We start from the raw sequence: 72,089 nt of genomic DNA on the forward strand, positions 1-72,089 counted from the left end.
TCTATCAATACTAGATCCTCGCCAGGACTCCTCTCAGACATCCTGGTGTTGTCCTGTGTCTCAGCGCTCCTGCAGTGGATCTGCAAGACAGGCCCTAGATGGGGTAAGCCAACTCAGAGTCCAAGACCTGGGCTTGGGACCAACTCAACTGACACAGTCAGATTTTAATGTAGATTCTGGAGATTGAACTCTGGTCTTCCTGCTTCCTATAGCAAGCACTTTACCTCCTCCCACACCCACCCCATCTGACCTTTTGGTGAATTTTTATAAACTAGTCAGGGTATTCAGCATGATACTGTCATTGTATTGGTTAATTTGATTTCCAACCTATTCTAACTGTGTATCACGTGAGAGTCCCACAGATAAGCTTTTGATAAAAATGTGTCAGGGGCTGGAGAGATGGCTCAGCCGTTAAGAACACTGACTGCTCTTCCAGACATCCTGAGTTCAAATCCCAGCAACAACATGGTGTCTCACAACCATCTGTAATGGGATCTGTGTGTGTCTGAAGACAGCTATAGTGTGTACTTGTATACATAAAATAAATAAATATTTTTTTTAAAAGTGTGTCAGATGAACTTACAGAGAGAACCAATGAGATCTCCTGATGGAATGTGGGATACCAAGGAGCTAGGACAAGAAGAAAGACCTCATGTTTAGCAGGACATAATGAGACCTGGCCACAAACAGCTCTCTATACATTCAGTGTTGCCAGATGTCCACAATTACTCAAAAATTCTTTTGGATGGTTGGTGACTTTTATGTTTCACATGATGTCAATTTAATGCTATTTCCGCTACTGGACCTCCCATCACACACCAGCAGGAGTACAGGGCCTGTGGGGCTGGGTGGAGACATAACCCAGGGAGGCAGGCTGCTGCTTGTAACATTCCAAGGTGTTCACACTCAGTAGTCAGATAGTCAAAGTTTCTGTCTTTAAAGCTGTCTACGTTGAAGAGCTCTGCATGTAAATCAGACATTTATCAAAAGGTATATGTTGTATTCTATTTGTCACTTTGCTGGAGCCAACCTCCTAAGCTGGGGCTGGGAAGAGAGCTTATCTGAGAAAGATGCTGTGGCTCAAGATGTTGTAGTATAAGAACCTGAGTTCTGTTTCCAGTGTACGTAGAAGGAAGACTGGCCAATCAATCTTGCCTAAATTGCCCGAGCTCCAGGCCAAAAAGATACCTTGTCTCCAATAACGAGGTGGGCAAAGGTGTGTTCTGGGGGAGCAGCATCCTAGAGGCTGACAGCTCCTTGAGGTTCATGTGTAATACCCGCAAACCACAAGCACATACAACTCGATGGGAAAGAACCATTAGGATCCCCAGAAAAGAGAGAGGTGGATTGTGTAAGGAGGGAGTTTAAAGATCTAGTGTGGCCAGGCCGTGGTGGTGATACACACTTTAAATCCAGCACTAGGGAGGCAGAGGCAGGCAGATCTCTGAGTTCGAGACCAGCCTAGTCTCCAAACAACCAGTTCTACACAGAGAAACCCTGTCTCAAAAAACAAAAGCAAACAAAAACTAGTGTGAAAGGTGTTTACAGCTCTCCTGCAAGCTTGAAGTTTGACGTAGTGCGAACAGTCACACACAAACACAGGTCACTACTGTGTTGTTTCTAAGACTCCCCTGGGAAAGCAGGCTAGAAAAGAAATAATACAACCCGGAGAAACAATTGGTCAAGAAATGGGGGGGGGGGAGAGCTCAATAATCTACAATCAGGAAAGACGCTAGGACCTGGGGTCCTGCTGTCTGGGGAAGGAGGCACCGTCTGGCCTCCCCTCTAGGTCTCCCTGGTTGGAGGCCTCCCTACTTTGGTTTCCAAGTGTAGGGCAGGACCAAGCGAGCAGCCCTTCCCAAGCTCCTCCAGCTGGTGACCAGAGGTTAAGCTAATGTTTGTGGACGGTCTTGGAGAGCTGGGTGCCAACAGCCCAGCTCAGAGAAATCCAAATATATGCGCCTTGAAACAGTTCTACCCTTCATTACCTTGCTGCCTAGAAGCCTGAAGGCAAAAGAAGTGAATTGGGAAAGCCAGGCAGTCAAATCTTAACCCAGAGCCAGCCTGAGCTCTGGGCCCCATACCCTAGGAGTAAGGGGATTGGGGGTGGGGGATGGGTGGATGCCTGCAGGGCCTGGGGAGGTGGTGGAACTGTCACGTAGGGCAGGACTGGGCTTGGGCGGCGATCCAAGTTGGGTGAGTCACCCACAGGGTGGGAACACGCAGGAGAGGGAGGGGAAGCGGGGCGGCCCGCGCAGGGAGGATGGGGCGGGTATAAAAGCCCCACCCAGCCCAGCCGGGCAGCTCGGCTTCTGGGGAGGCTCTCAGCAATAGGTGCCCGGCCCAGGTAAGCGGGGCGCGGTCCGGTTGCCCGCTATGGCCTGGGGGTTGCAGTGCTGAACTGGGAAGGGGCAGGATCCGGCGATGGGGACCCCCCGGGAGGCACGGCAGGACCCTCCCCACCGGGTGATTTGCGGGCCCTGCAACAGAGTTGCAAAGTGTCCCGCGCGTGACAGTGCTCTTTGCACCCCACTCTGAGGTTTCAGGGGGTGGGGAGTGGGTCGTGCCTCCCTTTGAAGTTTCCTCGGAAGCGGGGAGACCCTGTGTGCGGTGGGGAGCCGAGGGTGCGGCATTACAGACTGCTGAATGCCAGTGGGGGAACTGGGTGTGGCCGCTGGGCAGCCTCTGGCCCAGCTGTGAGAGCTCTGTGGACTCCCCCTCTGCCTTCCGCACTGCGCTCGCTCACTCTGCCCCGTAACTTCTGCAATTCAGGTGAATTTCCTTGCAACATAGAGACGTGCATTTGTGAAGTCAGAGCGGAGTACCTGGGGGAGGCCGGGGAGCACCAGGACCTCAAGTCTTGAGTGCCCTTCTTTACCCATAAAAGAATCTCAGCTCAGTCTTTGTCATGAACTCTAGATTGTCTGTTAGGACAGCGACCTCAGACTTCATTCCTTCTGGGGAGTTTGCAGCTTGGCTCGCTAGAACGTGTGGGGAGTGCAGAAGGAAGTGCCCCCGGTGGTTGTCGGGAACGTTGCGGTGGCTGAGGGGGGGATGCACCAGGAGTCAGTTGATAGAGTCTGTAGAAAAGGGCGTGGTTCCTGGGCTGCAGATTCCAAAGCTGGCGTGGAGGGCTGTGGTTCGGGAAGTTTCTTTATCTATGAAAGTGGTTTCCGAACTGTTTTCTTAGCACCACTCACACTGAGATACTGAAGGTTTCCGAAAACAAGTTCATTCAAAAATAGCTGAGTGCCACACACGGAAAACCGAGTCATACAAAGCCAACAAAGTAACTGTTGCTTGAGACATAGTGGTAATCTCAACACTCAGAAGACGGGGGCGGGGGGGGGGGGTCGCAGCAAGATCCCTTTAGAATCCAGCCTGGGCTACATAGTAAAGTGAGATCCCTGGCAAAAAACAAACAACAAAAAACAAAACAAAAACAAACAAAAAACCAAGAGCTGGTGATCCACGATCAAGCTCATTGGTGCCATAGTAGGTTGAACTTCATTCCCAGAACTGGAAAGAGCTATTCATTCGTGTAGTAGTATGCCATGTTCAACTCCAGCCCTGACGCAACCATGAACTCTTAGAATCCAAGGTCCTCAGCTGGTGACACTCAGTGGTGTAATTAGGTGGGTCCGCAACTTGGACTGGGAGGCCAGTCCCCTGCCCAACCCAACAAAGCTAAGAAGGTGTTTGGAATCCCAAGATAGCACGGGGCAGGGGTGGGGGAGGGGGAGGAGCGGAATGGAGGGGGAGGGGTGGTCTGCGGGTAGGAAGATGTGGGGCTCTTTTCCCCCCACCCTTAGTTTTAAAGATAGTCTTGATCAAATCATGTCAGTTGGAAACGCTTCTCCCCGTTTCTGTTTCCTGTGTTCCTTCTAACGTCTTGCAGCCTGTGTCCCTTGACTTGTTAAGTTGGCTTTGGAGACTTCAGTTCCGCCCACTTCCTGCTAGTTTCAGAGTGTGAAGTACTCATGGAAGTCTGTGGATCTGAGTCAGGGAGTTTGGAGATGGCAGAGGAGACCAGGGCAGAGCCCTGTCCTCTTCTGCTCTCCAAAGTACACAGCTGATCTTAAGCCCAAGGATTTCCCCGGAAGCACCCACCACCTCTGCTGCAGCAGGGGGGAACCCACTAGGTGCGTCTCTCTGTGGAGGGCTTCCTGTTTGGTGTGCTAGAGGTTCAGGAAGTTTGACTAACTAGCCAGGCAGCACTTGAGGCTTTGACAGAGTGCTTGGACTGGTGTCTCAATGTTTCACATCCTGTGTCTGAGCTATTAAAGTACCCTATTGATTGGCATTAAGCAGGCAGCCCTGGTCATTGGCTTCCTGGCTAATTTCTGATTTAAGTAGTTTTCCTGGCAAGGCAGGCACTCTTCTAAATTGCTATTGATTTCTGAGGACTGTGGTTTCTCCCTGCACCTTTAGGCCCAGATAAATATGGGAATTTTTGCTCTAATGCTTGGCTTGTTTCATCAACAACAGGAGGGCCTGTTTCATCAAGCGAAGGTGGTTGGGTTACAAAAGGAGTAGCAGTCACTATGAGCCACTTTAAATATCCACATGTTTTATAAACTATCTTGTAGGTATCCACTGTGCTCTAATCACAGTTAATGGTACTGAGAATACAACAATGGACTGGGCACACACACACACACACACACACACACACACACAAATATGCACACAATGTGCACAAGCACACACTCACAAAAACACACCCTCACTGTTTAGATTTTGAACTTACTGGGAAAAGATAAGTGAATCGATTGGGCAGATAGCAATTTGATTTGAGATTTTTTATGTTTTCCGAAAATTAATATTCACTCCCAAGCCTAGCTGGGTCTCCTTTCCTGGCTTCTTCTGCCCAGTTGGTTAAAAGAACTGGACTGGGAGCTGAGCTTATCCCAAAGAGTCCCTGGATTTACGCTATCCTTCAGAATCGACTGTGAGACTTGAGTAGAAATCGGCTGTCCTCTTTGTCTACCTACAAAGAATTGCTCAGGCCACACCCTTCTCTAGCTGTGGGCCATGAAAGAGGAAATTCCAGGCCTTAACAGAAATTCTTTCCACCCATCCAGTCTGGCATGCTTTTCCTTTTGTTACCAGAGGCAGTGCCCATCCAGTTGTTGAGGGGACTTGTGGTTCTGGGTGGGTCCCCTAATATGATCTCCAGATGTGCCAATGAGGGTGCACACTGGAGCATTTAAGTGATCTGAGCTCACATCATCTTAGGGTACCTGTCTGCAGCACCCCAGCAGTTTAGTTCTAACCCCAGACTTGATGTGAACACTGACCATAGGAATGACATGGAACCATTTGTGTGTGTCCTTTGTCTCCTGGCCACACCCAGCGGACACTAACAGCTCAGACGAGTCACAAGGCCACGTGGGTCTCCGTTCTGCCACCTCTTTGTTGTCTGGCTCTCTGCTTGCTCCTGGCATGGCAGGAGATCTGGGCAAGGTGACATCATAACATTGCCTATGGCTTAAAGTCTTGTGTGAGGGAGATCAAGTTGGAGTGCTCCTGGTGGAGGGGCAGATAGCTGAGCTTGCTGAGAGGAGTTACCTAGGCAGACTTCTGTGGAAGGAGCGTATGTGCGTGTGTGCATGTGTGTGCCTGTGCAAATACTATGCTGAAGGACTGATTGTGTTGTGCAGTGGATAGAGTACTTGTCTAACAGACACAAGCCCGAGATTTCATCCCCAGCACCACATTAAACAGGGAGGCAGGGAGTTGAAGATCATCCTCAGCTACAGAATGAGTTTGAGGCCAGCCTGTGCTAAAGAGAGAGAAGAAACCACAGACTTAAGAGGGAGGAAAGTTCAGGGTGTGGTGGATTAGTTTGAACTTGGACTTTTCTCTGGCAGCTGAGCCCTGTTGGAAGCCTGATATGTGGGCCATGAGACACTGAGATTGAGCTACAGACGCTCAGACTTGTTCCCCAACCCTGAACGAGTTCCTTCCTTGATGGTCTCTTTCCACCCACTCCAGCTCTGACCAGCCAAGGCAACATTGGCAGTACGTGTAGTTGGCAAACAAATATTGATTCAGATCAGACGGTCAGAGGGACAGCGAGCACTGTAGAAGTCTTTTCTGAGCCGGATCAAGGCTGTGGCAGAATTCCAAGAATCCTGGGGCTTAACTTGGCCCTGTGACTCAAGCATTAATCAGAACCATAAAACTAAGGGGGAAAGTATGTGCCTTCAAGAAGGTTCTGTTAACGGAGAATGATTTAACGGGGCGATGGGTGGGGTACAGTGGGAACTCCCCTCCCATCATTCATGCATTTTTATTGTTGTTTAAAATCCCAGTGTGGTTTGTATACTATGGTGTCCAGAACCTACGGTAAGGGCTGTGGTGGGGAAACCCAGCCCTCCGCATTCCCACCCCCACCCATTTTGACTTTAAAATCCTGGTTTGAGGTCATTCCATTCCCTGATTGATTCATCGTGGTGGTTGCTAGGCATCTGTTTTGGGGTAACCTAACAACAGACGTGTCTTTTTAACTACTTTCCAAGTGGGTGTGTCTCTGAAACTGCCAGGTTGGATTCTCTACAAACCAGCCCTGTCAGCTCTTGGTTTTTTTTTTTTTTTTTTTAAGTTAATATCTAGGCTTCCTGGAACTAGTCCTTTTAACCCAAGGAATCCTTTTTACTGTTTTCAGTGCTGCCTGTGAGATTCTTTCTCTTAGGCTTTTTGAAAATGTCTGTCTGGGTTTTCTTTTGCAGGAGAGAGGTTAAGAAGAACTTCATTTGCACTTTTTGGTCATCGTGGTAACTACGGTTTTTGGAACAAAACAATAAAATGTAATAAGATCTAGATATTAGTTGGTCTTTTTTTTTTAAAGACAACCCTATACGTTATTTTTAAAACATATTGTCTATTATATGCAAATGGTTGACTGGCTGACCTGTGACAGCTCCACAGACCGAGTTTCTGCCAAGCTTTGCCCCTGGGAGCCTTGAGCCATCAGGTTAGGTCTCACTTATTAATATTTCCAAGGCCACAGGAGACACTCTGTTCCCTTCATTTAGGGAGGAGCTGAGGCAGGCCTGTTTTCCCACCAGTGGGAGTTGGGCAGAGCCACTTCAGATTGGCTGGAGGGGTGTGTTAGCTTTCAGCCTGCCAGGACTTAGCTGGTTTATTTCCTTAAACAAAAACACCTGCCCGAGAAAGGGCCCTTTTCACTGTATAGCCAAGTCCCAGCTCGCCTTGGGAGCAAAGGTCCTGTATTAGCTTAGCGTTCACATCAACAGATAGCTCACCAGATAGCTTTCTGGTATGCAGGTTGAAACTGGTTGGTCAGCTGGGTGAGACTGAGGTGCTGGGAAGAGAGATGCAGTTCTGGGGAACAGAAGGGGAGGGTGGCTGTGTCTGCAACCTTCCCCCAGTTTTACCTTTTAGAGGAGCTAAGAGTTACTTTAGGGAGGGTCCTATGCAATGTCGACTTTTTTTCTTTTCTTTTTTTGGTTTAAGATAGGATCTCATGTAGCCCAGGTTATACTCAAACTCAATATGTAGCCAGGGGTGAGTTTCCCATCCTCCCAGCTCCACCTGCTAAGAGATGAGATTCTTTAAATCTCGGGTTTTGGTGAATGGGTAAATAAATAATAATTGGTACTGAGTCTAGTCACTTTGGCCCTCCCACCTTCCACCGTCTTGTTAACCAAATTTTGCACCATTCATTCGGGTCCATTGGCTTCCTAACACACTTGCCCCCTTGTTTTCCTGAGATATAACATAATGCTGAGGTCTGCATTTCTTCACAGGGCCCTATTCTCTCCATCCCCAGAGATGACGTGTTCCTCTGGCTAGTGATTCACTCCTCTCAGCCTACACAAATCGGTCTCACCTTTAGGCCCTCTGCTTCCTAGATCTTTGTGATGTTAAAGTTCCATTGAAAAGCCATTGGGGACTAGAGGGCAAAGACAGAGGACTCCGAGATCCCTGCTCTTTTGAGGATCATGGCTAGTCTCTTAAGTGTCTCTCATACAAGCGGTTTATTCCTAACTTTTCTGGTTCCTGCGACCAAATACCTAACTAAGTACAAGCACCTTGAAGGAGGAGGGGCTTATCTCAGCTTACAGTTGAAGTGGATAGATACATGCTAACATCTGGGAAGGCACAGAAGGCAGAAGCTTGAGGAGGTGGGTGGTCACACTGTGCACACAGGCTGAAAGCAGAGAGAATAAAAGCTGGTTCTCAGGGTACTTACTGTCTTCGGGCTTTATGTTTTATGTGTAGTTCATGACAGAAGCTTAGGAATAGTACCATTCCCATGTAAGATGGGTCTTCCCATTCTGATGACCCTATGCTAGCAAACCCCTCACACAAACATCCAGGGGTGTGTTTCCATAGTAAGTGCAAATCTACTCAAGTTCAACCGTGAACATTTTCCATGATGTGTGGGAAGCCGAGACTGAGGATTCTTCGTCTCTTTAGTGCAGTGTCAGTGCATGTTTATCCTGAGTTTGTGGGTCACCTGACCATTGCCAGGGTCTAGCGACTTAACTGGTACCACAAGGGCCTTCTCTGACCTCAAGAGTTGCAGCACATTCTCAGTAATCAAACTAAAGTTTTAGCAGTCATGGTAAGAAGCATTCTAGCAACTTCCCAGTTCCGAGAAACTGCACGTCCTAGGGGTGAAGTGAAGGAGCAAAGGCTGTGTTTTATTTCTAAGCTAAACTAGGGTTGCTATTAAACTTGCATGAGATAGAAAATATTTATAGGTATAGGCCTTATATATTGCTTGTCAGTCTCAGTGACTTTGCGGTTATTATGATATTTTTGGATGTTTTTGGTGCAGAATAGTTGTGATATAAATGTGACATATTAAAAACTGCTCTTAAGCTCATGTTTGGAGGCTACAGAGATGGCCAAGTTGTAAAGAGTGCTTGATAAGTGATGAGGACCAAACTTCAAATCTCAATGCAAAGGGGCTCTCTCATTTAGCTGGACTAGTGAGCCATCTTCCTCCAGAGATCTCCCGTCTTTGCCTCTGGAACACTGAGATCACAGGTGGACTGCCATATCCACCTGGCTTTTAGGTGGTTGCTAGGGATCAGAACTCTGGTCCTCATACCGGCGTGGTCAGTTCTTTATCCACCGATCATCTCTCCAGCTCCAGGATACCCTGTTGTAAGTGGGAGGGAACGGGGTGGGGATGACAGGAGCCAGGGACAAAGTAAACCAATTTGCTATAGACAAGCCAAGGCAAGAAACACTGAGTACTAACTCTTCCAGGGGAATGGATAGAGGGAGGTGTGGCTGCCTCCCGATGCTGATCTTAGAAGGCTGGGCTCTGCCGGAGTTAGAGGAGGCTCTGGCCCTGATTTCTAATTATCTGACAAGATCAGATGGGAGATTGAGTTGGTAACAGCAGGGAGGAGCAACCTGATGAAAGAACAGACGATTGTAAATGCTGACACAGAGAACAAGATTTGTGGGGCTTCCAAAAATCCCCTTATTTGTCCTGTCAAGGTGTCGGGCTGTGGGAGAAGAATTAATGGGAATGGAGAGAGTAAAGTAGTGCATCAGATTGACTCTGATCTGCAGGGCACTTGGGGGAGGGCTCCATGTGGGCAGCCGTCCGAGGAGCACTCAGATCCTGGAAGAACAATTCAGCAGAGCTGGGAAAGAACCCTCATTTATGCGAGAGATGGGGATCTGCTAAGGAAGATGTTCGTTCGCCTGTGCAGGCTTCCGAAAGGCTTTGGGGGTGAGATTGGACTGCAGCTTTCTGGAATTCTTTCAGCCCGGCACCAGTATGCAGATAAAGGTTTCAGTTTATCCTGACACAGAATGTGAGCTGCAATATATGATTTTCTACGATACGTCACATTAAACAACAACAAAAAGTTCAGCGAGATGGCTTTACTAGTAAAGACACTTGCCACCAAGTCTGCGGACCTGAGTTCAGTGTTTGTCTTCAACCCACATAATGGAGGGATAGAACCAACCACAAGTTGTCCTCTGACCTCCATGTGTGTGCTATGGCATGCACCTGTGCACACACATAAGTAATCATAATAGTAGTAGTAATTGTACAGGCCCTATACGTTGGCAAATGCTAGGCCATATATATTGTCTTCAAAGCAGGTTTAAGAAAACATTTAGGCAAAGCAAGTTCCCCAAGCCGAATAGAGAGCTTGATTCCCACAACCACTGGTACACACTGTTGGCAACCTTTTGGCAAGGTGGCTGTTTCTTTTGGGGGGTGATTATGCAGAGTAACTCATCTTGTCTCTGTAGTAATCAATCTGTGTGGTAGGGGCATGTGGGGTTATCGGTCCAAGAACTTCCTCCACAAGTAGGGAAAGGCCTCCCCTCAGTACGGCAGTCCTGACTGGTAAAATGTACTCGGTGCACAGTGATGACGTTGCGACTCCTCTAAATCTTAATGCAGGATCAGCTCTCCATGAGATGTGTTCATATCAGAAAGTCAGTCTTTTGCGTGCGCATAGGCATGTGCACACCTGTGTGCCTGGCTGTACCTGTCTGTGGAGGCCAGAGGTCACATCAGGAGTCTTGCTTTTGGAGGCAAGAACTCTCATTGGCTTGGCCTTCCAATTGGTTAGACTGGCTGACCACGGAGCTCCAGAGAGCCACCCACCTCCTAGTTCTTTGAGATTCCCAGATTTTTTTTCGTATGGGTTCTAGGGACCAAATTAAGGTCTTATGCTTATTAAGTGAGCATGTTATGGGTGAGCCCATGGTAGCCCCTGAGTATCACTGGAAGAAATAGTGTGGGGCTAATATCAATAGGTTCCTTTTTGGATCGGGCCAACTTGGAGCCACTGTTGATCTGAGCTCTTTCCTTTTCTACAATATGAAGTTATTGGTGAGTGACTAGTAAATCATGGCAGCTTTGATGGGCTTATCACTTTTGATAGAAGAACACGTTCTCTGTTTGAACATGTGGTGTTTACCACAGGAAGTTTTAGGCTTTGCATTCGAAGACCAGAATTTGCCAGGTCCTGTTTAACCAGAAATCCATCCCCAACCTAAGGCACCTGTCTCTGAGTTTTAATTTTCTCAGTAGTAAGATAGAGAATTGCCTGCTTGAAAAAATAGTTGCTTTAACAGTCTCAGAAGCAGTGGTCCAAGAAGACATTAGTGTGATGAATTGCTGTGCTTCAGGGGAAAGAGGACTTTTAAAAAATATATATATAAAGGCTTTGTGGGTTTTCTTTTTCAGCTTTTTTTCAAGATGTCTACTGTCCATGAAATCCTGTGCAAGCTCAGCTTGGAGGGTGATGTAAGTATCTAATCTCTCACTTTGTGTGATTTTGCAAATTGGACATCTGTTGAACTGTGTTATGATCTCGCTGTATACACAAAGAAAATGGGGCCATAATTCAGTCATTATTAGGTGTCTCCCCAGCGCCTGGGTTCCTCATTGCTTTTAACCGTTCCTAGCAGTTTCATTTGAAATAAATGTCATGGTGCTAAAACCTTTTTTGGCATCGAATGAGACTTGGACAGTCTTTGCGAGGAAATGCTGGAACTGTTTTGCTGGCTTACTACACAAGTGGTGACTTTGCTTTGGTGACATGCTAGTTCTCGATGTCAGCCCTTGAGGGTTTATTTATCATAAACTTCAACCATGTCATAAAACAATTCTCACGTCTTTTTCTTAGAATATCTGCAATACTCTTCTAGCAGATGGTTTATCATCATCATCATCATCATCATTATCATTCTTCTTCTTCTTCTTCTTCTTCTTATTATTATTATTATTAAGCCACCGAGTTCAGTTTGTTCTGCCCATATATGCACGGGTCATGGTTTACTGGACTATGGAACCTACCACGGCCATGTCCCCAAAGAAAAGCGACTCTCTCTCAAAGCAGCCATTAACTACGATAGTTTCTCAGTCAGAGTGGGCCTCAGAAGCCTCGGCTTTTCTGAACGTGGCCCGCTGTTAGGGCCTTGGCAAGTCTTGCTATTATACAATGTGTTTCTCCAGTGGATTTTATCTAATGCCTTTGATAATGAGATTGTCCTTGGTATCAAGTTTTGAGGGGTGGCTGTGGCTGTGGCTGTGGCTGGAGTACACGCCAGCTTAGCTTGTGTGAAGCCACAGGTTCCATCCACAGCTCTGCAGCAGTCAGGTAAGGTGGCACACAGTTATCATCTCAGCTTTGGGACATGGAGGCAGGAGGATTAAAAATTCTAAGTCACCCTTGGCTATCAAGTTTGAGGCTAGCACGGATTCTATGAAACCCTTTTTAAAAAGTTTTGTGAGAGAGCTTTTCAGTCATCTTCTGAAGTTACTCTGCCCCAGGAGTACGAGTTTTCCTGTGTGGAGAGATGGGACTAAACCAGCTAAAGTAGAAAATGTCCCATATTGCCTGATATTTTAAGGGAAGGAAAGAACCCTTTTACCTAGTAACTTAATCTCAGACAAGTGAGTCTTATAGACATTTGGCTATCCCTTTCTTTACGTTTCTAAAGCTACCACAGAGCCACACCCACCTTTGTCCCACTCAGTGATATGAGGACGGTATGTCATGTCATCTGATCAGAGAACCAGGCCTGTGGCACGGAACAGTCAGCTCTTGTCAATAAGTTACTGCTGGCCCTGTTAAGAATGAGAACAGTCTCGGAAAGCAATTCTCATGAGATGCCTTTCATGTATGCTGCATCCCGCCATCATCTTCCCAGAGTGGTCCCCTGCCTGAGCCACTGGTGTCCAGCCCATAACCCCTTAGGCCACAGTCCCAGGAGAGCTTTGGAGGGGACCCACTGCAAAATTAGAAAGTTACTTAAAATACCAGGAGACATTATTTTTCTAACTCAATTATCTCAGGGTTTTTTTTGTTTGTTTGTTTGTTTTGTTTTTTAGCATAAACTGTTAGTGTTCTGGGTTACTCGGGACAATTGATCAACTGATCAACTGAAGAAAAGAGAGTCAATACAGGATGGATTTCAGCCTCTCAGCAGCAGGGGATCCGCCCTCTAGAACTGAGTACTGACAGCTTCCTACAAGCTCTTTTTATTGTCACACAAAAGAGCACCTTTAGCAAGCCAGTTTCTGAATACCAAAACTTCTATGACATAGGGGCTGTCTTGAAAGACCTATCACCTGAGCAATCCTTGACCATATGGAGACTTCCTGCTGGCCGGGCATGCCTCAAAGGCTCTAAGAATTCTTAAAAAATATAACCCCCTAAAAATCTCAGACAGCAGTCACTGGTGAAAAGCTCCTTCAGAGCCTAGGTGTCATCATTCCAGACTCCTGCCAGATGTAACAGTTGTGCTAAAATTCTGCTACAATGAACACTGTAGATAGTAATGTCTGTGATGAGGTTGGGCAAGCCCAGAAGTTGTGAAATGAGGCAAGGGCCAACTTTGCTAAAGCACTTGTGGCAGAAATATAAAATATGAACCAGATTTACCATTTGGCCGCAACTAACAGGTGTTAGTTCTAGCTCATCTCCAGGGACGCTTGGGAGCGTGTGTCTCAGTTGCTTCCATGAGTCGGAACCAAATGGTGTGGTTGCTGGGCTGGCTCGGAGATCCTTAACATCCACAGTCAGCTGACTCTTTATAGGAGCTGCTCTGTGATTAAACACCATCATCACGTGACACCATCCCATGATGCACCAGGGAGACTGTGATGGGGTATCGCAGGATGAAGAGCCTTTGTTTAGGGGATTCATCAGTGGTGGGTGGTTTGGGGCCTCCCACCAATCAAAGCCACAACACACAAACCCATTGTCTGCCCTTCATTTGGGGGCAAGTTATCTGTGCGGGAACATTTGGGGGGCGCGGGGGCGTGTTAGATGAGTGGACGAGAGAATGGACGGAGAAGTAAGCCATTAGCTTGGGGAGTGGACAGAGATTCCTGTCTATCAGCCCAGGAGAGTAGCTGGCTCCCACAGGCTTCCAAAAAGGAAGGATAGGAGGAAAATATCCCAGCAGGGCAGTAGGCGGGGCATCCTGGAGAAGATGGAGGGGACACTGAGGTGAAAGAGAGAGGAAGAGGAACTTGTGGCTTTCACCTTGGAGCCAGAAGGTACTCGAAGCACAGTGCTGGAGGAAGCCTTTCCCTTGCACATCCCAGAGAACACGAGGACGGTGCTGCTCATTAGCTTGTCTGTGGCTTCACTCTGGGCTCAGGGTCTCAGGTATCCCAGGCTAACCTGAAACTTGCCATGGAGCCAACTTTGAACTTCTGATCCATCTGCTTCCACTCCCCAGTGCTGGATCACCCTTCCCTGTTCATACACTGCCGGGAGTCAAACACGAGGCTTCATGCAGCTGGGACACACGCTCTACCAACTGACACACGCTCTACCAACTGACGCACGTCCCCGGTTCCTCGCTCACTGTTTAAAGAGTGGGAACCTGGGCAGCACAGCCCTGTAGTGAACGCTCGGCAGTGCACACTTATCTCTCAGACATCTCCAGTTTTAACTTAGTTCAGTTTCTTGCTAGATCACTTTCCCTTCAGAAACTTGAATAGATGCTCGACCCAAACCCCCAGCTTGGCGCCCTCTGCTCTGAAGCTCCCACTATACATGAAATGTAGAGTAGAGGCACAGCGTGTTCTAAGCCAGTGGAGCCTTTGAAGGACAACTCTTGTACAGACAAGTGAATTCGATTCCCCCCTTCTCTTTTTCTTTGTCCTCCTCCCCTCCTTCTTCTTTTTGGATATAATCTCATGTAGCCCAAGCTGCCTCAAACTCAGAACGAAGCATAGGATGCCTTTGAATTTCTGATCCTCCATCTTTAGCTCTGGAGTGTTAGGATTATAGGCGTGGGCTACGGAGCCCAGTTTATGTGGTGTCAGGAGATGGAAGTCGGGGCTTCGTTACGCTGTGCAATCACTGCAGTCATCGAGCTTCGTCCCCAGTGTCAACATGAGCTTTCTTCCATAATTTACAAATGACAAGTGGGGTGTGCTGCCTGTTGACACCTCTCAACTTAGCAAGAAAGAGGTTAGGATCATGAAGAGAAATGGACACACAATCGGGTTTCGAAAGTGTTCTCTCACTGAGCGGGTGTGCAGTGTGTGGTTTCATTGTATTTGTGTTCTCACCTCAGCATTCTACACCCCCGAGTGCCTACGGCTCGGTCAAACCCTACACCAACTTCGACGCCGAGAGGGATGCCCTGAACATTGAGACAGCGATCAAGACGAAAGGTAGGCCATGCACCTTGTCAGGGTGGCTTTGACCTCATGATGTAGCCAAGTCACAACCACCTGTGATTCCAGATCCAGAGTATTGGATGCCCTTTTCAATCACCATGCTTTGTGGTGTGTGTGTGTGTGTGTGTGTGTGTGTGTGTGCGCACATGCACAGCTAAAAATAAAAATCTAAAAAAATTGCTACCTTAAAATATAACACACACACACAGACACTACATATGATTTACTTCCCTAAAACAATTCCTTTTTCACCACTGGGCACGCCTAGATTTTGTGGTTTCTCCACATGTCTTTGCAGAAAATACCCTGCAAGTTAATAGTTAAGTCACTTGACAAAGATGGTGTTATTTACAAGCTTGGCACAAAGGGTGCTTTTTATCCCTGCATGAGAAAGCTCCTAGCTTACTGGAATGTAAAGATCGCACAGATGAACTCTGGCCACGGCTGAAACTCTCACATTAATAAAAATACTCCCAGGTCCTCTCCAAGCCAGCAGAAAAACACAATGGTCCCCTAAGCCAAGAAAGTCCTGAGGGTTGTTGAGCTATGGTCCCCCCACGTTCTTGTGTGGGCAGAAGTGGCTGACATCATCACCACCACCATCATCTTGGTCATCTGCAATATTTATTAAGTGCTCATCACGAGCAGATACTGCATAGAGCTGTCCTGGAGCTTCCTGATCAGCTGACCCTCAGATTGATTTTGGATGCCAGGTGTCATTCCCAGTTGACATATGACACAACTTAGGGCTAGCTAGTTAACATGCTTCACGTCTGTTGGCCTTGGTTCATACTTGGAGTTGGACCCAGCTGTTAGGATCAGATTCATTCCTTTGTCTTGATGTAGAGCATTTCCGGCATGGAAACCAGTGTGTAGCCAACCGCCATCAGACTTTCACCACGATTGTGGTCCAGCATTAGTGGGGGCGTCTGAGTCTTTTTCCTTTCATCCCACCCACACCCCATCTAATGCTTCATGTTGGTGTTTACTTTTTGCGCCTAGTGGTTTTAGTGAGTAACAGTTTTCTTAAGTCCGTTGCTTTTTCCAGTAAAAGACTTAACATGTTTTATTTTATAGATATCTATATGTTAACATTGGCAGTTTAATATGCTCATTTTAAACATTAAACTTGTCAGTTCTGCAGAAAAATGACAAAATAGAGTATATTATATGTTATTATGACAGTTACAATTTTTTACTCAAAAAGGGGAAAAAGTCAAAGCCATTGGTAATTTATGAATTATTGATTTTTGTGCTTTCAATATATATATTCTGTTTCTATGTTTGTCAAATTGCCCATGATGGTTATGTATTGCCTTTCTAGACTTGCAGGGCAAGTTCATTAAAAACATGTCCTGGGGGCTGGAGGGATGGCTGCAGTTAAGAGCACTGGCTGCTAGAGGTCCTGAGTTCAAATCCCAGCAACCACATGGTGGTTCACAGCCATCTGTAATGGGATCTGATGCCCTCTTCTGGTGTGTCCGTGTCAGCTACAGTGCACACACACACATAAAATAAATAAATGACTCTTTAGAAAGATGCATGCCCCTGGTACTCAGATAAGAAGCATCACTTAGGTAACGAGCTGACAGGAATCATGACACTCCCAAGCACCTTCACTCAGATCAGGAGCTGGCTTTATCCTGACGTCAAAGGAGATGGGTAAACCTTGAGTGTCCAGAGGCTGCCTGTTCCCTGTGACGTGCATTTGAGGCAGAGAAGGTGAGCTGGGCTCTTTCAGGCTAGTCAGAGGGCGGAGGGGAGCAGCCTTGAGCTCTGAGTCCGGAGCCTGGGACTTAATACTTGCTGTGATCTGAGGACTAGGTGTGGAGGAAGCTTGACTCCAGAACAGTTGCCAGGAGGGGCAGAATGGGCAGAGCTCTGGCTCTACCTGTAACTTCTCTGCACCCCTTCTTCCAGCACCCGTGGGAGCTCACCTTTGGGCTTTCTTTTAAACTGGGCTTCCCTGCTGCTTTCTTCTTCTAGCTCCGTCTCCTTCTGTTCAGACAGTGCCCTAAGCCAGGGGTTCTCAACCTGTAAATGTCTCAACTCCCTCCAGGGTCACACATCAGAAATTTACATTGTAATTCACAACAGTAGCAAAGTAGAGTTATAAAGTAGCAATGAGATCATTTGATTGGCTGGTGGTCACCCCACTGTGGAAGCCTGTGTTAAGGGGCTGCGGCATCTGTAAGGTTGAAGATTGCTGCTAAGCAAGATAGATGGTGCCTCTGCCTTTGCTACTCCATGGGCGTGTGACTTTTTATTCCTGACTGTTGCCAAGCATAACTCTATTCCAATATCCTCCTTTCCCACCCTCTAGTCATGGTCTGGCTAACCCAAGCTTTTGATCGTCTTCCTCCGTCTCCCAAGACTCCCTATGTCTACAGCTGTGCAGTGCTAATCAGGTCTGTGTCTCCCAGGCTTCCACTTCAACCCTCCATTCTAGTTCCTGTCACACTCCATACTCACTGACCTCTGGATCTGTCTCTTCTTATATGGTTTTATTTCTTAACCTTTTATGAATGCCCAGGCCCATGAGATTGTGTGAGGAGGTGAAACTCCACATAGTATTCAGAAGTAGTGGGGGTGTCAGAGCACAGAGGGAGCACAGATGCAAAGGCTCCTTCCAGAGTCTGGGTGTTGCCAGAAATGTGAGTAGTCCCTATGAGTTCGGCTCCACCTTCACCAGCTGAAAGTGAGCTTTGTTTCCAGCTGCAGAGACAGTGAACGAGTCCTCTTGCATCACGTAAACCCCGTGCATGGCTGCTTTGTGTTTACTCTCTCGCCTGAGGTGGACCGTGCAGTACCTTACGTTAATCTATGTCTAGTTAGAAGCTGAGTTAAGTCACGCAAAAGTAGTAATATTGCTTAATTAACAAGAGGTTTCTGAGACTTGATCCGTAGGAGTCTCTTGGTCTAGATTGGCCTTGGGTTAAATATACACTGTGGAGTGTTCAACACAGCTGGGGATGGCTTACCATATGGGTCCAAATAACTAGAAAGGAAAGTCAGCTAAATTAGAAAAGGATGAATCTCAACTCCATGAAATAGATGGTAATTAGCAACAGCACAGCCCTGGAGTTAGCGCTGGTGCCAGTGAATCTGAGCAGCTTTGGCGCCTGCAGAAGGGAGGGCTGGGAGTTGCTCTATTATTGTCAGTTTTGATTTGAGCAGTATTTGTGTTCTCCGGAAGGGCGAACAACCCCCCACCCCCTCCTCTTCATGAGCAAGCCCAACTATAGAAGTGAGTTTCTGCACTTCTTTTCTCTTACATTTTAAAATAGAACCACCTAAGATTCCCAGCATTGCTGCAAGACCACTTTCCTATGCACTGGAGAAGTGAGTCAGGATGAGTGATTTTGGTTCCTTTTGCAAGCAGCTGTGTGCAGCAATGAAGGCAGTATATTCTCTTGAGAGTGCCAGGAGGCAGCTGGCTGGGGTGGCAAGAAAGGGAAACCTTGCCTCTGTGGGGGCACACCCCATGAAGAAGTCCTTCCTAACGCATTGGCCCAGAGCCATCTTGTTCTGCTAGAAGAGAAACTGCTCGCTCCTTTAGAGAGGCCTCTCTTGAGGTTCAGGTTACTGCAAACCAGCCCTCATCTGACAACTGTTCTCAGAGTCAGACCCTGGTGAGCCTTTAACAGCTGCTTTAACTCCTGAGAACAGCTTTTCTGTCTGAGAGCATTGTCCGCCTAGCTGTGTGGGACCTAGGTGGCTGTAAGTGCAGGAGAAGGAGTCCCTAGGGCCCTCTCATCACTGGCTTCATTGGCTGCCTCTCCTCAGACCTTTCTGCTTTCTCCTGAGGAAATCCAAAAACCAGCTTCACTCATGAACAGCAGAAGAAAGCAGCTTCTTTTGGGCATCTGCACCGGGAGCTGAGTGAAGGGTGAGCCTGGGGGTTTCTGCTGCAGCTGTTCAGGCTTTTCCTCTCCTGGTCCCCAAGGCAGATGGACAAACATGCCCATAACTCACACGTGTTACCCCGTTTATGACTAGATTTACTTTTTTTGTGTTTTCCTACAGGTCTTATATGGAATTTTAGAAACATACTAGATTAGTCTCTGATGATTAGAGAGGGCTTTTTATTTTTATTTTTTATAAAGTCAGGGTCTCTTGTATTGCAGAACTTACTATGTAGCCAAGGATGACTTTAAATTTCTAATCCTCTGGCTTCTCTTTCCCAAGTGCACATGACACCCAGTTTAGGTGGAGCTGGGTTCCAAACTCAGGACTTCCTGCATGATATACAGTCATTCCATCTACTGAGCTATATCCCCAAGCTTGGGTTTCTAGATTACTAATGCATCCCACGCCGATGACAAAGAAGACTAGGCCTTAGGTCCTATCTAAGACATTTAGCCCACGTGACATCAGAACAGAATGGGAACCGAAGTTTGATGTCTGGGCCAAAACACCTTCTTGGGACTTAGCTGAGCTAGGCTGTCCTTGAACTGGGTCTCTGTCCCACAGCTGTACCACACCAGTCAGAGGCTTGACTCTCCTCAGCCCCTACCCTGTGTATACAATATCTGTCTCAGCTCTGAGGGAGCATGCATAGTTTAACTTGAAACCGTACTGTTCATCTCATGAAAGCCATTCTCTCGGCCCTGTGTTTTCATAGGCTAATAGTTGAATCCAGGCAGGGCTGGGCCCAGGGCTGAGAAGCCGAGAGAGGGACTTGCCTCCTATTGTTCAGTCAGTCTCATTTTCTGTTCCTGTTTTATATCTGGGAAAGCCAGGTGCAGGGAGAGAAGCAGTGTCCCGAGGTCATACAGGCCTGAGTCCGAGGTACCTTCCAGAATATCGCCCCCTCTGCTTATGCAGAGACCTCCTGTAGTTGGTCCTTTCTCGTCCCTGGTCCAAAATGCTGAACAAGGACAAAAGCAACTTCAGGGAGAGAGGGTTTGTTTGGGCTCACAGTCGGAGAGTGTAGTGCCTCATGGAGGCGAAGGTGTGTTGGTTGTAAAGTAGCCAGCCACAGTGCACTGCAGGCGTGAAGTCAAGAGGAATACTAGCCTTCGTCTCACTTCTTCCACTTTATGTAGTCCAGGACCCCGGCCCACAGGATGGCACCACCCACACTTACAGTGGCTTTTCCTACCTCAGTCAACCCTACCTAGGTAACCCTTCACTGTCATGCCTAGAAGTTTGTCTCCTAGGTGATTTTCAGATCCTGTCAGATCGGTAGTAATAACTCTCACAGTAACTCTGGTCCCTGGCACAGTCCTCTCTGGCATACTTCAGACCCTATTGTACAGACAGAAGGATTCTTCTAAGCCAAAGATATTAAGATATCCGGCAACCTGAGCTGTAGTCCCATCCCCCACTGCCCGACTAGATAAGGCAATTTTCCTCTTCTTTCCAGCCAGACAGCTCTTGAGCCCTCACCAAACAGACGAAATCCACTCTCTGTGCAGTCAGCATGTCTCTGGTGTTGTGAGTCAGCATCCTGTTCCAAACGGTTCTTGGTTCCTTGCCACGGACAGTGGAGACACGCATTTTCCATGGAATGTAGGAATCCAGAGCAGGCTAAGGACTTCTACCCGCAGAGAGGAGAGAGATCGGGGAGGGCTCTGTGGGCTTGGATTCAATGCTTGAAACTTTTTAATGCTTGAGAAATATGTTGGGTGGCTGAGAAGCTTCAACCTATGCTGGATAGTTTTCCACAGGAACTAACTGCCTCACCCACTGGGACATCAGGTCAAGAAGCAACAGTGGTCTAAAAATAATATCACTAGGGCTGGAAGTTAAGAGCACTGTTTGTTCTTCCAAAGGTCCTGAGTTCAATTCCCAGCAACCACACGGTGGCTCACAACCATCTACAGTGAGATCTGGTGTCCTCTTCTGCCTGCAGGTGTACGTGAAGACAGAATGGTGTATACATAATAAATAAATCTTTTTTAAAAAGATAACATCACCAATGGGTATTCTGGTGTTTTAGCATAGGCTATGCCTTATGTGCCTTGAGCCAGCATGTAACCCAGAGGATGCTGGGCTTCTTTAGTTCAACTTGAGATATGCCGGCAATGACCTGTGACACAGTTCTGATGTGGATGAGGGTTTGGAGGGTTTAGGTTCCGGGGCTACCCACTTGTAAACAATCTCCATTCAGTTTCTCTGAAGTGACTGTTATCAGTAGGACACTTTGAAACTGTTGATAAATCTGCTTCTAGATCCAGCCTTATACACAGAGATACGCATTCCTTTGTTATTGGTTTTTGTTTTACAAGACAGGGCTTCTCTGCGTAGCCCACACAACTTTAGTCTCAGCAGGTAGGAGGCGGAGGCAAAGACAGAGGCAGGCAGATTTCTGTGAATTTGAGGCCACCTAGGTGAATCTCTGTCTCAAAACCAAAAACTGAAAAAACAAACCAAGAAAAGAACAAAGAAAACAACCTCAAAAATGAATAAGTAAAAAAATCAGATTATACCGAGCACTCTGGTTTATAACCACGCCTTTTCATTTGTATGTTGAGTATTTTCCCCAAATCAGTTAATGCTTCCATGCTCTATTTTAAATGACCACATACATAGTATAGTAGTATTCCAGTATGTAGACAAATGGGGATTTAATCAGCCCCTTATTGGACATACCAAGGGGACATCAGCATCCTCAGACCCGACCCAGGGTCCAGCAATAGGGCTTCTGTGTTTACACTGGCTACTCTAAACTCTAAGCTGAAGTTGTAGACATCTGTTAGTATGTCAATGTGTTTATTGGTGTGATCTCACTTGGAAACGAGTACAGAGACATTGTAAGCCATCTTTCTTTTTATACCCAGAAATTCTAACTTTCTAAATGCACAGAAGCATCAGGACGCTTCTCCTGTCTAACCGGTCATTGTTTTGCTCCCAGACATCATAGTTCTGGGCTCCAAGTGTTTTGGGGCGCCTCTGACTTTCTGTAAGACAAGATGGGTGTAGTCTGTAAGTGACCTTGTGCGCCTACAGGCTCTGGAATTACCCACCCAATCCTGGCAAAGACCTTTCCTTTTATTAAACAAAGTTCAGAGTCAGGCAGCAGACTACGGCAGCTCTCTCGCCGCCCAAATCCTCAAAACTGAGCTTTCCTGAGTTAAATGACATATGAGGAATATTTCTGATATAAAATTGGAAACTTTCAGATACCAGGCACCTTGCTTATCTTTGTAAATACACATGTTCCAATTAAAATAGGGACTGAAACATTTGGGTGGCACTCCAAAACTCCCAATTTAGATTTAATTTAGATTAAAGCACTTATTCTTTTTTAATACAGTTGTAAAATTGATTATTAAAGTCACCTATTGAAGATTGAAAGCATGGGATGTGTACGTTCCTCGTGAGACAATCTCGTCTTCAATAAGTGTGGTTCTATTAATCAATTAGCTATTAAAATGTAACAGGCATATTAAGCCTGACTCATTTGTCATGACAGCTGTTATAATTGTAAAAATTATACCTAGCCATTTATACAGTCACAACCTTGCAGTAACTATAAATAATTGTCTCTATTAATTCATTTCAGAGATTCTGTCTATTAATTCTCCAGTTAAGTGGCTATTTGGGGACCTGCATTTAAACACCCCCCCCAAAATCTTTGTTGTCCGTTCTATCTGACTGCCAGAGCTCCACACAAGTACCTCTCACTGTTGACTTTGGAAACCAATTAATGAATAAAAACTCTTTTTAGGTACAAATACTTAATGGGTTGAGGCCCAAGGTCCATGGCTTTCTGGAGAAGAATGTAATGAGGGTGTCTGTGTTTCCGGGGAAGGGGGATGAGCTCCTCATGACATTCTAGTGTTGGGTTTGGAAAAGAGTGTATGGATGTCACTGTGTAAAAGTCTTGTAAAGTGTGTGGTGGGGTAACTGTTCCCAACTTGATTCCCCACAGGAGTGGATGAGGTCACCATTGTCAACATTCTGACTAACCGCAGCAATGCGCAGAGACAGGACATTGCCTTCGCCTATCAGAGAAGGACCAAAAAGGTACTGGGATCTGAGGGAGGAGGCCAGGCCTGAGTTAATGCCCTCAGATATTACCTGTTCTGTTCTTGGTGTGTGTGTGTGTGTGTGTGTGTGTGTGTGTGTGTGTGTGTGTGTGTGTGTGTGTGTATGTGTGTGTGTGTGTGTGTGTGTGTGTGTGTGTGTCCCTTGTTTTACTACACGTGTTCTAAGCTGCCGAGTGAAGCCCAGAAGGGAGTGTTTTATGTCTCTAGCTTTCCCAGAGGATCTGAGACTTGAGAGAGCCAAGTTCCTGTTGGAACAGGAGATTCACTCTTCTGGACTGTAGGAAATAACTTCTCATTCCATGTGGTCTTGGAACTGTGTGTGCGCACAGAGCTTGATTTCAAATTAGGTAACTGGAGAACACAGATACTTCATAGCGTGCAGGAGTAAACATATTATCAGCATCCTGAGAAAGGCCCCAAATATACAGGCATTACCTAGTGCTGAGGAGAGCCCATTGCCTCGATGATTATCGATCACAGGAAGATACCACAACTGCTTGAGGTAATTTCTGAAGGATGTCCTAGCATCATTTTAGGTGTATTTGTCAAGATATTCTCTACAACAGTGGTTCTCGATCTGTGGGCCATGATCTCTTTTGGGGGTTGAATAACCTTTCCACAGGGGTTGCCTAGGACCATTGGAAAACAGATATTTACACTATGACTCATAGCAGTAGCAAACTTACAGTTATTGAGTAGCTACAGAAACAATTTTGTATATCACTACGACATTTCTGACATGAAGAACTCTGTTAAAGCATTGCAGCATCAGGAAGTCTGAGAACCACTGGTCTAGAGGGACAGAGGGGCCCTGGCTGGGTGGTGAGCTGCAGACCTCGGCGGTTAGTAAAGGAGGACCACAGGGAGGAAGTTTGGTCTTGTGCTTTGCATAGTCAAATGAGTGCTAGGTATGAGGTCTCTCTACACAGGGAACAATCATCCTTTTACTAATCCCTTCTAGGACTTTTATTTGTGCTGAGTCCTATGTTGGACATTCTGAGCAATGAGACTCAACGTGGAAAAACCCAGTAGGTGCCCAGATGTCCGCTGAGGTTAGAGTAGAGACGCTGGTGGTGAAGTGTCAGGGTAGGCTAAGTTGGGAATCACTTAACTTTAGGGTTCCGACTTGGAAAGCTGGCATTCTAATTAGTATGTGTTGTGTCAGAAGATCCTCCTACCTCCCATGCATGTTTAGGGCATCAGAAGTCAGAGGAAGAAGGTGAATGGGCTGGTCCCAAAGCTTCCCCAGAGCCATATCAGGTCTGGAATTCTTGACGCATGTGTGTTCTAGAGGATTGTCTCTAAAGCAGGTTGTCTATCACCTTTAGAGGCATGTGGGTCCTCAGAAATTGTTGGCCAGCCAGCCTGCAGGGCCAAGTTTCAGGCCAACGAGAGACCTCATCTCACACAGAAAGTGGAGGGCATCTGAGGAATGACACCTAAGCTTGTCCTGTGACCTTTACACACATGTTCACCTACACATGCACACTCTCACACACACCACATACACACACACACCACAAACACACACACACCACAAACACACACACACCACAAACACACACACACCACAAACACACACCATACAAACACACACACACACACACACACACACACACACACGAAAACAAATGCTGGAGAGAGTCCAGTCTCTGAGGAAGTGTCTTTAAGCGAGAGCCTGAATGAAGGGTATCTGTCTCCCTCCATATGTGAGTGCTGCCTCAGACCTCTGACTTTATTAAAATTGTGTGCACACGATGATAGGAACATCCCTAAGAAATACTATCCGACAGGAAGTCGAAAGGGGACTCTGAGGGGCTGGAGTTCACATCACATTCACTCCCACTCTGTTCTGGAGGAGGGGATGGCTCAGTGTGAGGTGCATCCCAGCACTGCTAGGACATCTACTTCCCCAACGCCTTCCCTCGGACCTCAGAAGACCCGGGGGACTGCTGGTCTTTCCACCTCACTTCTTTTCAGCTTGACCTTGGCCTTGGAAAGTGACCTTGGAAAGTCTCTCTGTCTCCATGAAACCTTACTCTTGGCTCTCCTCTCTGGAGCTGTTAGCTCCATAGGTTTCTGCACTCTCGGTCCACATGAGGAGAATGTCGAGGAGGAAGTTCTCCCCGGACCGCAGAGTGGTCAAAGACTCACCGCCTGCTTTTTAGATAGAGCTGTCTTATTTCTGTCTTGCTGGTTTCGGAGTGGATACTGGTTCCAAGTGGCTCTTAGACATCTCCCTCTTGCAGGAACTACCATCAGCGATGAAGTCAGCCTTATCTGGACACCTGGAGACGGTGATGTTGGGCCTGTTGAAGACGTCTGCCCAGTATGATGCTTCCGAGCTCAAAGCCTCCATGAAGGTAACACGTGGGCTGTCATCTGTCAACCTGCCCATTAGTGCCCGTAAATTACAGTCTTTTGAGTGTAACTAGGTGATTGTCAGTTATGTTGGATTCTTATTTAAAGTCATTTCCCCCCAATGCTATAAGTTGTCAGGATTTGAACCAAAAATATTTCAATCTCTCTCTTTTTTAACGACTGCAAAGAAATTTCCTGATGCTGAGAAGCCAGTTAGCAGCTGCTCAGACTTGGCACCTGGGCGATTGGCGGGCCTTTTGGGAAGACTGCGTCTTTGATTACAGATTACACTTCCTCCTTAAGGAGGATATGTGTGACATTAAGGAGAAAGAGAAACAGCTTTTGTTCAGGAAAGCCTGCAGATTCTGCCCATGCCCTCTTTGCTGCTGCGTCTTCTGACTTTCCCCCATCTGTGCCTGGGCCAAAACTTAGACCTGTCGAGGACTCAGCAGTGCAGTGCAGGGGAGGGCGGATTTCAGGTCGGAAGTAGCACCCAGATCCAATGGGAAGTTTCAGGAGGACATAATACTGTTATCTAAGTTTTGATTTCGCAAAGCTATCTTGAACGTGGGATTTGAGTTTAAATGAGTAAATTCTAGTTTAGAAATGCCCTTGGATTTTGTGCTCACCCAAGCTACACAATATTACTTAAATATAAGAGATATTCAAAAGTCTGGCACAACAAAGCTCTCGGCCCCTTTCCTGTGTGCTTGTGCCGTGTTGGATAATCTGAGGCTGCCCTCTGCCGGTCAACCTTGGTAAGGCATCTTTAATGAAGGGACTCTGTATGTCACCCTGTTGAGCTGTCATCTTTTCTGGAGAACACGCTGGGAATGAGGTCCCGTCACACCCTGGACTTGATGCCCAGAGCCACTGTAAATCTCTCTCTCTGTCTATCCGAAGAGCTCAAGTGACATCCTAGGCAGGCTGTACTGCAGAAGGGATCCCAGGAAGAATAGTTTCATGACACACCAGGCATAGAGAGCAAGCCAATAAGGAAGGGAGGAAGGAAGGGGAGTGTAGTATCATGTCAGCAACAGCTTTGAATGGTAACATTCCTGAGATTGCCAAGTCATGAGACCACTGGGGTCACGAGTAAGCCAACCTCTCCCCAGGTATTTTTAACTATCAACACTTCGATCGGTTCATCTTGTTTTTGTCAAGAATGCACTTAGTTGTGGTTCACGTGATTTTCTCAGTATCTATGATCAGGTATTACTGACTTAAAGTAGACCTTTGTGAGCTGTCAGCCATTCCACTAATCCAGTACTGGACCCAACGAAAGGCGCTTTAACTGTACAATCTTTGACCGGCCGCCAGCTCTTCCATTAGCTATCACGGTCAAGTGACCCTTCCGAAGCACACAGATCTTCAAGTGACATTAACCAAAATGATACTTTCAAAAAAGCAAAGCAAAACAAAACAACCTGGTTTTCATGCTGGGCAATACCGGTGACACTTGTCACGGGAGAGTTGGTCCTGTGCTAAGAGTTATGATGCACAATAGGCTTGGGCCAAGATTTAGAAATTGCTAAGGTCACCTTTGAAAGTGGAGATAAAACCCTATGAGAATTGTGGGTGATGGAAGGCGAGATACCGTGCGCGGCTCACTTTTCCTCGGTGTCAGGACCCGGCATTTCTTCTGGCACACAGTTAGACTTCATTCCTCTCATCTTTGACAAAACCGCCTCTCCCTGGAAATATTCAAAGTTGCCCCGTGGCCACCTCAGCCACCTCAGCCACCCCTTCAGAGGTTCAGAGTGCTATGCAGACTTTTCACTAACGAGGGAAGAAGTTGGGGTTCCACTGGAACCTGTAAAAAAAAAAACGATGATTAAAAACCTGGGGAGAAGAGTCAAAGATTAGGTTAAAATTAGGATTCAAAATTAGCTATTAACCCGGGGCTTAGCTTAGATTATACAAGACACATTTTAAAGGGGCAGATACTTTCTAATAAGTTTAATTAATAACCGACATACTTTTCATGTGGATAAGTGCCTTTCTTATTGTATTAACACCTTATAATTGATTTACATTTTAAACAGTTGTAATTCTACCTAGTTCAAAGTGGTACCTCTGTATTCGTGAAGACATGTGCTAGAAGGACCCTGGTTATTAAGTCTTGACTTTGATCAGGAAGCCAGCTTTGAAATACATGTTTCATCGAGTCTTTTCAAGCTCTCTAGCACGCTCAAAAGTGTATATATTAAATCCAGATATCTCCCTCATTAAACTCTCATTTCCTAATAATGTGCAGCTTCTAGGCTTATTTGCCACCTTTGTTTTCCCTCTTCCTAAACACCCCATAAGTGCAGAGTAATCAAGCAAAAATGGAAATAACAGGATGCATTTAAAAAAAACATTGAGCCATTTTTGCGAATTTCTATCCTAACTAGCACCTTTGTGCTAAGTAGATGATCTAATCTATGGCAGCTGCTGACAGCGGCCACACATCATTTCTTGTTCAGTAAAGACGACTACTTCCTGTTTATTAAAATAGCGGGTGGCTGTGATAGAAACTAACAAAGACAGATAGCAAGCTGGAGTCCCAGGGCCTCCTCTAGCACAGAGGGACACTCCAAGGCTGTCGTCTCCCCTCATTCAGTTTTGAAAAACACAGTAGAACATAGATCATAGGTGTACTGCCTACACCATCTTGGGATCTGGTGATGTGAGCAAAAAAGAAAGGCCGTTTTATCTAGTGCTTGAGGAGCAGAGCTCACACTGGGATGTCCCCAACAAGCCATCTGTTTGCGGTTCACGGGATGGAGGCCAGCGAAGTAGGCTGGGGTGAGGAGGGCTGCTGATGGCTGGGCTTCTTGCTTCACAGGGCCTGGGGACTGATGAGGACTCCCTCATCGAGATCATCTGCTCGAGAACCAACCAGGAGCTGCAAGAGATTAACAGAGTGTATAAGGAAAGTGAGTAGCCTGTTTCCGAGCTCCACCCTCTTAACTTAGCGCAGGCGTGCATGCTCCTTCCTGTGCGAGCCCGAGTTCGTGAATCTGAAGACAAGGTTCACCGTCAGCTATTGTTCTCAGGAGCCATTCACCTTTCAGTTTGACAAGTTTCTCACCAAATCTGGAGCTTACCGATTAGTTAAGACAGTGAGTCCCAGGTATGCCCCTGCCTCTGCCTTCCCAGCACTGTGGTTTCAAGTACACACTTAGCACATTAGGCACAGTTATAGATGTTAGAGGCTAGTCCCCAAAGCTGCTGATTCTCTCCTTCTACTGTGAGGGGTCCGGTGGCTAGAACTCGGATCACCAGAGGTGGCTGTAAGCAGTTTACCTTACCAGCTTGAGAGACAATATTTTAGTTAGAAATGAGTTTTCTGATTAACGGCAGCCCGAGGACTCCCGGGCTTGACTTAGGCTTATTTGTCTGTTAGAGCTGACAGTCACCCTAGCTTTGATCTCGTGGGAGTAGACCCCCTTCTAGAGACTTCCTCCTCAGCTGGGGACTCAGGCACAGGACTATTTCCACACTAACACAACGATGCCTGCTATTTGAAACTTGGTGGGTGACAGATGGTTATAGTGGGTGGTTGGCTGTGCCAGTGGTGAACATCAAGATGTGTTTTCTCCTCAGTGTATAAGACCGATCTGGAGAAGGACATCATCTCTGACACATCTGGAGACTTCCGAAAGCTGATGGTCGCCCTTGCAAAGGTTGGTCTCTCTCCCTCCCTCCCTTTGCTTCCTTCCCCGGCAGGCACAGCTCCTTCTATACTGGGGAGGGAATTAACTAAATCCGTGTGCCTGCTCAGAAATTCTGCTACATTCCCGTTGCTGCAGAACTGTCATATTTGTTAATAGGATTTCTTATCCTGCAGAACCGTACGGACAACTGGACGCCGGGGCCAGGAGGTGGGGGGTGGGCAGCTTCCAAGCTCTGGCCTGGATTTCTGTGCTAACCTGCATGGAGTGACTTCAGAAAGGTCACTTGGCCTCTATCTGTGGCTACACCAGACCCATTAAAGTGACCTCACCCCTTTCATCTTTCACCTTTTGTGTGTGTGCACCCTCAAACCTGTCCTTCCTAGGTTTTTGGAATGCATGCAGGTCTTTGTAGGATCTTTGCTAACATTACCACATTAACCTGGATGTAAGGCATGTCTCTTGCGAATCTCTGGTTCTGGCTGGCATGCACCGGAACACCTGCCTGTCAAGGGAAGGGAATTCTCTCAGGGAGCCCTGTGGCAAACGGCTGAGGAGCACCACAGCCTGGTCCACTCACATCTCCATGACAATGCCGATTCTGTGACTCTCTGGTCTTCTTTGCCTCCATCTGGGCACCACAGACTCTGGGTCTCTTTAGAATCCATTGGCATGTGGCTTCCTTGACCAAAACCCATAGCCACTGCCCCCTTCCAGAAAGCCCCACAGCCTTCACCCTGGGCCTGTGCCCCTTCCTCTTCATCACTGTGATTTCGCCCTGCTGCTCTGTGATCTCTCTGGGCAGTGAATCAGTCACCCGTGAGCCTGGCCCACTTCTGCCTGTGTGTGCAGAATGCCCCTGCAACCGCCATACTGTGGGCCACATCCCAGCAGTCCTGGGCTCAGCTTACTGTCTACTTCAAGAGCCTTTCCCTTCATTTCACACCTTATCATCATGACATTCTCCATTTGAGGGAAGAGACCTAAATGGGCTCAGTTTCTCTGGGGCGTGGGTCACGGAATTCGGTAAGATGCTTACTCAGGCTTGGGTACCCAGGCTTGGCTAACAATGGTGGGATATAGTGTACCCACTTCCCTCCCTGACCATCTCCCTCTTCCTGGCCTTGTCTAGATTGACATGTGGAAAACTGCAATATTTGTGCAGGAACGAGGTTATGGCTCGCCTGGGTTGGAGAGGAAACACCTCCAGTTTTAGAATGCACTAAGAGCTAAGTCTAATGGCCCTTCTTGTTCCCCCCTACAGGGTAGACGAGCAGAGGATGGTTCAGTTATTGACTACGAGCTGATTGACCAGGATGCCCGGGTATGTACCAAGCTTCTTGGTTGAATTTTGCATGGCATGTGTATTTGGAGGGGGTTGTATCCCACACAACCATTTATTTATGTACAATGAATAACCTCAAAGTAACATTTGTTATCTCTCTGGGCTGACCAGACGATTCTGGCTCAGAGTCTCTCATGTGATTGTCCACAAGGTGTTGGTTAGGCTGTAATTACTGAGGGAGTGACTGGGCCAAAGGAATTTTCCCTGCGTGGCTCACGTGTGACTTACTGTTGGAAAGAGATGTTATCACTCCTCCACACAGGCCTCCACAGGCTGCTTAAATGTCCCTAACAACACTGCGGCTGCCTTCCCTAGAGCGAGTGATCCGAGAGGGATCCAGAAACCCTCAAGTTCCTATGATTCTGTCCCAAGTGTCATACACTCTTGTCATACTCTGATCATTAGGAGTGAGTCCATGAATCCAGCCCACAGCCATGGGAAGGGTAAAACTAAGTAATGTTCCTTCCAAGGGAGTAATGGGCCTTTTAAAGCCTCAACCCATCTGAGAATATGAAGTTTGTTTCCAGGAGCCATAGTTGTAATGCTGAGTTTAATTACCAGATCTGCACCCAGTTCCCACTGGCTCATTCGGGCTTTGAAGTGTTGGGCCCTGACCCTAAGCTACTAGGGAGGCTGGAGCAGATAGGGTAGGCACACCAGGGTAGGAAGGCTCCCTGCTCCACTCAGTGAGGACAGAGGAAAGTGGCAGGGTCCTGTGGCTTCCTCATAAAGCTAATTTAGATAGCTGTGAACTAGGTGTGCCTTATCCAGAGGGGTCAGTGGCTTTGTTATCTCGAAGCAAGTCATAATAACTGCAGACAAAATCATGCACCTCGGTTTTAAAACCTTATATAGTCTGGGGAATACATCAAGTATAAGAAAGGTTTTTAATAAATGCTAGAAATGGGCTTTGTAGTCTAGGGAGGTAGCTCAGTGTGACCCCGAGAAGCCAAAAGCTTGAGCACACCTGTTCTAAGTGGTACACTGTGGGTCACTTGTCTCTTGGAACGAGCTTTTGAGTAACGCTTGCTGTGTGGTTGTCGCTGCATCTCTCACAGGAGCTCTATGACGCTGGGGTGAAGAGGAAAGGAACCGACGTCCCCAAGTGGATCAGCATCATGACTGAGCGCAGTGTGTGCCACCTGCAGAAAGGTAGGAGGCTCTCAGGTGGCCAAGGCGGCAGTGAGGTGCAGATCTCTCAGAACAAGACTTATCCTCCGCTTGGCTCTTTCAGTTTCCTTCCTCACTGTGGATCCTTTGTTCCCAAATATGCTCAACATTTGATATGTTAGCTTGTTTCACTGTGTGTGTGTATATGTGTGTATGTGTGTGTGTTTGTGTATATATATATATATATGTGTGTGTGTATGTGTGTGTGTATGTGTATGTGTATGTGTGTGTGTATGTGTGTGTGTATGTGTGTGTGTGTGTATGTGTGTGTATGTATGTGTGTGTGTGTGTGTGTATGTGTGTGTGTTTGTGTATATATGTGTGTGTGTGTATGTGTGTGTGTGTGTGTATGTGTGTGTGTATGTATGTATGTGTGTGTGTGTGTATGTGTGTGCATGTTCATATGGGTGCATGTGTGCATGTGATAAACCTTAGGTGTTACACCTTTGGAACTGTTCACCCTGGGGTGGCTCTTTGTTTGGTTGGTTTGGTTCTTAGACTCATTGTCCTTGAGTTCAACAACTGGGCTAGACAGCCTGACAGCTGACATCCTCCTGCCTCAGCCTTCCCAGCACTGGGATTACACGCACACCGTCATGCTTGGCTTTTTTTGTTTGTTTTATTTTTTGAAACATGGGTTTGGGTTGGGGGGCGAGTAAACACAGGACCTCATGGTTGGTTGTAAGACAACATGTTGCCAACCAAGTCTTCTCCCTGGCCCTTCCTTCTTCCCTGTCTTGCCACAGGATCCTTTGCTCTTGCCTTGATTGTTGAAGTCCAGGACGTGACTTTATACTGTTTCCCATGACATCCATGTAGATGGATTCCAGTCAGAGAGCATAGAGATGGCCACATTCTGTGGCCTAGGCACAACCGTTAAGGACAGGAGCTAGACCTGGGTCCTCTGGCAAGACACGTACAAATCAGCTCTGGTCCACCAAGGTGATCACAACCCCTGGGATGCATCAGCGATCACCTTTGGTTGTTGGTTTTTTGTTTGATGCTGCTATTGTTTAATGGAAGCGTCTAATAATGTAGGTCGTCTGTGCAGCTCCGACTAGCACTTCTGACAGTATTTGTTGCTTTTCTTAGTGTTTGAAAGGTACAAGAGCTACAGCCCTTATGACATGCTGGAGAGCATCAAGAAAGAGGTCAAGGGAGACCTGGAGAATGCCTTCCTGAACCTGGGTGAGCAAGGGTGGCCTGTCCTCCCTGGCAGGCAGAGAGGACAGAAACAGGCATGGCAAATGGTTGTGTGTTTGCTTCAAGGGGACTTGAGAGATGTGGCTTTTCTGCATGTCTTGGAGAGTTTAGGATTCAAAAGTATGAAACAGGCTTGAGTTGGCAGGAAGGACTGAGTTGGCTGGAGAAGAGAAGGCAATAATGGGTGTCTTAGTCGGGGTTTCTATTCCTGCACAAGCATCATGACCAAGAAGCAAGTTGGGAGGAAAGGGTTAATCAGCTTACACTTCCAAATTGTTGTTCATCACCAGAGGAAGTCAGGACTGGAACTCAAGCAGGTCAGGAAGCAGGAGCTGATGCAGAGACCATGGAGGGATGTTGCTTACGCCATGGAGGGATGTCACTTACTGGCTTGCTTCCCCTGGCTTGCTCAGCCTGCTTTCTTATAGAACCCAGGTCTACCAGCCCAGGGATGGCTCCACCCACAATGGGCTGGGCCCTCCCCCTTGATCACTAGTTGAGAAAATGCCTTACAGCTGGATCTCATGGAGGCATTTCCTCAGCTGAGGCTCCTTTCTCTGTGATAACTCCAGCTTGTGTCAAGTTGACACAAAACCAGCCAGTACAACGGGAAAGTTTACATATACACTGGGTCGTCACTGACCTCTGTATCTCATGGTTAAAGATACCACAGTGGGGGGAACCTTCTGATTCACAAGATTCTGAGTTTTCCTTGGCCTTCTGCATCCATGGGTCAGGCCCATTCCGGTCAGTGTGTTAGGGCTTCATTGAAAGACAGACAAGCAGCCTTACCCATGACCTGTGTCTTCTTTCCACAGTCCAGTGCATACAGAACAAGCCTCTGTACTTTGCTGACCGGCTGTATGACTCCATGAAGGTAAGAGTTGCTGGCTCAGAGGCTCCAGTCCCACTGGGCTCCTCCTCTGTCTAGGCTCAAACTAAATCTTCTTCTTCTTCTTCTTCTTCTTTTTTTTTTTTTTTTGTTTTCTTTTTTTCTTGGACTTCACACAGTCTGTGAGTTGTTTCTGGGGCAGTGCGAGCCTCTGGGGTTAGCATCCCACTATCAGTGACTGCATATTATGTCTGTTCTTTTGTGAGTGGGTTATCTCACTCAGGATGATATTTTCTAGATGCAGCCATTTTCTTAAGAATTTGGTTAAGTCATTGTTTCTGGTGGCTGAGTAGTATTCCATTGTGTAAATGTACCACAATTTTTGTATCCATTCATCTACTGAAAGACATCTGGGTTCTTTCCAGCTTCTGGCTATTACAAATAGAGCTGCTATGAACATTGTGGTGCATGTATCTTTGTTGTATATTAAAGTGTCTCTGGGGTATATGCCCAGAAGTAGAATATCTGGGTCTTCAGGTAGTACTATGTCCAATTTTCTGAGGTATCGCCAGACTGATTTCCAGAGTGGTTGTATCAGTTTACAACCCCACCAACAGTGGAGAAGTGTTCCTCTTTCTCCGCAACCTCGCCAGCATCTGCTGTCATCTGAGTTTTGGATCTTGGCCAATCTGACTGGTGTGAGGTGGAATCTCAGGGTTGTTTTGATTTGCATTTCCCTGATGGCTAAGGATGTCGAGCACTTCCTCAGATGTTTCTCAGCCATTCAATATTTCTCAATTGAGAACATTTTGTTTAGCTCTGTACCCCATTTTTTAATAGGGTTGTTTGATTCTCTGGTGTCTAGCTTTTTGAGTTCTTTGTATACCTTGGATATTAGGCCTCTATCTGATGTGGTGTTGGTAAAGATCTTTTCCCATTCTGTTGGCTGCCGTTTTGTTTTCTTGACAATGTCCTTAGCCTTACAGAAACTTTACAATCTCATTAAGTCCCATTTGTTAATCTTTGACCTTAGAGCTTGAGCCATTGGTGTTTTTTTTTCAGAAAATTTTCTCCTGTGCCTATGTGTTCTAAGGTTTTCCCTACTTTCTCTTCTAATAATTTCAGTGTATCTGGTTTAATGTGGAGATCTTTGATCCACTTACACTTGAGCTTTGTACAAGGAGATAAGGAAGGGTCTATTTTCATTCTTTTGCATGCTGAGTGCCAGTTGGACCAGCACCATTTGTTGAATAGGCTGTCCTTTTTCCATGGAATGTTTACAGCTCCTTTGTCAAAAATCAGGTGACCATATACGTGAGGGCTCATTTCTGGATCTTCTATTCTATTCCATTGATCCACGTGCCTATTTCTGTACCAGTACCATGCAGTTTTCAGCACAATTGCCTTGTAATATAGCTTGAGGTCAGGGATAGTGATTCCCGCAGATGTTTTTTTGTTGTTGAGGATGGATTTCGCTATTCTAGGTCTTTTGTTATTCCTTATGAAATTGCACATTGATCTTTCCAACTCAATGAAGAACTGGGTTGGAATTTTGATGGGGATTGCATTGAATTTGTAGATTGCTTTTGGTAGGATGGCCATTTTTAAAAACTAAATCTTCTTGATTAGTGTTTAGAACAGTGGTTCTCAACCTTCCTGATGCTGTAGACCTTTGATACAGTTCCTCACATTGTGGTGACCCCCCCCCCCAACCATAAGATTATTTTGTTGCTACTTACCATTACGAATTATAAATATCGGATATGCAGGACACCTGACATGCAACCCAAAGGGGTTAAGACCCCCCAGGTTGATAACCACTGGTTTCGAGGACGGGTTCCATCTAGCTAGCTGAGATTGCATTTGGCAGGTGAGAAAGCACCATTCCATTTTCTCTCAGCTGTTTACATGTGTCCGATGCAGCTCCAGAATAAAATGTCACTGGTGGGAAAAGGTTAGGTGACAAGGAACAGTGTCTGATCCCTGCTGGGGGTTTCAGCGATGGCCTCCTGTTATTCCCAGGATAAAAACAAACAGGATGGGAGTGGCCACCAGCAGGTACTACACAACAGCTTGTCAGTCCCCTCCCCATCCCCCTAAAGTCCTGGCAAGGAAACCCTGCAGGGCTTCCATTTTTATCTTCTTGATAAAGAAGGAAGGCAGAGTTCCTGGAGCCAAGGCCAGCTTGCCATCACATTGCAGACGCACAGCTGGGTGTTTTTCCTGCATGAACTGCCCCAGACCAGCCCGGTTCCTGTCCTGCCAGGACTGTTCTGCTTTCCGGGTCGTTGGTTTCCTCTCTGGAGCACCTCCCTTGCCCGTGCTGACTCTTTGCCTGCTGTCCTTGGGTTCCTTGTCACAGATAATTTCCCTAGAGCAGGCTACTCCCCTGCATTCCCCAAAAGTCACAACAGGAGCATGCTGCCTCTCCTCTCGGCATCCCTAAGTGTCCACCAGCCTTTCGCTGCACATGCAAACTTGCAGGCTGCTGATCAGAAGCACGGAGCTGACTAGAGAGGTAGCTCAGTGGTTAAGAGCACATACTGCACCTCCAGAGGCTCTTTTACTTCTCAGCATCTATTTTGAATCATTCACAGGCGCCTGAAACTCCAGCTACAGGGGATCTGATGCCCTCTTCTGGCCTCTGTGTGCACCTACATGCACACCTATGGGCTCCTCCGTACACATACTGAAAACATTTTAGTCTTTACAAATGTAGATATGCTTGGAAGACGAAGGAGCTCATCTTTGCTAAGGAAACAGTCCCACTATTACATTTTTAAGTCTTGTACGATAACAGCATTAAGACCCACATAAGTCGAGCTGGAAAGATGGTGCAGGCATTAAGGAAGCTTGCTGCTCTTGTAGAGATCCTGTGTTTGGCTCCCAACTCTAGGTTGGACAGCTCATAACCATCTGAAACTCCAGCTTCAGGGGATCTGACACTTTTTCCGGATTCCAGAGGGCTCCCCTACACACACACACACACACACACACACACACACACACACACACACACACATTTTAAAAAGCAGAAATAAATAAATAAAAACCACACACACATATAAGAGCCAGAAAAAATGTGGTAGATGTTTTCATAATGATAACATTGTCAAGGAACTTAACTTTGACCATCAATTTGACTTTCAGGGCAAGGGGACTCGAGACAAGGTCTTGATTAGAATCATGATCTCTCGCAGTGAAGTGGACATGTTGAAAATCAGATCTGAATTCAAGAGGAAATATGGCAAGTCCCTGTACCACTTCATCCAGGTAAGGCCTGTGGCACTGATTTGGCTCTGCCAGGCATGGCGTGTGCGTGTGTGTATGTGTGTGTATATGTGTGTGTATGTGTGTGTATGTTTGTGTGTGTATGTATTGGTGTGTGTGTATGTGTGTTTGTGTGTATGTGTGTGTATATGTATGTGTGTTTGTGTGTGTATGTATGTGTATATGTATGTGTGTATGTGTACGTGTATATGTGTGTATATGTATGTGTGTTTATGTGTGTGTGTATGTGTGTATATATGTATGTGTGTATGTGTGTATGTGTGTTTTTGTGTGTGTTTATGTGTGTGCATGTGTGTATATGTATGTGTGCATGCGTGTATGTGTGTATGTATGTGTGTGTATGTGTGTGTATATGTGTGTATGTATGTGTGTGTGTATGTGTGTATGTGTGTATGTGTGTATGTATGTGTGTATGTGTGTGTGTATGTGTGTATGTGTGTATGTGTGTGTGTGTATGTGTGTATGTGTGTATGTGTGTGTATGTATGTGTGTATGTGTGTATGTGTGTATGTGTGTATGTATGTGTGTATGTGTGTGTGTGTATATATATATGTGTGTGTGTGTGTATATGTGTGTGTGTATGTGTGTATGTGTGTGTATGTGTGTATGTATGTGTGTATGTGTGTGTGTGTGTGTGTATATATGTGTGTGTGTGTATGTGTGTGTGTGTATGTGTGTATGTGTGTGTGTGTAGGGGGATCAGTGCAGCCATGTTTCTTAGAGTACACGATTAAAGCCAGGGACAACTAAGCTCTTAGAAATTATTTCTTCATTTCACTAGTTATGTTCATGCATCTTTACAATCCACAAAACTTCAAAGGAGAGCACAGGGAGGTTCCACTCTGACCTCTGCAGAAGGGTGCGGGTGCAGGAGAAAAGCAGGTGTGCTGCAGAAGCCTCTGCAGGACCTGCAGTGTGGGATTGACCCTCTCAGTCATGGAGGAAGAAATACCATTTCCCACTGTGCTTCAGAGGGCAGGACCCTGGTCTGGGCACACACCAAGGCTGTGGTGGCTGCTGTGGAGTCTGTTCTTTTTCTTCCCTGACACTGCAATCGGTTTTCTTCTTTCTGGCCACTGTAGCAAGACACCAAGGGCGACTACCAGAAGGCGCTGCTGTACCTGTGCGGCGGCGACGACTGAAGGGCAGTGGATGGACCGGAAGTGGTCCTACCTGTGCCCCAACCTAACGTTCTAGAGTCAGCTCCCGCTAATGGACCCCTGCGCGCCTCCCTGTGAAGATGATCTTAGAGCTGCCGACCCAGCCCCCATCTTAGCTGCCTCTGCCTGGCTTTCCCCATTCTCTCCCTTATGCCAAAGAAATGAACATTCCAGGGAGTTGGACGTACTGTATGTGATGTGAGACACTCTTACGTCCTGTGTCGTGAATAAACCATTTTTACTTTAGAAACAAGAATGCCTTTGCTTTCAAGCCATTGTTCGGAAAGCAGGCGTACTTGGGATTTGACTGTTCACCCAGGGAGGTTGCCCCTAGAGGAAGTTCTGAGCTCTTCCCTATAGATGTGCTTTTCCTTTTAAAAGAACGAGTGAATTTAAATTATATACAGTTCAAATTTTAATTCCTAGGCAAGGACTGTAGCTCTCATCTGGGTCTGTGTGTACTTTTCCTTGAGAACAACAAATGTTTTGTTCAGCAAGATAAACACCAACACCACACCAAAGAAACGACTCCATCCGTGTTTAACCTGGTGAACAAGTGAGCTTGTTTAGAGTTGCTTAAGAGGACCTGGGTAGAGGGTTATCGTAAAGCATGGAAAACTTCGCCACGGAGAAAATGTCCCCGCCCCGCCCCGCCCAGCCACAATGTCTTATGCACCCTCAGGTGGGGGTAGGGTGGGCAATACACTTCTTCCCACACTCATGAAGTACATTAATGACGTGTGTACCCTGGGGGAGGAGTCTTACAAGCCCCTCCCTGTTTTGTGCTGGACTAATTCTGAGCGGGTATCACAGCTACTGAGATCTCAAGTGGACGGAGGTCCCACCACGTTTGGAAGACAGTGTCCTATAACACACGCATACATGGCCCTCGAACCACAGGGGGAAAAAAAATCACTGCTACCGTCACTCCGTCTATATTTCTTAAGCTCCACTTCCGGTGGGAAAGGAGCACCTGCCCTCTAATGGAAGGTTCTTTTGGCTCACTCCACATGCCGATAGGAGAGAAGGCCAGGGGCACGGTCCCAGGGACACTTCTGCAGGTAAAGCAGATGAAAGTGAGGATCTGAGGTAACCACAAACTGGGGAGAAGTCTGAGGTAGGATGGGATATTTCATGTTTTCTTTGATCGTTGTGGTGGGTTTGCAGGTTTGGTTTTAGGGTTTTGTTACCTTTAAAAGATTTATCTTTATTTTTAATTACATGTGTGTGCATGTGTGTGTGTGTACACACGTGTGCACATGAGTGCAGGTACCTAAAGTGACCACGAGAGGGCATCGGATCCCCTGTACTGGAGTTACAGGCAGTTGTGAGGGACGGCTCACACACAGGCACTAGAAACTAGAAACACCAGTCCCTTTGATTAATTTCTTTGCTTATTTATGTATTTTATAGAGTCTCAAGTAGCCTTATGTGGCCTCGAACTCTTTATGTAACAGAGGGTAACTTTCTGCCTCTAATTCCCAGAATTACAGAATTACAGGCATGTGCCCCCATGGCTGGAGATTAAACCCAGGATTCATACCTGCTAGCGGGCACTCTGCTACTAGCTAAATCCCTGGCCTGGATTCTGTAGCCAATGTTGCAAATGTTTCTGGAAGTCATTAGACTTACAAAATAAATTGCAGCCAATTCCAACCTCGAGAGCCTGCCTGCCAGTGAGTCAGGCTACAGCAAGCATGCTCAGATTGCCGGCTAGGCTGCCCAGCGTGGATGCGGAATCCCGGAAGGAAGGAAACAGCTTTATGGAGAGGACTGAGGTAGATGAGAGTGAGGAGGAAACATTTGTTGCGGGGCCCTAAAGATCCCTGCGGCTCATCCATTGATAGGCAGGCTGTTCATGCAATTGGTTAAAGGTTTAACTGCAGCCTAATAAATTCTACTGCCACTTGATAAAGTCAGTGACTCAAGAGGCCAGGTGACAGAAAAACAGGCCTTATTCAGTTGGCCAGAGAGTGGAAGAATGGGAGAAGGGCACAACAGATGGAGCCCCAGGAAGGACTTACAGGGGAAATAGTGACTATTCATGGCTGCCCTTCCCTGGCATTAGTCAGGGTCCTCTAGATTCTAGAGAGAAGTTCTCAACCTGTGGGTCCAGAGCTTTTTTTTGGGCGGGGTTGTCATCAAATGATCCTTCACAGGGGTTGCATATCAGATATCTATACATTAGATATTTACATCATGATTCATAATAGTGGCAGAATCGCCATCATGAAGTAGCAACAAAGTAGTTTTATGGTTGGGGGTCGGACACCAGAACATGAAGAAGGATGTTTAGGAATCACAAGCATTGGGAAGGTTGAGAACCACTGGTCTAGAGGAAAGGAACTGATTGAATGCATTTATATCAAAACAAAATAAGATTTATTAAAACAGCTTACAATAGGGTCAAAATAGTCCACACCTGTCTCACACCCGAAAGATCCAAAACTTGGTAGTTGCTCAATCTACATGACTCAGCAGCCCCAATATGGCACTAAAGGTCTGGAGGGTTCCTGGAGAGCTGCTGGTCATTAATTGGAAGTCTGGAAAAACTGGCTTGGGATCTCCTCCTCCACCACCATCACCACCACCACCACCATCACCACCACTACCACCACCACCACCATCACCGCCACCACTACCACCACCACTCCTACCACCACACCCACCACCACCATCACCACCACCATCACCATCACCACCACCACCACCACCACCACCATCACCGCCACCACTACCACCACCACTCCTATCACCACACCCACCACCACACCCACCACCACCACCATTACCATCATCACCACCATCACCACCATCACCACCACCACCACTACCATCATCACCACCATCACCACCACCACCACCATCACCACCACCACCACCACCACTACCATCATCACCACCATCACCACCACCATCACCACCACCACCACCACCACAACCACTACCAAAATCACCACCATCACCACCATCACCATCACCACCACCACCATCACCACCACCACCACCACCACCACCATCACTGCCACCACTACCACCACCACTCCTACCACCACACCCACCACCACCAGCAGCAGCATTAGGGCAAACTAACTCCACAAAGGCCAACAGCACAAAGCTGATAACCTTCCTTCTCCCATACCCTTTTTGTTCTGGGCTGCTACAGAAGGTGCTGCCCATCCGGACCTTCTCACATCCATTAAAGCAATCAAGAGAATCTTCCACCAATTCCAACATGTCAACCTGATATAGACAACTCCTAAATTGACACTCCTGTGCAGTCGAGTCGAAGTAGCGGCAAGTTGACATTTAAAACAGGGATCAAACCCAGAGTTTCGTGTGTGGTAAGCAAACATTCTACCACTGAACCACAGAGCTACCCACCAAGTTCTCTCCCTAAGTCCTTAGTGCTACGGCTTCGTGTCCCTGTCCCTGTCATGGCTTTGAGCTTTCACTCATGGACACTTGTAGGTGTCTACAGCCCAAAGATTAAGACAAGACAGACAGATGCAAAGACAAATGTCAGAAGCATCTTCCTCGTGTTCCTGTCACCTACGGGACTGCGGCAGGTCTCAGTGAGAGTCCCTGTAGAGTAGCCTAGGTACTTGTCATTGGTGGATTTCTAACATTTATTTCTAAGCTTTATACACGTATATATCTTATGTTGAACACACTCTTTCTCATGCTTCTTCTTGTTCCCTATTGATTCCCCTTACGCCCTAAAAAGTGTTACATCTACTTTAGTTTAATACACACAGACACACACAAAGACAGGGACACACACAGAGACACACATGTCCTTTTTTGTGTGTGAATGTATAAAAATCTAGGAGTCACAAATGAGTGAAAACCATCAACGTTTGGATGAAACAATGTGACATTTGTCTTCTCTGCACCTGGCTAGGTTCACTTAATTACTTAATCTCTGTTTGTATCCTCTTTCCTGCAAACAACATAACTCAAGAACAGGTCACTGTGTCCGAAAACCACATTCCCTTATTCATTCCCCTATTGCTGGACACCTAGGTTATTGTCACACTTTTCCTCAGTGTGACTAACTAGTGCCGATGTATGTCTCTGGACAACATTGACTTGAGGTCTTTGAGGTGAATGCACTGGAGTGTCATAGCTGGGGTATTGTTAATATTTATGAGGCAGCTTCCTATTGTCTTTCATGGGGACTCTGGACTAGTTTACAATCCTACCATCCCAGAGAAGTGAGTTTTGAGTGAACCAAATGCAAATAAAGTGCGTTTATTTAGACTTGGCTTTGACAACACAGTTGTAATGCAATGGGAGTGACCCCACTCCTCTGTCTGGCCCTCCCTAGGGTCCCTGGTCTCTGGCAGGTCCTTGCATGAATGGGATGTGTGAGATAAGCATGTGTGCTTTCATATCACCTGTGCTCATACATGTGATTGCCCTGGGTGTAGGCTGCTGGTCCCCGGGTTCTGCTGACGGCAGTTTATATCATTATCATCCCCAAGCAGAAGGAGGGGCCCCTCTGGAGTCCCTCACTGCACTCTCCTACCAGAGACACCTGCCTGCCAAAGGTTGTGTGCAATAGTCTGCAGGGCTTAGCCATGCACAGGACTGTGTGTGAGATGAACCCGGGACAGAAGTGGGAGTTAGAAAACCCGGAGATTTAACTCAGTTAAAGCAATGGCGGCCGCAGCAGCGTTGAGCAAGTTGAACATGGCTGTGAGCTGACCGCATTGCTACAATGACCCTTGGGCAGACTTGAGATAAAATTCAGCTGGAGTGTGGCTCCTGGGTCGTGTATGGCCCACAATGCACCATAATGCGACTAAGATATACTAATAAAGGGTTGCTCGAAACTAGGCTGTTCGGTCAAATAATCTCCCAGCGCATTAGAATCAGTGCTCCGGACCCCCACATCCACTCATCTGTGTGCTTGGGGCAGAGTGCAAGGAATTGCATAAGTAACAGGACCTCTCTCTTTAACCCGAGTTACTGAGCTGGACTGAGCCTAGAGGGCAGAGGCTGCGAGACAGCACTCCCTCCACTCCCTACAGGAAGGGAGCCTCAGGGCACAGGGTGGAGGAGGGTGAGGCCAGACTCAGAGGGACCGAATAACCCGAATAACCCGAATAACCTCCGCCTCTTATCTGCTGGCCCTGACCCTCCCGAATAACCTCCGCCTCTTATCTGCTGGCCCTGACCCTCCCAAAGGAGTGAGGGAAGTGCCAAAAGGTAAACGGATGTGGACAGGCTCCTGTGAAAACTGGTCAAAACCTGCTTGCTGCTTTCTGTTGTGAGCTGTGGTTGTCCGGTGTCTTCCAAAGTCCAAAGGCCATTGGAGCTCCATCTCAGAATCTTCCAGATTCCAGCCCACTCTCTTCAATGTATCCGAAGCCTCTCTTGAAGCAAAGGCCACTGTCTGGAGACCGCTGCACTCTCTCAAACTATTGTCAGAGAACAAAGTCAGGCAGGGTTTAGCATTTCGTCAACTGATCACAACAAAATGTCTAATTTTATTCTTTGAGGCACAAAAGGCAATGGACGTGCCACGTAACCGTGGAGTGTGTTACTCTTTGACCCTGTGCATGAGTTTGTTCCCCCGTGACCTGTTTGTGCGTCAGGGAGGTCATTTGGCACAACTTTACAAGCCTTGCACATTGAAACCCATTTACATCCGTCCACTTCACCCACGTGGGTGTATACAACCGGAGTGTTCAGACATGGCCGGTCTTTACTGTACCTCAAAGGCATGTGTGGAATGGGATGGTCTGTTAGGGTTTGTTATTGTATTTTGTTTTATTCCTTTCTTGTTTGGTAGTTTGCTTTTTGTTTTTCTTTGTTTTGGAAGTAGGCTTCCATATTAAGAAGCAAGAAACCAAGGCAAGGGACGGGCTTCATGCCTAGCATGCATGACGACCTGGGCTTGACTCCTAGTTCCTGACAGGCTTGGTTGTGTGTTTATTTATTATGCTAGCATTTAGGAGGTGGCGCTGGAGGGTTAGAAGTTCAAGATTATCCTCAGCTTCATGGAGATTGAGGCAAGCCTGGGCTAAAAAATTAAATAAAATAATAAGATAGATAAAAAGTAAGAGGGGAATCTTAACTGGAAGCTGAGGGGAAGACCCCGAAGGTCACACATTCCCTCAGCTGAGTCCCCGGACAATGGACAAACGACCATGTGTAAGAACCTTCCTCAGAAGATGAAATTTCCAGCTTGCAGATTATTAGTATCAAGCTCTAAAGCAGGGGAAACCAGGCTTACAAAGTAGCTAGTTACATTTAGCAAGAAAAATGATGTGAGGACAAAAATCCGTTAGATCAGTCTGGAGCTGTCCAAGGACACCAGCGTCTAGGCTTCTCCTCGGGCTTGAGAAGTTTCTTTTTCCTCCATTTTCTATCAATGATCAAAATGAAAACTCTGGTGCCAGGGCCAAACGGGGAGGGCAGAGGACAGACTGAAGGGAGGAGAGGGAAGGGGAAAAGGAGACATTTGAAACATCTCATACCAATGAGGCAGAATATGCCACAGCCATCCCATCCTGGCTGTTCATTCTATTTATTGAGAAAAGCTTGAGGCCTGATTTCTTTCCTCCCCATATGAGAAAGCAAAGTTTATAGAGATGACTTATCTCATTACGTTAGAAGGGTGACTTTTGCTATCTCAGCATCTATAAGCAATCTGAACCGACGTTGCTGAGTGAAGAAAGGCTTTTGTAAATATATGCGAAAGATGCCATCTCGTTGGGCGTTAAGTTGGAGGAGCCTAGGGAAAAATATTACATTTGTGCATTCAATTAGCTTGCTTGTGGCTGGAATTCTGTCTGAGGAAGGCAGCATTTGTGCAGAAAGACTGAAGCATCCTCTGTGTCAGCAGGTTTCCTGTGAGACAGAAGCACACTCGCCCCCTCTAATGCCCTCTTCTGCATTCGTGCTGGTGCCAGCCATGCATTCCTAATCAGAATGCTTAGCCTAGCTCTCCACAGTAGGGTGAGGGGGTGAGTGAGCCAGGAGCCACTTTATATAGGCATCCTGACGGTGGTGCATATGGGTGCGGAAAGCTTTCTGTGTCCTTCAGTTCTGAGCAAAACTAGGGCATCGTCGGGGTGGATGTGAGTCCTCTCCACCTAATTCCTTGGATCCTTCTGGGTTCATCAGGATGCTGTTTAAGCCTGTTAAGGATGCCTGGCATGTGGCACACATCTGGAATATCAGCATTCGGAGGGTTAGGCAGGAGCATCATATATATCAGCTGTCTCATATTATATATGTGTATGTGTATATGATGTATATGTATATGTGGATGTAAATGATGTAGATGATGTATATGTGTATGTGTATATGTATATGTGTATGTTGAGTTCCAGGCCAGCTTGACTACAGTGAGACTGTCTCAAAAGCCAACAAGAAGGGGAGGAGCTGGTATTATGGTCCTGGGGTGGATCACCTGCCTAAGGTTTGTAAGGACCTAGGTTTGACCCCCGGTTCTGAAACAAAGAACAAGTACCTACACCATTATCGTCTACCTTTGGTGTGGTTTGGCTGGAAGGCCTATTTTGTTTCATTGGTGTTGCTGTGATAAAAATACCTGGACAAAAAGCAACTAAGGGATGAAAGGGTTTTATTTAACCATACAATTTCAGGTTATAGGCCAACATGGTTGGGGAATCAAGTCAGAAACTTCAAAAAGATAATCAAACCATGTCCAGTTAAGAGCATAGAGCATTGGATGTGCACACCCTCACTTGCTTGGTTTCTCATTCTTTGCTTTTTCTACTTTTACACTGTTCTGAAACCATCTGCCTAGGGAATGATGCTGCCCAGAGTAGACTGGCTCATCCCACATTGATTAATGTAATTTAGCCCATCCCTGACAGACACACCCACAACCTCTGCATATAATCTCTTACTGAGACTTTCTTCCCCAGATGATTCTATGGTGTGTCAATTGATGATTAAAATTAACCATCACATAGACTGAATGCCTTTCCCAGAGGCGTGTTTACATGGTTGGCCTTATTTTGAAACTTGGAGTGAAAGCACTGACTTTAATGAACGAAGACACTGAGGAAGGTTGGATACAAGAGGACCTTCTCGGATTCCTAAAACCACAGTGAAGTAATTTGCTTGGTATAGTCATTATCAGTCGATGGCTGCACTGCTGTGTTAGTTGTGTCAGTCATTGCTGTGACAAGTAATTAATGAGTTAAAAGAACAAGGGATTGTGGGATGGCATGGTGGCAGGAATTTGGGGCAGCTGCATAGGCCATCAGGTATGAGAGATAGAGACAGAGAAACAGAGACAGAGACACATTATAGACAGAGAGATAGAGACAGACACAGAGAGAGAAAGAAATAGAGAGAGACAGAGACAGAGACATAGAGAGAGATAGAGAGAGACAAAGAGGAATAGAGACACAGACCTACAGAGGGAGACAGAGAGACAGACACAGAAAGAGACAGAGACAGAGAGAAACACATGCAGAGACAGAAAAAGACAAAGATGGAGAGAGACAAAGAGAAACAAAAAATACAGAGACATAGAGAGACACAGAGAGACAAAGAGAGACAGAGAAAGACAGAGACACAGAGAGACACATACAGAGAGACAGAGAGACACCAAGAAAGACAAAGAGGCAGAGAAACAAGAAAGACAGAGAAATAGAAAGATAAAGAGATACAGAGAGACAGAGAGACACAGAAAGAGACAAAGAGAGACAGAGAGATAAGAAAGACACACACACAGAGAGACGGAGAGAGATAAAGAGAGACAGAGAGACAAAGAGACACAGAGAGACAAAGAGATACAGGGAGTAAGAAGACACAGAGACAGAGAAAGGCAAAGAGAGAGAGACACAGAAAGAGGCAGAGAGACAGCAAATATGAACGCGGGTGCTTAGCTCACTTCCTCCTGCTTATTCAGTAGAATATTCCAGCGTAAGGAATGGTGCCATCCATATTTTAGAATGGCACCTACTTCGAGGAGCTTGATCTAGACTGTCCCTGGCAGACTCGCCCAAAGGCATGTTTACAAAAACAATTCTAAATTAAATCAAGTTAACAACAAAAATCACCGGGCTTGGGAGACAAGTCAGTGGTAAAGCATTGTAGAGGGCTGGGGTCTGACTCCCAGTACTCACATGATACCCCAGGGGCTCTCACACCCTCTGCTGAACTCCTCAGGTACCAAGCATGTACATAACACACAAGCATGCATGAAGGTAAAATGCTCATACACGTAAAATAATAAAGTAGTTCTACAAGTTTTTAAGAGATTGATCATTAGTATTGAACATTATGGGTGTTATAGGAAATGCACCATTCGGTGAGTTTTGGTGCTGCAAACACCGTCAAGAGTGCAAACCAAGACGGTTTACGATGCCGCTGGGTAATACACAACCTTACGAAGCAGTAATATTTCATCTTACGGATGAGCTGCAATGTCGGTTTAGGACGTGAGGCTGTGTTTAGGATGATCGCTAGCTCTCCCTCACAGACCCTCTTCCATTGCTTCCATGTAGCCAAACCATGGCTAGAAGCTAATCTGACTGTGGCGGTGGCTGTTTCTCTAAATACTAGCAGCTTCCCTTGTTACTTGTCTATTACAGCCGAGGTCTCCTTACTTTCAAGTAGCTGTCTACACATTAACTACGTGCTCCAGGGGAATGCAAGCCCGCAGTCCCGAGCACTCAGGAGGCTGAGGCAAGATGGCCACTTGAGCCTAAGGGTCAAAGGTCAGCCTGTGCGATATGGGAAGACCCTGTCTCACAATAACCCAGACCAAACCAAAAAACAAGACGAATCATGAAGTTCAAGAAGTAGGGGCTGGAGAGATGGCTGAGGTTAGGAGCACTGGCTGCTCATTTTGATTCTTCAAACCCACATGTGAACTTACAACCATCTGCAACTGCAGCTGCAGGAGATCCCACACCTCACACGGCCTTCACAGGGCACAGACACACATGTAAGCAAAGCACTCATGCACATAAAATCAAATTGAAATAATGTTTAGTTTTAAGAGGTAGCAAGGAGCTGGGGAAGGAGTGGACAAATGTTTCAGAAGAGTGTCATCCAGGAGTTCAAAGTTCACTGTGGATCCTTTAGCTTGGAAAACCATCTTGGTTTGAAGCAGAAATGTCTTTCACAAGTTCACTTGACTAACACTTGGGTCCCATGTTGTGGTGGTAATTTGAAGGCCATGGGCTTGTCGGAGGTGCCGCTTGGTTTGTGGCAGTAGGTCTCTGCAGTTGGCCTTTGAAGTAGGTGCTCAGCCCATATTCTCTTCTTTCTCACTCTTTCTAGTCTTCCGTAATGCCAATATGGCCACGAAGGTTCCCCTGCCTTCCCTGCTATGACAGGCTGAGATCCTCTGAAACCCTGAGCCATACACTGAGCTACTCTGTCTCTGGGTTTTGAAAGGATGTGAACAATGGCATCACGTTGAACATGACTTACTGGATTCATATAACGAGGAAGGCACTTAAAGTCTGGGCTTAATGCAAGTCTTGGTCTTTTGCTTACTCATTCTTTGCAAATACACATATACTAACATACACACACACATACACACACAGCAACACAAACACACACACATACATCAACACATATATACAAAGTGGAAGAGAGAGAGAGAGCGAGAGAGAACAGAAGACACACATGAAAATACAGCCATAACACACACACACACACATATACATACAAATTTACATACCAGGACATACACACATGCAAACACACAGCAGCACATATATCTTTTCACACTAACATATACATACTTACACAGAAAAATTTATGTGCATTTATACAAACACACACACACAAACCCACATCAGAATGCACATGATCACACACACAAATATATATACACATACAAACACACACTCACACAACATGCACACACTCACATGCACACACATACACACATGCAAATATATATGAGCATGAAAACACACTCACACACTCATTACAACATGCCCACACAACTCTCTCTCTCACACACATACTCACATAAATGCACACACACATTCACACTCACACATGCAATCTCTGGCATACACCTAATTTTGTCCCAGGCTTGAAACTCCCTCAGAGCACCACATGTCCTTTAACAGAACTTTGAAGTGCCAGGAAGGCACCATCTTTGGGAGGAGGAGCAGATTATTATGTCTGTGGCGTCAGGACTCTAAGGACTGAGGCACATGAAGCCATCTTTACAGCTCACAATTCCATTTGTTCTGAGACTGGGAAAGCCACTTCCTGGAGGAGAGTTTACAATAAGGCGGAGCGCCGCCTTGTGGAGAAGTGAAGAAAGGCAACAGCCGTGGATCAGCAGAAGACGCGAGGGAAGCTGATCTTCGGCTTAAAAAAAAAAACGACAGCAAAGTCTGTGGACTCTTCTTTAGTGACTAAAAAGTCATTCCTAATAACCGTGAAGTCAGTCTCCGAAGTGTACTGTGGTTCTGAGGGCAAACTTCCTCGTCTCAGGTCTTTGCATTTTGTAATTCTTACAGTTTTTCTTGTGAGCCTAGCCTTATAATGACTGAGCCCTCTCTCCAGTCCCAGATTCTGTGATTCTGTAAGAACCGTGTGCGGCATGAATAGGCATGGGATAGAGTTCCAGAAACTTTCAGAGAGGGTACCTATTTCTACTCTTGCAATGGAGGGTTTTCTAAAGCTACCCCTCTTGTCTTAAAAAAATATGGTTATTATTATGAAGAACGAGACGCTCTGTAAAGCATTTGTTGTGCAGGCTTGAGACTCCGAGTTCACTCGTCATAATCCACATCAATTAAAATAAAAGCGTGAGTGCGGGGGCACACGCGCAATCTCAGTGTTGGGAAGGCGGAGACCATTGGAGACCAGCAGGTCTCTGGGGCTTGTGGGTCTGGCAGCTAATGTCAGCAGCGAGCTTCAGGTCAAGGAGAGACAATGTCTCAAAAAGCAAGGGGACAGGGACCTGTGAGAAATGTCACTGAAGGTCACCCTCAACATCTTATACACACGCAGGGACCCACAAGTGCAAGCGCATGTTCATGTGCACACGAACACACACACACACACACACACACACACACAAAGAGACACAGAGACACAGCGACACAGAGAGACTAATAAGTTAGAAGGAAGCCAGTGGCGGCAGCAGCGGCCTCAGGGAAGCAAAGGGCGGCAGAGCCCCCTGTGAGCTGCTCTCAGTGTGGAAACAGGATGCTCTTCCAGTTCCAGGTTTGGTTCCGGTGTGTGGCTCTTTATCCTGACTGTGGCTAAGATTCTACCCACGGTGGGGCTTCATTTTGCCGTTTGTATTTCTTTTCTCTTTGACTCAGATTCTCACCAATTTTCACAATTCTCCAGTTTAACCCCAAGTGCTTGGGCATGTGATGAAGTGTATTTTGTAATAAAAAATAAAATTACACTTGTTGTGGCTGTGCATGAGTGTTCACACATGCTACAGTGAATGCATGCATGTGGTGGGGGATGGGAGGACAACCTACAGGAGTCAGATCTTTGGCCACGTGAATCCCAGGGACTTAACTCAGGTCATCAGCCTTGGTAGTATGTGTCTCTGCCCACTAATCCATCTCACTGGACCTCAACCAATTTTGTCTTGTTTTGTTTAAAATGACAAGTTTGAACGCTGTAGTTCCAAGCTTTCTCAAGATCTACAATTCCCTGTGTTTAGGAAGAGTCCTAGATTAAAGAGTCTCTCAGTGTGTGGATTGTCTACAGGGCAGACACCAAACCTTGGCTTCATTACTTAGCACCACATATATTCGGTATGGATCAGGCCTGTCATCCCAGCACTCAGGAGATGGGGGCAGAAAGATCAAAAGTTCAAGGCCATCCTCGACTACTTACTGAGTTTGGGAATAATCTAAGCTACTTTGAGATTCTACCTCAAGGAAAAGGTCCTCATTTATCCATTCCCTTTTTAATATTATTACCGAGCTTTGAATTTCTTATATGAATAAGAAACATTGTTATACTTTAAATGTTGAAATTAGCAATTCAAATTGTATAAAATAAAGATGTGTAATATCTGCATTGCTTATTTTGTCTTAAAAAATTCTATGAACGATAATAATGGTGATTTCAAATTGTATTCATTTCTTTAAATTTTTTCAAAACTTATTTCATGCATCTTGGTGTCTTGCCTGCATGAACATCTGTGTGAGAGTGTGTGTGAATTACAGACAGTTGTGAGCCACCATGTGGGTGCTGAGAATTGAACTCGGGTCCTCTGGAAGAGTAGCCTGTGCTCTTAACCACTGAGCCATCTCCTTCAAAATATATTAATTTCTCAGCCCAGATTTTCTGGTAAAATGCAACAATCTTCCCCAAATAACTTTATTTTTAGTGAACACTGAAGCATTAAAATGCTTTCAGACTTTACTTAAATTATTAGGTTTTACACAGTTAACATTACATTTTGCATAGTCTAACGTAACTAACTCCTTTAATATCCTTTCTCTTGCTGAAATTTTCATGCCCAATGTAAGAGGGAGGATCTCAAAACAACAATAACAACAACAACAAAAACAAACACATTTTACCCAAGGACAGCAACTACTGAGAACGGACCCAACAGAAACCTATCTTCACAGCGTGCTGGCGCCTCGGGCAGTCATCATGACTACGTGACCACCTCAGCCTACACGCTTGGATCCTGCCCCTGGCATCTGACAGTGTTGTGAGGTCAGGGCACAGGAGGCATTCCCCCCCCCCCCCCCGTGACTTTCTGTTGGATACTTGGGAACAGGTGTAAACTTTCTCTGCTTTCAATCACTTTCTGCTCTGGGGAAACGTTCTATGCACATTTTAAGCGTTCACATACATTTAAAAACTCTCACTTCTTTGCTTCAGTGAAATGCATTTTTACATTTTACAGTGCTTCTGGAGTTAGGAGGAGCCCAGTGTCTTGGTCGTGTGGGGTAACCAACTGCTTTCTGTTTGGACTTGAGGCTCTCTTCAAAGCAGATCCTTGCCATGTCCTGTAAACCTGGTCAAGAGTCTGCATCTGGGGAAGTCATAAGTCTAAGTGGGGATTGTATTACTGTTGTTTTAAAAATAGATGTGATGTCAAAGTCTCCCCTAATTATTTATGTCCATACCCATAGATTAATGCTGGACCAGAAATAAATAAATAAATGCATACATAAATAAAATAATCATAAAAAATTTAAGACAGAAGTTGCATTGGTAAAGTCTGGTCACAAGAGGGCGCTCCAACAAAACATCTCAACTCAAATCTCCATTGAACATTTTGGTTTCCATAATTTCTGTCTGGTTGTATAATGAACAAACCTTATGTTACAAATATTGTTTCAAATAAAAAACATATGATTTTTGTAAAGGTTAGGAGGTTTGTCAGTGAGCCTCGAACACAAGCCACACTACTTTGATGAGCTGAGGGAACTTGGTAATTCCTCTACCAGTTTTGAAAACGGGCAACACTTGGCACACCTTTCTTGCTTTAACCACAAAACAAAGCAATACAAACTCGAAGCACATTAAGAGAAATTCCGCTTTCAAAGAAGACGTGAACCATCTCTTTAAAAATACTAAGAACTGTGATAAAAATATTAAAAACAAAACAAAACAAAATCTTGGTATCTAACCTGGATAGGACTATGGCAGAAAATACTGTCACAGCTTTTAGGGACATGGATAATTGAAAAAGAAAGGACCACAAGCTATCTGCTGGCATCTGGAGCAAAGACCCACACCTCCAGACTGTATGTCCTGATGGTTCTTGTAAGCATAATTGTGGAGAATAAACAATCTTTACCTCTAAACAGGTTTTACTGATAATAAAGTAATTAGAATAATTTATGTGCCCTGGTGTTATTCGGACCACAGCTTTGCTTAGAGGAGGTTAAATCAGTTATTGACCAGTATCAAGAGGGTCTCCCCTCCCACCTTATCCAGTGACATGTTTATGCCCAGCTGACACTTCTAAATATTTAATAGAGAGGAAGAGATTCCGTTTAATTAGGCAGAGTGGCTTGTTTAGTGCAGGTTATTCATGTATCGGGCATAATGAAGAACGGAAAACACCCACTGAACCACCTTTGAAGTCCCAGCTCCTTTAGGGCCTATTGTGAACTCAGCTTAATGGTGGCCGTTGCTTCCATCCCGAAACTCGGTAATTCAGAGAGCTAAATCTAGGTGAAGCGGTTGCACAGGGTACATGCTGGTCCACGTGCAAAGCATCCCTGTCTCCTCCCCACCATCCCTGTCTCATCCTCACCATCCCTGTCTCCTCTCCACCATCCCTGTCTCCTCCTCATCATCCCTGTCTCCTCCCCACCAAAGCTCTTCTGTCTTACGTTTGATTGGAGTCTTGAGATGGGGTTACAAAAAATTCACTGTTTTTTATAATATTCTTTCTCATTTTCTTTCAGTTTTATCTTCATGTATTCTGCATGTGGTGTGTGTGTGTGTGTGTGTGTGTGTATGTGTGTGTATCAGGTAATGGACATGTGTTACTGTTACAGTGTCTCCTGTTCATAATCCCTTCTGAAAATGAGAAATTAATTTTTTTCTTTAACTCCGACCTCGGGTAAAAATACCAAATATTTGTGTGCCTCAGATGTACAGCAAAAAGGCCACCTAACTTAATGAGGTTTCTCGAATGGGTGCTCAGAAATGAATTACACAGCTTAAGGAGTCGGAGAGATTGCTCGTGATTCTTGAGGCAATCCGCACGGTGCTGCAGAATGAGAGACAGGGCTTTGTATTATCACTGTAGGATTAGCTCTTAGTTCCTGAAAGCAGGTCTATTTATGGGTATCTAAGATGGAGTTAAACTCGGCAAAGGTTATTATGTGGTTTTTTTGAACCGGCTCTGCTGAAGGTCTATTTTCTGTCACCTTTTAAAGTTTCGCTTGGAGCTGGCCTTGCTATCTGCATCTGGAGTGAGCCCAGGAAGCTTGTATAACAATCTAATCCCTGTGGAGGCTCTTTGAGCAGAGGGAGGAGGAAGGATGAGATGCTTCCACGCTGGTCCGGATCAGGTATCCATCTTGATGTGATCTAAGCAGACAGACCACAGCCAAGCTTCCCACATGCCTTCCCTACCTCCTCAGATTCTGCAGCAACTCAGAGACACAAACTGCTTTGGAATTAAGCCACCCTAATAGGAGGATACACTAAAATGTTTGTGGAGAGAACAAGTGTTTGTTTTTCTGCAGACGGAGAGGAGGGTTGAGTATAAACGCGTAGAGAAGGCCGGGAAAGGAACCTTTGAGTTTTGCTTGGCTTTCGGGCCACGTTTGTGGCTCTGGAACATTCTAGCAGTTGCAAATTCATTTTCCCCCCGACAGGGTGCTTGTCTAATTTGTTTTCATAAGGTAACGTGGCGCCTGTCCTGAGGAGCCAGCATCATGTAGTTGAAATCTTAAGATCAAACAGGACCTAATAAGATGGGATTTGTTCTCGTATTGATTAGCAAGCTTCGTCGTGATGGTGGGGAATTGGATTAGCTGCTCCTCAGAGAAACGAGTCTTAGTTGGGATTCCTGGGAACTGTAGGACAAAGAATGGCGAACGGCTCAAAACACAAGGGGTGCGGGGACGTGCGGGTTGGAAAGGGTTTGTAGAATATTCATAATGAACGTTGAGAGTGGAAGGTCAGGCTGGCCCGATGGTCCAGCCTGCTGAAAGGCTGGCCACTAGAGCTCTATCCTCAGGACCCACACAGTGGAGAAGAGGACGGACTCCCACAAGTCATAAGTTGACCCCTCCAAACACAAACCCCATGGCACACAGGCACAGCCTTCTCATATTAAAAAAAAAAAGTTCAAAACAGAAGACGCAGGCTGGTTTGTTGTGGTTTGTTTTTCTTTAGGCTCTGGCAAGTTTGACGGGAGTTGGTCCCAATTTTGTGGAAGCCTCTGGAAGGAAGGGAGAAACACTCATTACAAAGGAATAGAAAAGTGAGTCGGTGTGACACTATTTTTTTATTTTAAGGAATCAAAGCGTGGTGAGTGTTTCGAACATGCCAGAGGAAGTTGGATGGGGAGAAAGCATTCTTGAAGAGAGAACCTAGGTGTTCCACTTGGGCAGGGAGAACGTCCTTACCTCGTGGGGATGGGATGGGCTTCAAGGCCAGCTACTCTTCATTTTCATCTCACTTCGCAGACAGAGAGATGGAGGTCCTGTTGCCACTCAGTGAATATTATATAAGACCACACAAGGAGTGGGCAGGGCAGTTTCATTCTGATTCTGCAGGGGATCTGTCAGGAGGTGGCTGCCAGGGAAATGGCGGTGTATCCGGGTACTGAGAGGAGCCAGTGAGGAGACCATTGAAGTCCCCGAGCCACGTCTATGGGTCATCTAGTGTTTCCCAGACAGAGCATCTTGGTTCAGCACAGAGCTGCTGGACTTGGGTCACATTTTGATACAGCCTGTGGGTGGGCTCAACACACAGTAGAGAGAAGGGAGCACCAGAGCCCCAAACTCTGGCTAGAATCACGGGAGAGCCCTGTCCCGCCCCAAGAAAAGCAGTTTCTGCAGAACATGGCCTGTTTAGCTAATGGTGCATTACTTACTGGCCTTATTGCTGTGACAAGATACAAGTAACTCAAGGACGGAAGAGAGAAAGGGAGGGGGTGATGGAGGGATGGAGAGAGGGAAGGCTTATTTCTGCTCACAGTTGGAAGGTTTAGTCCACCATGGCCTCAGGAACATTAAGTGACTGGTCACACTACATCTGTGGTCAGGAAGCAGAGAGCTGAGCTCTAGTGTTGCTCAACTTCTCCTTCCTGCAATCCAACTCCAAGGTCATAGGATGAAGCTACCAACAGTTAAAGTGGGTCTTCCCTCCTCATTCTAGAAGCTCTCTCTCTCTCTCTCTCTCTCTCTCTCTCTCTCTCTCTCTCTCTCTCTCACACACACACACACACACACACACACACACACACACCCCAGGAGATGCATCTCCTAGGTGAGCCTAGTTCCTGTCATGTTGACAATGGGTATGAACTAGCACAGTGGATGCGTTAACATTTTTAAGTACCAAGCACAGAGAAGAAAACTTAGCATCATGGAGTGTAGGGGAGAATGATGATATTTCATAACTCAGGCTCTCTGAACAGCAACCTGAGAGTAGCTGTTGGACCTTAGACTGTGAAGTTGTCTGGTCTCCTATCTCCTCCCTTAGGAAGCCACCCTGAATAAGTAGTGTCTTAGTTAGGGTTTTATTGAACAGACACAATGACCAAGGTAAGTCTTATAAATGACAACATTTAATTGGAGCTGGATTACAGGTTCAGTGGTTCAGTCCAGTGTCATCAAGTTGAGAGCATGGTGGCATCCAGGCAGGCTTGGTGCAGAAGGAGCTTGGGGTTCTACATCTTCATCTGAAGGAAGCCAGGAACATATTAATCATCCTTAGGCACCTAGGAGTGTCTCCAAGCCCACCACCAGAGTGACACACTTCCTCCAACAAGTTCACACCTTCTACTAGTGCCACTCCCTGGGCCAAGCATATGCAAACCATCACATTCCACTCCCTGATCCCTGGCTTGTTCAAACACATGAGTCTATGGGGGCCATACCTAAACATAGCATAATAAAAAGTACATTTAGTCCAACCTCCAAAGTCCCCATAGTCTGTAGCAGTTTCAACAATGTTAAAAGTCCAAAGTTCAAAGTCTCTTCTGAGATCCATCCAATCACTTGACTGTAATCCTTGGATTAAGTCAGGCAACCAGCTGGGCAAACTCCAAATTCTGCCATCTCCATGCCTGATGTCAAAGCAGTCTTCAGATTCAACTCCTTTTTCATCTTTGTTGATGGCAACAGACTTCTCTCTCCTGGGCTGGTTCCACTCCCTGTTAGCAGTTTTCCTTGGTAGGTATCCCGAGGCTCTGGCATCTTTAACATCCTTGGGTCTCCAAGGCAGCTTCAATGTTACAGCTTTTCGTTTTAAGGTCTGGGATCTACACATGACCTTCTGGGCTCCTCCAAGGGCTGGCTTCACTTCTTTAGCTTTGCCCACTGTAGCACTTCAAGCTCAGGTTTATCCACTACACCTTTGCTGTTGCTCTTGGTGATCATCCCATGGTACTGGCATCTTAAATATACTGAGCTCTTCCGTTGCAGCTAGGCTTCACCAACAACCTCTCATAGGCTCCCTTCATGGTGCCAAGCCTTATATCTTTTGCATGACCCCTTCAATCCTAGATTGTCAACTACAACTAAGGCTGCACCTTCATCAATGGCCTTCCATGGCCTCTCACAGTCCCAAGCCTCAGCTGTTCTCCATGATGCCCTTCACGCCTTCAAAACCAGCACCACCTGGGTGATTATTACACTTTACCAAGTACAGCTGCAGCATGAGATACTACCTTGGCTCTCTCTGGAACACAGTTTCTTGTGCTCTCAGAAAACACTTCCCAGAAGACTGATGCTGGTCTCTTCTTAATCACCACTAATTTCTTGGCTCCAGCTGACCAGCATCAATTGTCCCAGTGTCTCCTTCTCCTAAATATAAGGAGAGCCACATGGCTGAAGCTGCCAAGTTCTGCTGCTCGTAGGAGCTGGAACATACTCCTCTTATTCTATTACATTATCACTAGATTCCTCTTTTCTAACTCCTTCACTACCTAAGCTTAGCTGTCCTGGATCTTTTTCTGTAGATTGACCTTGAATTTAGAGATCTGTATGCCAGTCTCCTGGGATTAAAGGTGTGTACCACCACACCTGAATTTAAGTTTTTTTTCACCTAGGACTTGCTCTGTCCTAGGCTGGCCTTGAATTTCGACATTTGCTTTTCTTTGACACCTAGGATTAAAGGTTTGTACTAAGTTGCCTGGAGCTAATTTAGCTGGGTGGGATCTTGCCTCAAGGCCCTTACTTCCTTCCTTAATTCAACTTAAAATTCTTGAACACAGGATTTAGCTCCATTTCACTTAACTTACTCCTTTTCATTAAAATGCTCTTAAGGGTGAGCTTTAGTAACCACACAAAAGCATTTATACCAGGCTGTTTTGAGACATTCTTTTTAAAAGCAATTAATCTAAATCTCTTCACCTTAAACTCAGGCAGACTCTTTGGACAAGGGCAAAAAGCAGCCATGTTCTTCACCAAAATACTACAAAAACAGTTTATTGGCCACATACTGAAATTCTCCACTGAAACTGCTTGATCCAAGTCAGCACATTTCAAATCACTCTCAGTAACAAAGTCTTCCATATTCTTACTAGGATAGCCCATTAAGCCCCATTTAAAGCCTTCCACAGCTTTCCAAATCCAAAGTTCCAAAATCCTCATTCTTCCAAACAAAAGCATGGTCAGACCTACCACAGCAATACCCCACTCCTGGTACCAACTTCTGTCTTAGTTAGGGTTTTATTGCTGTGAACAGGCACCATGACCAAGGCAAGTCTTATAAATGACAACATTTAATTGGGGCTGGCTTACGGGTTCAGAGGTTCAGTCCATTACATCAAGATGAGCGCATGGCAGCATCTAGGCAGGCATGGTGCAGGAGGAGCTGAGAGTTCTACATCTTCATCCAAAGGAAGCCAGGAATGGACTGAGCATCCTCAGGCAGCTAGGAGGAGTGTCTCCAAACCCACCCCCTCACTAACACACTTCCTCCAAGAAGTCCACACCTTCTACTAGTGCCACTCCCTGGGCCAAGCATATGCAAACCGTAACAAATAGTGATCAAAGTTGTGAACAAAGGCATTGTTGTGTTTATAATCATTAACATCACTGGAATAGGGGCAGAGATCCAATCATGGAGGTGGTTCTTAAAGGGATTATGGTATTGTGGGGATTTGAATATGCTTGGCCCATGGGAAGTGGCAGTATTAGGAGGTAGCCTGGTTGGAGGAAGTGTGTCACTATGTAGGTGGGCTTTGAGATAAATATTAACAGTTGTTGGTGGGCAATACTAGTACATGTATGCCACACACATGCAAAAACATGCATATGCACCCACACACACAAGCACACACACATGGAAAATGGGAAGAAAATTAGAATTTATAAATTGGTGCTTTGGGTTGGACATGCCTTCTAGAACTTATATGTTAGATATTTGACCCTTAAACTTCTTTGTTAAAGTGTTTGGAGGTAGGGTGGGGTTTTGGGAAGTAAGTTTAGGTGTTACCATGAGGTCAGTGTTGATGGCATTGTGAAGAGACCAGAGACAGCACACTAGCGTTGTTTCATGTGCGGCATTTCTCCACCATGAAGCCAGAAGGCTCTCACCAGCAGGAACCCCCAGGACCACACTCTTGGTCTTTCCAGCCTCTAGCACAGAGGTTCTCAACCTTCCTAATGGGGACCCTCAAAGTAGTTCCTCATGTTGTGGTGACCCCACCCATAAAATTATCTTTGTTGCTACTCATAACTGTAATTTTGCTACTGTTATGAACCATAATGTAAATAACAGATATGCTGATGGTCTTAGGTGACCCCTGTGCAAGATCTTTTGACCCCCCAAAGGAGTCAGGACCCTCCGGTTGAGAACCACTGCATTAGACCCATAGCTTCCAAACCGACTACTTGATACACTACCCAGAACTCTATATTCTGTTACAGCTACAGACAATAAACTGAAAATTGAAGGTGTTTCTGACACTGCTAAATATTGAACCATGGATATTTGTTTATAAGTTTTTGGGGCATCTTCATGCATTGGCTTGCCTCTGTTTGATGGCCTAGGGTGACCTTGAAAACAATGAAGGAAGAGTCCTGATGTGGCCCCTGATTCGTTTGTTACTGTAGCATAAGAAGTGGGCAAGAGTAGCAAGAAGGTAACAACCATGGGGAGAATGAGGAGAGCATATATCTAAGCCCTTGCTAGGCTCCAGCCATTGTTCTAAGTGCCACTTGCTTACTAACTCACTTGGTGCAACAACAACAGCAGCCTCACGATTCTCACAGGTAAAACATGTATGTTGGGCGCATTCGATAAGAGTATACTATTGTCAAAGTTTGGAAACTGTTGATTACACCCGCAGCTAAAAAGATGGGATGGGAAGAGAGGGCTTAGTCTATAACGTGGCTACTATACAAGCATGAAGATGTGAGTTTAAATCACCAGCAAAGGTTTCTTAAAAAGCCCAGTGTGGTGGCATTCACCTGTAACCCTAGTGTTGTGTGCAGGGACCATGGAGACCTCAGGCTCCCCAGAGTGGGCTGGCCAGACAGTGTAACCAATCAGTGTGTTCCAGGGATGGGGAGTGGGGGGGTGAGGAATGAAGACTTCCAACGTGGTCTCTAGCCCCTCTGCAGGTATACAGGCACACAAGTGCACACATACTCTCTCTCTCTCTTTCTCTCACACGAGCACACATCCCCCTTGCTCCACACACAGAACATATAAGACCTGAATCAATTTAACAAAAGGTGGCTTTTCTTTTTGGTTTCCGGGAAACACCGTTTCTCCCTCTCCTTTATTTGTTGGCTCTGAAGAGCAGATTTCATACAGCACAGGAAGTGAGCTTGTGTTTGATACAGACTGAACACCAGTCCCATCCTAAGCTCCGGTTTTAATCCTAATCAAGCCATCTCTGAGAAGCAGCTCTGCCCTCCAACAGAGGGAGGCTGCCTTTCAAGACTCTCCAGTGACACATCTGTGTTGTGGCAGCAGTAATGTCCAGCTAATTTATTATCATTTAGTGCCAAAACGAATGAGAATAAAACCTTTGTAATTTTTAAGTGTTTTATTAGCTATAAAAGATGAAGTGTGGAATAAAAGGACATAAAGTGGTATTTTGTCAGGTTGAGGGATGGATTTATGCTTTAACTGATAGATGCTCAGTGTAAAGGCCCCGGGCAGCTGCCACCCACCTCCCTTCTCTTATGTATGAGTTCAACAAGCTTCCCTATGTGGGTGACCTACTGAGACTCACCCAAACTCCAAGCCCCTTTTGTCTGAAAGAATTAGCTCAGCGGTTTAGATTAAGATTATCACAGGGCTTTTAAGGCAGACATTAAGCAATGGGGTAAGTTTAACTGAATAGGATGCTTGATGCTCTCAGATGGGTTATTTGTTCTTCAGAGACTGGGGGGGCACACTGTGTCTTGAATGAGCAGAAACAAAGTATGGGAGGTAAATAGAATATTGCAGAGAGCTTGATATTTGGGAGTGGTCGCTGTGGTGTGTGTGCAGGGGGAATGGTCCAGGACCCTTAATACAGTTTCTCCTTAATGTAGTCTCTACAGGAAGAGAAGGGTAAGGAAAGAAAACCAGGAACAAGCTAAACACACTGCAAAGTGATGATCAGGCCTCATGATGTATAGGTTCTTAGAATCTGCTGGCAGGCTAGTTAAAGCTCAGAGTTCTGGGCCACCTCCTGATTCCTGATGCAGGAGGTCTGGGGTGGGCAAGCATCATTTCTTATGTTCATGTATGTGCATGCGTGGAGGCCAGAGACTGCTTGCTGTCAAGCATCTCTTAGTCATTCTTCACTTTATTTAGTGCATGTGCTTGGGCATGTGTGTGCACATGTGTATGCTTGTGAATGTGTGTGTGCCTGTGTGTATTTGTATGTGTGTACTGTTGTACTTGAATGTGGAGGCCAGATGTCTATCTTTCGTGCCTTTTATTGTCTCTATCTTATCCTTTGAGACTAGGTCTCTCGTTAAACTCAGACTTGATGTCCAGCAAGCTCTGGAATACCCCCGCCAGAGTCTTCATCATTTAGACACTCAGTTAGTTGTATATGACCAGGCCTTGCTTTTTTAAATGGGTCTCGGCATTTGAATTCAGATCCCCATATTTGTGCTGCAGACTGAGCCATCTCCTCAGTCCCACCCCTTATTTCTGTGGTCAGGGTCTCTTGAAGAACCCAGGGCTCTCTGACTGCCTCACCAGTGAGATCTAACAAGACATCTGTCTTTCTGTCTGTCTGTGTCTTTCCAGGCCAGCACAGAGAGCGTAGACCGCAGCCCTGCCTCGCTTGTATGTTGTATAGGTCCTGAGATTACATTCAGGTTCTCGGGCTTGGATGAGCACCTCACCCACTGAGCCATCTCCCCAGCTCTGAGATCCCACACTTTGAATGGGGTTCAATCCTAAGAGACTTCAAGGCCGCTGTGTGGGGAGAGAAGCCCAGAGTAAATGTGTAAATGTGTTAAAATGGGCACGGCCTTGTCGAGGACCCGGTGCCTCAGACCTGTGGGACTGGTAAAGCCTTCCCCAGGTGAGTCTCAGATGGACCGCAAAGTCTTCTCGGGTCCCTGTGGATGTTCACAGAGTTTGCAGAGACTGTCTGCTACAGCTCCTACTGAGATTAGCCAACTCTGCCTCCTTGTTCAGCTGTACTAACCCTGCCCCTTATCTCTGTTTGCTAACTGTATCCTTGCTTTTGTGTCTGTAATACTCCTGCTCCTTGTTCAGCTGTACACAATAAACACACTGTGCTCCCAAGATCTCAAGATCATTATATGTGTCTGTCTTTTCTTCATCCCCCTGTTGCCCCTCGTCAGAGTTGCAGGATCCAAGCAGGGTAAGGACTCAGAGGAAGCCTTACCCGGTCCTCATTTGTCTGTCCATGCCAGAATCAACTGGATACCACACAGGTGCTGTAGGGGTCCAGGGACACTTATTTTCCAGCTCAGAAGCATGAGGCTCATAAGTCTATAGAACTGTGCACACATGATATACGTGTATGCATATATGTGTGTGTATGTGCGCGTGCATTCGTGTGTTTTCTGAGCAAATAAAGGCCTGCCCAGAGGATAGTTTTTATCTTTGCAGCTTCCAATCCAAGACTGTATCAGGAATACAATGTGCCCATTTCCTGCTTTCCTGAGTGTCCTGTTTGTTTTCTTGGCTTTGCTTCCAGAGTAATGCACTTGCTTGGAACTCCTCAAGCAGCCGTCTGTTTTCTTACTGTGCTCCGGATGCTGAGCTCAGGGCTGTGTGCCAGGCTGAGTCTGGGCTCAAAAGATTTGGTGCAAAATGGAGATGCTGGGCCGTTTTACCAAAGATTCTGAGTGTGGAGGTAGCAGCAAAACCAGGGAACCACACAGGTGAACCCCATGAAGGTGCTGGGGACAGCACAGGCACACCCCATCGGGAGATACTGAGCCCTGACTGTAGGTTAACCACAAGGTGACTCCTGCAGCCAACACTGAAGTCGGTGTAGCATTTATTATGGATGCAGCAGTTTCCTACACTCTGCCGCCTACAAGACACACAGAAGCCTCAGCTCGTTCTCAATGGTTGTGGTTCAGACATATTTTCTGAAGGCCACAACTTAACAAAAAACATTTTAATTTTTTTTTTTTAAATATCATAATCACCTCTGAGATTTAACTACCAGCTTCACAGCTGGACCGGGGAGATGGCTCTGCCACTCCCTAAATAACTTCCCAACTGGGAGGACATGGGTTTAGATCCCCAGAACCCACGTCAAAAGCTGGGCACGGTGACAGCAGAGACAGAGATGCCTGGGTCTCATTGACCAGCCAGACTAGCTGAAACAAAGTTTCTTCTTCAGTGAGAGGCCCTGTCTCAAAAAACAAAGGAGGGGAGCAACCAAGAAATGATGTGAGGTCCATAGCAAGAACACACCCACCTGCACCACACACTTACACAAACCGCAACTGAATATTTTAAATTCTGGTTGGACATTCTTTCTGCTCCCGGGCACTGAAGACGTGAGGGGAGTTCATTGATCCATTGACCTATGTACTAGAGATCTAAAGTTCGTATTGATTCTTCTAAATCTAACTGCCTCTTGGTTTATATCTATCCCCGTGTGCTCTAGGAGCAAATGACCACTCTATTACACCCTGCTCCCTGGGGAGTTGGGCATGTTCTCTCTTATTACTGAAGGCTCTGAAGGCGTTCTTTCTGAGTCAATTCCTATTCCCGCAAGCTTCTGCATTGCTACCCAACTGTGATGGCTGCTGTTGTCTGTCATTGTGACAGGACCCAGACTCACCTAGGAGACACATCTCTGGGCGAGGGTGCTTCTAGGCGGTGCTAATTGAGGATGGAAGGCTCACCTTAACTGTTGGTACCCCATCCCATGGGCTGGAGTCCTAAACTGTGTGAAAGAGACGGGATGTGCTCAGCTGTCTCACGGTCCTGCTGCCATGCCTTCCACCAAGATGGAACTGGATTCTCGGAGTGTGAGATGACACAATCTCTTCCTGGAGAGATGGCTCAGAGCGTAGGAGCAGCAGCTTCTCTTCCAGAGGATCAGATCCTAACAACTTCACAACTGCCCGAGACTCCGGTCCCAGGATGCCCTTCTTCTGCCCTTCGTACGTGGTGCACAGACACACACACATGTAAAAACACCCATACACGCAGAATAATTCATAAACCCTTCCTTAAGTTGTGTTTTGCCACAGCAAGAGGACAAGTTACTAAACCACCAGTGTTCAGATTAAATTACAATACCAAACCCCAGTTCGCCTGAGTTCTCTTGTCCTTCCTGTCCTTGCGTGACAATGTGTGCCTGCTAGGCACTTCCAGTTCTTAGTGGGTATACAATCTTTACCTCCCAGAATGTAAAGCCAGGCACGTGTGGTAATTACAGCTGAGCTCCATGACCTGGGTTTGGCTCATGCTTCTACCTCTCTTGGGCTAACCTTGGCCAAGCTTTGTACTTAGATTGACCTTGTTCCCTGATCTGGAAAGCAGGCCTCAGGCAGACGGCAGAGGTTTGCTGTGGCCACTGAAGGACAGCACTTTGGTAACAGAGGCATGGTATGGTCACAACAGATGAAGGTGGCAGTTTTATTAAAGGAGATTTTTTTAAAGTGTGTGTGTGTGTGTGTGTGTGTGTGTGTGTGTGTGTGGAGGCCAGAGGACAACATTTGATGTCATTTCTTACTCCCTCTCCCCATGTAGCTCAGGCTAGCTTTAAACTCAGCATATAAACAAAGATGACCTTGGACTTCTGATCTTCCGTGCCCTCACAGCCTTGGTGCAGGGATTACAGCCTGTGCTACCATCCAGGCCTGAGCTGGCCTTGTCTATGTGACCACAAGGAACGAATCCAGGGCTTCTACTTTCCTATCTCACTTTGAGACCAAGTTTCTCACTGGCCTAGAACTTGGCAGGAAAGCTAGACTGGTTAGCATGTGGGCCGAGGGGATTCTCCGATCTCCATCTCCCACGGCTGGGATTGCAAGCACATGCTACCACACCCAGCTTTTTAAAAATAGGTTCTGCAATCAAACTCGGGTTCTTATCCTTGTATGACAAATGTGTTACTGATCTCTCTCTATGTCTGTCTGTCTGTCTCTCCATCCTGCCTCCTTCCCTTCCCCTCTAGCTCCAGAATTCTTCTGGGGGGCTAGTTGAGCTATTTTGTATGATTGCAATGTTTACACACTAGGAGATAGTGCATTTGTGTGGAAGTGAATGTCTAAGGCAAGTGTATCTTGAACTCACGAGCCTCTTTGTGCTGTTTTACTTTGAGGCAGAGTCTCACTGGCTTGGGGCTCACTTGGAGATCAGGCTGTCCCAAACTCTCAGAGATCTTCCTGCCTCTGTCTCCCAAGTGCTAAGATTGAAGGTGTTGCCACCACATCCAGCCTGAGCCTCTTTTTAAAAGTCCAGCTAAAATCTGAAGGACGCTTTCTCTAATCCTCTGGGCTCCTTTCTCTGAAGAGAACTCACTCCCACCCCCAGCACAGCTTCTGGCTGACCACCAGTGCTGACCACCCTTGCTTTCTCAGAGCCTAACTCCATCTCCTTTCCAGACAGCTTCTCCAGACAGATTTTCTCAGCTTGCCTGCCATGTTATTTTTCTCCCAAACTCCAGTACAGTGTTCCTTGAGCTTCCTTCTGAGTGCATTTTAAATTATTTTATTAAGGAGACCGAGAATCCTACAAAAGGGGAGCCCCAGTTCCCAGGTAACACTGCTACACCGGAAGTGAGCAGGCTCCTCCTCCTCCTGGGTCAGGAGTGCTGAGCCTGCAGAGTCTTGGGGCCCGGGTGGGCCCTTCTTCCTACTTCTGATGCTCTCCTTGCCCCTACGGGCAGGCGGTGCTCAAGGGAGCAGGAGATGGCACGGTGCCAGGCATGAGTAATGAACAGAGCCTTCATTTCCATCTGTAGGTTGGCTGTTTACACACCACATTGCAGGAATCTGGAGCCTGAGGAAATCTGACTTGCAGCCGGCTCAGGCTCCCTTCCTCTTGTGTGCCCAGCTCAGGAAAAGGCAGAATTGTTACCCGAACACCATCTGGCGCCTTCACATGTGCTTATTAGGAACTGCAGAGGTGGGTCTGTTATGGGAAGGCATCTCGAGCACAGATGCTGAGTTTATGTGTAAAATATGGCTTCCGGCCAACACGCTAATCAGGAGCGCCTCTGAAGTGCTTCCAATCGCCCGGATGAGGGGGCTCCGGTTCTCACGTTGTTTGTACAAGCTACAGTTAGAGGTGTTGTGTACAAGATATTTGTAGTCATAATTTCTCCAAACAGGTTAAGGCAAACACGATGAGAATCAGCATATTAATGTGCTGTGTTTCAAATTAGAATCATAAACACACTTTCCTCATTGGAGGCCTAATCTGCTAAGAAGCAGCCAGATGTTTAATGACGAAACCATTATTCAGGAAGACCCATCAAAGTAAAACAAATTGTTGTTGTTTAAGTGGAAGGCAACACCTGCTTCCTGACTGGGAACTTGCACAATCTGCTTGGAGAGGGTTCTTGCTTGTGTTGAATTTCTAAGTCTTTTGCTGTTGTTTGAGGAGCCTTCCAGAACAGTTCAGCACAGAGAGAAATCTTTTTAGGCCAGTGAGTTGCATTTCCCACTGCAGAGGCAACTGATGGGACGGGGTGGGGTTTGGGAAGAAGTTGAGCTAAGTGACTTTGGGGATGTCCTTTGCTATTAAGTCCCCTGGTCCTTCATGGCTTTTGTTTCTAAGCAAAGAGCTGGGAAGGAACAGGGCCGTGAGCGACCCCCACCTACATTCAGAGCTGGTTTACGCTCCTCTCCTTCAGGGAGAGATGTCCCGCCAGCACATCCTCATCTTTAGGGAGTCCCCAACACCCTCCAGGGCGCAGGAATGGATCCCCTCCCCTGTACCCCACTCCACTGTCCTGTTGTCCCCTTCATCCGAAGCTTCCCTACCCTCTTTCTTCCCCCTCCTCTTTCACACTTCCTGTCTAAATGCATCTTAAAGCTGGGCGTGTAACCTTAACACTAGGGAGCTCATCAAGGAAGGTAATAGGGTGAGCCTGGGCTAATAGAGAGCATCAGCTGGTCAGATCTATGTGGCAAGACTCTAAACTGTGAAGCAAGGAAGGAGTTCATTCAGTTGCTTAGTAGGTGGAAGAACACACACAAATCAGGTCGGTGTTGCCAGGTCAGACGCTGTAGGGGATTTTACAAACCTTGTTACTTTCCTGCATCTTGTCTTAAATATCCAGAATGCTCCAGAGATACCCTTTTAAGAGTTCCAATTTATTTATTTTTTTAAGTTTGCCTCAATGCTGGTAGATTTGGGGGGAGCTTGTACAAGAGGCTAGTCCTTTGCAAGTCCACCCGGCTGTTTGATGCGCACCATCCTAATAACTACAGCAGAGGGCTAAGGTAGCTGGGAGTAGAAAGAATGGATTTCTGGAACTTCCCTTTGCAGGGGTTGGGGGGGTGGTCTAGCCTCTGGCCACAGCTGAGTTCTGGAAGGAGTCAGGTTTCCCATAAAACCTGGAGGATTGGCATGGCTCCAAGGGCTCCTTTGTCCTGGATGCTGTTTATCAAGGACCAGAAGAAATAAAATCAGTCCCAGATTCAAGGATGTGCTCTCCTGTTGCAGACATCTCAATGTGATGTGTGGATTTCTTCACTCTGTCAAAAACACTCGACAGAATCAACTCATGAGAGGAAAGACTACTTTAGGCTCAGAGCTTCAGGATATGTTTAGGGCCTGGCTGAGCTGTGGGGAGGGTGTGTGTTATGGTAGCTGTCCACATCCTGATGGACTAGGAGAAGAGAGAAAAGCCAGATCCCAGGGCAGGTGTAGTCTTCAAAGGTAACCTACCTCACCGGGCTCAACCACCTACAACCAACTAGTTCCACAGCCAACTAAGCAGCAGCACCAGCTGAGGACCAAGTACCCTGAATTCAGACTGTGGGGGATGTTTGGTTCCCAACCATGACATCCCAAACATGATGTCTAGGAATGGCATCTCGTTCTCTTTGAAATCACTATGATTTCTCTCTCGGCTTCACGCCCCAAGCCATTTTTTCCCAGTTTTATTTCTTTGAAAGTATCTCTTAGCAGTTCCTTTCATTCACTGTGTCAGAAAAGGAACTGAGCAGGCTCTGACTCGGCTAACACCCGAAGTCTCTCAGGAGTACCTTTTCCCTTGGGGTTCTGTTTAGCATGTGACCGGTTATATTCTGTGACAGTACACTTTCCCTGTTTCCGCTCAGGGTGACTCTAATTGTTTGGGTTCCAACTTACATCTGCTTATTGGCGATGGCCATTACGTTAGGGTCGCAGTGGCAGTTTATGGGGGTAATAAATACTGTGTCCTTAGCATGCTGTCTGACTCAGGGAAATAGGTGGTGTAGGGTGACCGTTTTTTATCAGCTACATTAGTGTAGGTTTGTGTTTTGATTCTGAGGATCACATAGTAAAAGCTAGTTTATCTATATAAAAACATTTTGCACAACTGACAGAAACTTCTGTCTCCTTTTCATCCCGTCCATACACACACACACACACACACACACACACATATATATACATACACACACACATATATATATATATATACATAATCTCCCCATCCCTTATATCCACCTTTGACTTTGCAATCCCCTCCCCAAAATAGAAAGAACACACATACAACAACAACAACCACCACCAACAAAAACAAAACAAATCATAGAAAACGTCTCCTCGTGGAAGCTGTAGTGTGTCAGTGTGTCCCACAGTTTGTCCCTCTGTTCACATATCTTCACCTGCAAATGTTCATTGCAATGAGTCAATGATCTGGTCCGAGATCTCTGACTACTGTGTCACCATCCACATCAGGCCTCATCGGGACTCCTCCCAGTTATCCTGTTGTTGCCCAGTGTCATGGAGGTCCTGCAGTTTGGATCACAGATGGTATAGATGTTGGGGTGAGCCAGTTCAAAGCCCTGGCTCTGGGACTGCATGGTAGCTGAGTTTACCTGCAGCACCAGGACAAGCTGCCAGCACTGCTATGACTCGGCCACCCAGTGCTGCCACAGGTAGGTGGCAGGTCAGCTCTCCTGTTCCCATGCCCTTAGGGCCTCTTGCCCCACCCCACCCCCTGAGCCAGGCCCCCAGAGCCAGCTCCACTGTCTTGCCCAGACAAAATGCAGGGCCTGCCCTTCCACGTGCTGCATGTGAGGGTCTGGGACAGCTCTCCCGACTGTCACCCCCTCACACCCTCTGTGCTGGCTCACCTGTGCCTTTGTCATCAGGGCCAATTCCACTGCTTTGCCCTGCCCAGATGCAGGCCCCTCTCTCCGAGTAAGGAGGCAGGGTTTTCCTGACCGCCACAGGTTTCAAGGGGAGAGAGGGCATCATCCGCACACCCAGGTCACCTCACAGCACGTGAATGGTAGGGCCAGCCCCTTTTCACTCTCATCCTTAGGGCTGGCTTACCCACACCCCTTGAACCAGGGCCAGCAGTAACGGGCTATCAGGTGAGGCACAGGGCCTGTTCTGCCAAACCCTTGGACTCTGTGTGTGGTGAGTGTTTTCACCACTGAACCACCTCCACAGCTCTCCCCCTTAGTTTTTGAGATAAAGTTTTATTAAATCCTGGATCTTGATAATCGAGCCAGAGCCAGACCCGGTGGTCAGCAAGCCCCTGGATGCCTCTCTAGTGCTGGGAGTGCAGGCTAGACCTGCTGACTCTGCTTTTATGTGGAGCTGGGGATCCTGCTCAGGACTTGGTGCTTGCATGGCAGCACTTCCCAGCCTGAGCCATCTCTTTGGCCCCTAGCTTATTTGTTTGGGCACAGTCTGTGTTAGAGAAAGTAATACCCATGCAGGGGTGTGAGTGGTTTTTTTTTTTCTGATTTGTAGAGGTCCCATGGCCACGATGTTTAATTGACAGCGACCTTCTGCAGGTATAATTACATTAGTGATTCATACCATATTTATTTCAGGGGGATAAGCTATAGTTTTTTAATGGAAGTAAAGGCACTTAACATTGATTATATCTAAATAACATCTTATGATATATATATATATATATATATATATATATATATATATATATATATATATATATAGTTTATTTTTTTCTAGTGATCAAAACTTTCAACTCCATGCATGTTGCATATAGTTGTTGAGCCCAGAGAAGTTTTTTTGATGTTCTATGCTTTATATTTATCTAAGAGGAGGAGACAGATGGAAAACTTACTAGAAATGAGAAGAGCAAGTCTGAGCCACTTTCAACCTTGATATCTGCTCCTCCCCGGGGCCCAGAGGCCATGTTCAATTATGGAAGAATTGCCTACAGCTGGTTGGGATGAGTGGCTGAGTAGTGACAGACGGTCGACACTCAACAAGTCCAGTCAAGCGGTGATGATGACTCACAAGCCAGCACAGCTGAACTCACGGAGACAGTGGCTGTTTGGCTGGGAGGGTAGTCCTAAACAACACATACAGCAAGTGCCTCTACCCACTGAGCCCTCTTGCCATCTCTCACCGGGCCCCAACAAATGGATCCTAACTGTTAAAGAAATAAGATATTTCTTGATTGCTCCGAGTATCCAGATGTCAGCAGCCAAGCCTATCTTGAAGTTTCCTCTTTGTGGCAATATAGCAGGTCTGCTTCTGTAGCCACACTGTGTGCTCATCATGAGCCTAATGTGTGCTGGACACACAGGGTGATGTATTTGGCCAACACTCTTTAACTAGCTCAATTCATTAGCTTGTACCATTCTTCAAGGCTTTAAAGTTTTGGATGATTTCGAAGCATGTGTTGGGTGCCTTCCCTCTTTCCACCTCTGAGGGTCCATCTGACAAATTATCCACTTCACCACACTTGAGGCCCTGTGGCTTAAGGAAGTTAACACTCACATTGAAAGTGAGCAACTTTATTCTGAGCCTTCCACATTAGAAGGATCATCCCCAATTTTTTTGAATTACTTAAGGATGTGAAAAATATCTTTATTTTCTGTTTGATGACACTTCTTGGTAATGTGAGGAATTATAGAATAATACCTTAGCTTGGTAAGGATTGTACTCCGAAATAAATCAAGTCAGCTTCTTAGCTCTTGCCTGTTAAGTACCAGTTTGACATTGGAAATGATCCCAACTTAGTGATTTCGAGAACCCCATGGCCAACGCTATCACCTTCAGCTACTCGAAACCCATTTGGCTGAGGCTGATGAAGAAGCTCATTTAGTTTGGTAGGATTGGGTTTGAAAACCTAAGTAGTAATGATAGAGTGTCCACTGCGTAACCTGAGGGTTCAAATCTGTATTCGTTTAAAAGTTTAAAAAAGAAACCAACACTCTTACATCTGTGCCTCTTCTGATGAAGTTCAGAATGAAATGAAAATTGATGTTGAGAAGTGCTAGTAGCAAGCCCAGAGGACTTCCTGTCTTAGGAGGCAACACTGGCTTCTGTGACTGGGTCCTGGTTCTTCCTGCAGTGGCTCTGTAACCCTGAACGGGTCTGTCTCCCTGACTTGGACTACGTCTTTTTAACTGAAAAATGAAGCTAGAAACCATACCTGCTGTGGGATGGTGTCCTCTGGGACAGAGCATGCACTACCATCAGAGCAATCACCAAGACCAGACCTGTTGACTGGAGTGGTGGAGAGGTTTTTCCTCTGAAATTTGACAGGCACTGCCTCCTGTACTGCTCTCTCAGCTGTATGTGATAACCCTCAGCCACACATGTCTTGGGGAGGTGCTAAGCATGTGGACAGTAAAAAGTTAAAAAGTGTGAAGGACTCCATCTATGTGGCTATGGGGAAGGAAGACATCATGCTG

At 46.3% G+C, this 72,089-nt stretch overlaps 1 protein-coding gene across 1 annotated transcript; it reads left to right on the forward strand.

Moving 5' to 3' along the window:
- The first annotated feature begins 2,297 nt into the window (after positions 1–2,297).
- ANXA2 (annexin A2) lies at positions 2,298–38,547 on the forward strand. The gene is made up of 13 exons (XM_080934008.1): positions 2,298–2,347; positions 11,204–11,263; positions 15,058–15,157; positions 23,043–23,137; positions 25,410–25,523; positions 28,352–28,442; positions 29,113–29,192; positions 30,445–30,504; positions 31,584–31,677; positions 32,788–32,883; positions 33,717–33,775; positions 36,881–37,003; positions 38,104–38,547. The coding sequence occupies exons 2-13, from the start codon at positions 11,216–11,218 to the stop codon at positions 38,161–38,163; spliced, it is 1,020 nt and encodes a 339-aa protein (XP_080790134.1). The 5' UTR covers positions 2,298–2,347; positions 11,204–11,215; the 3' UTR covers positions 38,164–38,547.
- The last annotated feature ends 33,542 nt before the right edge of the window (positions 38,548–72,089 follow it).

Source organism: Micromys minutus (genome assembly GCF_963924665.1).
Source record: "Micromys minutus genome assembly, chromosome: 21".
In the NCBI taxonomy this organism is placed as follows: domain Eukaryota; kingdom Metazoa; phylum Chordata; class Mammalia; order Rodentia; family Muridae; genus Micromys; species Micromys minutus.

Coding starts and splice junctions, on each gene's coding strand:
- ANXA2 (XM_080934008.1), top strand. CDS start 11,216: ATGTCTACTGTCCATGAAATCCTGTGCAAGCTCAGCTTGGAGGGTGAT. Junction 28,443..29,112: donor TAACAGAGTGTATAAGGAAA/GTGAGTAGCCTG, acceptor TTTTCTCCTCAG/TGTATAAGACCGATCTGGAG. Junction 33,776..36,880: donor GGCTGTATGACTCCATGAAG/GTAAGAGTTGCT, acceptor TTTGACTTTCAG/GGCAAGGGGACTCGAGACAA.